The 72,089-nt window shown below is 41.3% G+C and overlaps 4 protein-coding genes across 5 annotated transcripts in view; 1 reads left to right on the forward strand and 3 right to left on the reverse strand.

The window, feature by feature from the left end:
• Positions 1–115, reverse strand: part of LOC120788865 (beta/gamma crystallin domain-containing protein 1-like) — a 24,776-nt gene extending 24,661 nt beyond the window's left edge. For both annotated transcript variants that reach the window (XM_040125058.1, XM_040125057.1), the window contains exon 1: positions 69–115. In XM_040125058.1, coding sequence (XP_039980992.1) covers positions 69–71 — 3 coding nt within the window. In that variant the 5' untranslated portion in view covers positions 72–115. The remainder of the gene's footprint in view (positions 1–68) is intronic.
• Positions 116–7,326: 7,211 nt separating this feature from the next.
• Positions 7,327–9,306, reverse strand: LOC120789273 (melanocortin-2 receptor accessory protein 2A-like). The gene is made up of 3 exons (XM_040125889.1): positions 9,183–9,306; positions 8,490–8,589; positions 7,327–7,816 (listed from the first exon to the last, which is right to left on the reverse strand). Exons 1-3 carry the CDS (start codon positions 9,298–9,300, stop codon positions 7,327–7,329), a joined length of 708 nt encoding a protein of 235 aa, XP_039981823.1. The 5' UTR covers positions 9,301–9,306.
• Positions 9,307–19,140: 9,834 nt separating this feature from the next.
• Positions 19,141–19,814, forward strand: ripply2 (ripply transcriptional repressor 2). Its single transcript, XM_040125857.1, has 3 exons — positions 19,141–19,275; positions 19,375–19,445; positions 19,540–19,814. Exons 1-3 carry the CDS (start codon positions 19,156–19,158, stop codon positions 19,700–19,702), a joined length of 354 nt encoding a protein of 117 aa, XP_039981791.1. The 5' UTR covers positions 19,141–19,155; the 3' UTR covers positions 19,703–19,814.
• A 24,293-nt stretch (positions 19,815–44,107) lies between these two features.
• LOC120789153 (single-minded homolog 1-like) lies at positions 44,108–53,471 on the reverse strand. Its single transcript, XM_040125698.1, has 11 exons — positions 53,297–53,471; positions 51,227–51,309; positions 51,022–51,111; positions 50,711–50,819; positions 50,106–50,191; positions 49,580–49,779; positions 49,174–49,280; positions 48,839–48,986; positions 45,830–45,986; positions 45,323–45,707; positions 44,108–44,850 (listed from the first exon to the last, which is right to left on the reverse strand). The coding sequence occupies exons 1-11, from the start codon at positions 53,469–53,471 to the stop codon at positions 44,108–44,110; spliced, it is 2,283 nt and encodes a 760-aa protein (XP_039981632.1).
• Between the last annotated feature and the right edge of the window lie 18,618 nt (positions 53,472–72,089).

Raw genomic sequence — 72,089 nt, forward strand, 5'->3', positions numbered from 1 at the left:
CCCCCCCACCTACCCCCGAGTTCATTTCGTTACAGGCACGTCAACAGAGGCGGAGAGCGAGACCTTACCATGATCGCAGCGTTTCTCCGGTCTCCTCCGCGGAATAAACCGGTCAAATGCAGCTGCAAAAGCGCTCATAAGAGCGAAGGCTTTTCAGGGCGCCGCCGTCTCTCTGGGGGGGCCCGTCCCTCCTCGGACGCACAACAGGGGGGTGGGGGGGGGTCCGCAGCGCACGGCCTAAGAAATATTTAGCGCGGTCCAAAACTAGGAAATATATCACAGCTAACTGTTGTAGTGCGCCAGGCAGATTTCAACGTGCGTGTTGCTTTGAAGGTGTTTTTTTTTTTTTCTTTCCCATGGAAATGAGGGCTGAGGTGCAGGTGGAATCTGCCCGGCCCAGGTAGGTAACATACCCGGAGGCTTTGAACACCGTGACACAGCAGCCAGTTATGGCGGTTTATTGTGCAACAGCGTGTCAGGGCTGCAACCAACGACAGAACAGGTACAGACTGACTTTTGGCTGGATATGGCTGGATAGACAAACAATAGTCCATAGACTCCGCTCTGAAAACAGACCACCTAGGCGTTATCTGTTTCTGATGGATTGATCTAACTGTGGATGAAATCATGGGAGTTAAATTGTCAGGGAAATGATCAAATGCGTTCACTAACTGGTATTGTATTACAGTGGACCCCACACACACACACACACACACACACACACACACACACCCTTGCAGGCCCTTTATCTGACCTCAGACCCCACCTTTAAAACCATTGGTAAGGGCTATTGTCGCACCTCAAACCCTTTTATTCACACAGACGTACAGTGTGCACACTGAATGCACCACTCACATGCATCACATTCACAAATATATGCAAATAAATTCCCCCTCTCTTCCTGCCTCTTTCCCATGACTTATTAATATGCTACAGAAACTGAAACCTGTCTCACTCTACACCCTATGAAAAATTTACACATTGCCTGTCACAGTCTTTTCTCTTACTAATAGCCAAATGCATGTGGATCCTAACGTAATGCTAACCATTTGGCAGGGTTTTATCCCCAGTCGTATCTGTTCAGAAGTATCACTTTTACTTTAGGAGAAAGAAAAATTGCTCTGGGCTGTTGAGATTTCATGCATTTCAAAGATAAAAGGCAGCTAGCCCCATGTTGGTGTTTGCTCAACTGAAAAGCATGCCACTTATCACTGTTATCACTCAGAAGTTTAGAAGTCTAGTTTTACTGGTTTGGAACTAATTAAACAAGCAGTAGGGGAATAAGATGCAGAAAAAATAAATAAATAAAATAACACCCTGAGAAAAAACATGCACAGTTTAATGTCTCTTCACCTCTGCTGGGTCCACTAATTGAGCTGGATTGTAAGGATTGGCTCAAGAGCTTGTTATACACTGGCAATGCAAAAGAGCTGGGGATGAGTCACACCTTTTGTACTGAGCAACGTCTATTTGGCCAGTTTGGCCAATTATGATATTCGGTGTAATAAGATGTGGCGAGGCGTTTGTTCATCCAGGGAAGAGTTTTACGATACGTACCAAGAATCATTTTCGGCACTGCTTTGTGTGACACTCGTACAGTTACCGACATGCCTACCTGGCAGCCGCTCAAATACAAGCAGTCTCTCTTTTCGTCGCAGTGAGCAGCTCCACTGGAGGCATGTGCAAGCAGCTGCTGTTGAGGGAAAGAGAAAGAGTTACTCGTTCCATGCATCCACCCAGATTTTGTTTTCTTGGCACGATATTTGAATTGGCAGGGTCCTGAGACCACACTAACAATCTTTTAAATTTAGAATTAGAATAAATTTTAGGTTTTATTGTACCACAGGAAGGCTCTTGAATGCAGTTCAAGTGCAACTTTTAAGATTAGTCCCATGTCTCTGAAAGATCTGGTGATTTGTCTTTTGTCAACTTTCCAAATAAGATTGTTACTGTGATGTATGGCTTTGACAGCGTAGCTGCCCAATTTAAAAAAAAACTGTTTAAGGGGGCTACACTTTACTATAATGACCACGGGGGAAAGCTCTGACTGTGAAGTGTGACCATTGGTAGCTCCTTCTTTGGAAGAGGACATAGATACATCATAGATACTTCACCAAAGAAAAATACATATAGTGAGTTCCCAATCGTAACAGATGCAGAACAGGCTTTTCAGTGCAACAATTTAAAGACACAAAGATGGATATCTTAAAGTAGAAACATTAAGAAATGTGTGAGCTGCTTTTACAGTTCCTGTTAGAACAAAAAAAGAAATCTAAAAAAAAAAAAAGTGTGATGAGCTTAAGACCACTAATCTTTTTGAAATAAATGGTCCAGATCCCTCTCCTATATGCTACTATGCACTCGGATGCAGTGCAGAGAGATGAAGGGACTTTGTGCCTTGTACAGTTGGTTTGGTGCAGTGAGTCGTCTGCAGTGCCTACCAGAGCATATTTATGCTGTACGTCTGCTAATTCAGACCTTTCACCAACACTGATGAAGTACTGGAGAAGATGTTTGCTCCTTTTTTCAGACAACACATAACCAGCAGTCACCGTGGTTCTTGAGGTGACCTTTAGCCAAGATAGTTGGCTGTTAAACTGGTAACCCTATAATAATTTCCTGACTTTGAATGAGAATTGTTGAATTTGCCTGAGTCGTATATATGATATTTGAGGAGATAATGAACAGCTAATGCAGGATCCGAATTCAATGATACTTCAATGATCATCTTCAGTGCATTTCATCCTCAGTGCTTATTCTTGAAACTGGGAATAATGTTGTCTTGTAGTTATTGTATAACATTGCCCTTGCTGATATCATGGCAGCCTGCACACGAATGAAATAAAATATCTTGTGTGTCTTGTTTTCTTGCAACCAAATATGTAATTACATATTTGACTGACATTTCTTTTTAGCACCCACCAAATCCCTTAGAACTTTTCTTCCTCAACAAAATGCCAATGTTTTCCTTTCTCCCCCGCTTGCTTATCTCTTTCAGTCACTCCCCCATTGTTGCTCATTTGTTGAAGCGTAATTACAACTCACCAACTGTCAACCACAATGCCCAGAGAGGCCACTTTGGGGCATCCACCAAAGCACAAGAGCAAATGGCAGCTTCACTGTGTGACATTGATGTAACTCAATTGCCCTACCCACTGGTTGTTGATGCTCACTACACCCTTGGAGGCCAGGGTCCACAGAAAAAAAGTTGAATTGGTAAAGATTGTTCAGAACTGTCCTGCTGAGGCATGTGGAGTCTGGAGTCGACAGCAAGTCTTTCCTGCATGTTTTATGTTTAAGGCGCATCAGGAGTTGGATAGACTCCTCAACTATATGAGGCCACATCAGACAACAGAGAGCCAGGTTACTGACATGTTTTCACACACATAGAGTTTGTGAAATGAGTTAGACGGATAGAGATGTGCATTTAGTTTTCTCTATGATTTGTTTTCCAGGCCATTCCAATGGCCTTGTCAGCTTTTCTTGTCTTTGGGATTGCACAGTGAACACATTCTGACTAATCATTCACTGCTGCTCTCTCCCTCACCACCAAGCCATTTAGTCCCAGATCACAACAAAAGGGAATGACAGATCTCATGTATCCTTTCTGTAGTGCTATTCACAGGTTTTCTCTCAGTCCACGTGTCTTTGAGCTTGTGACCTTAGTGTGTGACTCACCCACCAGAAGAGGAAATACTGCCTCCTCTGGTGGGTTTGGTCTCTGGCTATGTTTTAGTCAGAAATTCTACTTGTTGATTAACCTTAGCATTTCTTGATAATTACATTACTTCAGACATTGACCTGCTGCGTACACAACTCTTGACTGTCTGAACTCTGATGCCCCTAATTCAAAGCTAACTGCACCTGACTGAGTTCTAAACTCGCAGAAGCAGTTTTTTGGCTGGACCGCAACAGCGGGGCCAGCCCTATAAACGCAAATGTCTGGACCGCAACAGCGGGGCCAGCCCTATAAACGCAAATGTCTGTGACTGGCTCACTGAGTTCTGAAGATACACCACTGGTCAGTCGAATGCCGCGTGCATGACTGATGAAGTTATACCATTGGTCGGCCGGCTGAATGTTGGAATTTCCCCATTGGCCATTGCTCTTCCAATGGCCTTTGTCACTAGATTTACCGACTTTTCACACCTGTAGCTACTTTACTTCACAAAAGCACCTAGCGACCAATCTAGGACAAATCTAGGATCTTTGGACAAAACCTTAGCTACTTGCCATAGAGGAGAATTAACAGTGGACGGACCTTCCCTCCGCTGGCACACCTCTCTATGCGTCCCATTCAGTTGACCTCGTGGCAGTAGACACAGACGTAAATGAGCTTCTGATGTTCTCTCTGAGTGATCATTTTACAAGTAAATCTAACTGAAATCACAGGACAGCTGTTGTGATTAATTTATGTGTATGGGGATTTTGTCAGACGACATTGCGATTATATAATCAGGATTTTATCAGTGCAGAACAGCAGCTCGGAAAAGGCTTGGAAGTTACTGCTGGTTAACATGTGTTCTGAATCGGCCACGTTTCAGTCACTATTTCATACTTGTTCCGATGTCTGACAACAGAAACAGAAGATCATGTAAATGAGAACAGCTTTATTGGGAATACGGCTGTATTAAAATACTGTATATGTGAGCACACACAATAGGAGAGAAGCAAAACAGATAAAGGACTGAAACAGGCAGACACTAGGCAGAATGCAAATATGTAAGGCAAATACATAATATTTCTGTATTATGTCATCTAGCGACTTTTCGAACAGGCTTTAGCTTTTTTCCATTGAAAGTAGATGTTAACAGTGGTTCCACAACAGTTTTTAACCACATCCGCAATTTCGCACATTGACCATAAGGGGTCCAGTTTTATAGTAGGTTTTGACCTAGCCTGGTTTCATCCTTCACTGGTCTCACACGAAATTCTAATTGAAACTTCTGAGCATTATCTACTCGACTGTGCTGGTAAAGTGACAGTTTAATGATTAATGGTAATAGAAACAAGTATCCACTTTTCTCAGCCCAGTGACAAAGCCATTAATGCAGGGAATTTGTGCTGTATATGGTTTTCTTTCCACCTAATAAGTGTAAAGAAAGAAAAAGAGCAGAAAAGAAAGAAAATTTGGCATGGCTTATTTAATAATGTGAGTTTTATAATTGATTTCTAACACTGTTCCCCATGACAGCTGCCATGAGATTTCATTGTCCAGAAAATAATTAATTGCTTTTTATGTAAGCACATGATAAGGCGCTAAAATAATTAAAGACTAACCTTTCCCTGCTGGTGAACTTGGAACAGAAAAAAAACACAATGACCATGTTGCAAAAGCCTTTCCTGCAAATGGCTCTGGGCAGTGAATTAATCCCATTTGTTCAGCCTGGTCTCAACCGCCTGGCTTTCAACAAACATGATATATGTAAGCAGAGGACAGAGGACTGAGTGCCTGGGCATTTATTTTCCCTGGAACATCAGGAAAAGAATTAATGGACTGTTTGTCAAAATCTTAAAGATTGGTTTGGTAGAGTCAGCGTTGTGTTAATGTTGACAGACTCTGGCATTCCCAGCACATCCCTCCGTCAGCCAAATACACTGTACATAGCTTGTGCATTTGCTGTTATGTGACAATGATAGCTAGCAATGTTCTTTTGCATAATCATTACATGATATAACTCAAATTAATTTTAATTTGTTTTGACTGGAAAAGAGAGTTCTACACAAATAAAGAGACAGTAGGAATGCAGTAGTCCTGAACAAGTGTTTTTATGTATTATGAGTGAGCTCTTCCGTCACATCCTACCAAACAAAGAAGATATTACAGATGCATTTTAAGTACAATTACAATAATAATTGTAATGCAATCTTTTCACTGTTTACTACTGTACTATCACCATAGTGAGAGAAAATATGAGTAGAAAACAAAGATATTATTTAAATTAAACCAGCATTCATTGACTTTTTTGGCTACTTGTTAACAGCGCAAGAAGTTGTGAAACAGCAATGACATATTATCACTTTATAGAGTTGATATAACATCAGCATAACATTATAACACTAACATTCATTTGGAGTAGTTTGTAAATCCAATATCCATTCTCCTTTTAGCTGTGTTTTGGTCTCCACCAAAAAGTGAGGGAAGTATTTGGCTGTTTAGATGTTAAATGTTCCACTGTGTTTATCAGATAGTCGTAAACTTTGTTTGTCTGCTGTTTGGAACTAGGCAGGTAGAATCCAGTGGGTGTTAGAGTTGGTTGATGAGAGTGGTCTGACTGAACATAACTGTTAAGTTGTGGGCCATAGAATCAAAACAATGAGCTAAAAGACTCTAAAATGCTCCATGCAGATGAGGGGAGCTGCAGAGTCGGCAGAGAATTCTCTGTTGGTTTGTCGCTAAAAGTGACAGCTTTCACATCACACGTAATCATTTCATCCCTTGTAATTTAAAAAATAATAACCATTGCAGCTTTAATTTTTTGTTTGTTGTTGTTACTTCTGACGCAGCTTGATGAATTTGTAAATCTGAATTTGAACTTGTTTGATAACCATTGTGTAATGTTAACTCTGATAACATTACACACCAATGTTGAGTTGATTTTCTAAACTATATAGGTTTTATTTGGGCCATGAACATTCAGCCTTTCTAAGTTTAACAGAATTCTTAATAAAAAAGTATAATATGACATTATCATCCAAAGTCTCAGTTACCTGCCCTCTAAATGTTTAATTTGTGATACTAATTACAAAGTTAAAGTACACTTCACCTTTTCTAATAGAGGGCATTTCATTTTAGAGGAAAAATAATTTACTTATATGCTTTTAATCTTCCTAATAGACCAACTGGCATTTGTGTCTTGTCGGAGAGATAATGTTCACTGTCCAGAATTGCACAAGAAAAGAAGACAGTAAAAAAAGCTGAGTGAATTCTACAAAGCGTTGCTCCCTGATGACTTTTAGTCTGTTCCTGTGTGGAAAGTCACCTTGTCCAGATACAGTACAGCCATATTCCAGCTGAGCACTCAATGTGAAAGGTACCACTTGCGAGGCAATTTTATCTAGAGGATGAAATGTGATTTTATAACTGTGAAATGCACTTAATATGGAATTGTTGACCATCCTTTGCGCCCTCATGCTTACTGATCCGTATGCTTGTTGAAAAGCCTAAAAACACTCCAAGCAGAATGGCTTTACAGGGAAACGGGTAGATGTGTGGCAGGTGAGTATGCTTCCCCCTGTCAGGTCACAAATGGCCCTGTGAAAGGAAAGCAAATCATATAACAATACCACTATGTCCATGCCTGTCATCTCTTTGTAGAAACAGCATTAGTGGATGTCACAGTGAGCATCCTGAGAGTGAGACTGGCGCTCCAGTATGACGGACGGTTCATAAAGCGGATCATCCTCTCCCAGTGTTGAACTGTGCTCCAAGTTCACGAAGTTAGGGATGTTGAAGTGGGACAGGAAGGCACACTCTCGGTCTGTCTTACCCTCCTCTATTAGTCCCTTGAGAGATTGTTGCCCCTCAGCTTCCTCAATGTCCTCCTCCATATCATCCATCCCTGAGGAGATGATGCCTCTGGGCCGGTTGCGGGTCCCCTGCTGCTCTCCGGCCCCAGTGTGCTTTCCAACTCTCTTGTCCTCATGTTTTTGCTTCCCCGGACCCTGATCCTCCTTGTTGATATAGAAATGAAAATATGAGCGGGACTCTGCTAGCAGTGGACGAGAAAAGGCTTTGTCATTTTCATCCTGGGGACCAACATTGTCTACCAGACAGCTCCCTGGTCGATGACGCTTTTCGGCAGAGTCTGGGTTTCTGTGAAGAAAGGAAGATCCAGAGTATGATTACAGCAGGAGAAGTTTATGAGGAGCTTTAATTGTTAATTTTTGTCCTGAATGTAGCTGTAGGCAGATGCTTAAAATAACTCAAGGTTTCTTGTCTTGTTTTTCTTCTTTTTCAATATTTTCGTGTCTATGTCTGGAAATTAATTCTAAAAATCATGCCAGCACCTTTTCCTGAAAAAAGAACGGGGTGAACTGACACACTGCTAGCCAGTAAGTTCCCTATTTCATCTTGGCTTAACTTCAGTGCTGTTCTGAGTCTGACCTTATATACACGACTTTGCTCCGATATCCACTGCTTATCTTTGCTTGATTTGCAGCCGTAAGAAGGTCACCTCCAAGTCAAATATCAGCTTTGTCATGCGTACGACGACAACCGCTGGGCACCCAGGTAAAACGCCTTGCAATGTAATCTACTGTCAGAATAGCAAAAGCACCTTTGCAACTCATTACATCCCTGTCTCTCTATGCTTTTGCACACATAATGAGGTCACCCCTGAGACATGAAAGCTGCCCCAGCTCTAAGATGAAGCGTGCAAGAGCTGAATTGATTGTGTTTTTTTGTTGGTTTTTTTTTGGTGCTGAAACGGTCCCGTGCAGCGCCAGACCTGAAAGGGAAGGGGGCTATAGCCTATAAATATACTCACTCTTGATGGGGTGCTCCTGTCTTAGTGAGCAGCGTGAGAACAAAGAACATGAATATGACAAACACGGCGAGTCCTACCCAGAAGCCGATGACGATGGAATCTGAAATGTCAGAGGAGAAAGAATCTTATTACAGTACATTATTTTAATGATTGAACTCATCTCTCTGCCCTCCCCCTCCGTGCTTGTGATTCTAACTGATCTCAGGGGCCCTCTCTCCAAGAGCAAAATCCCCACTTAGTCAGATAAAGTGAGCATTCTTAATTTGTAAAAAAAAAATTTGTTTAGAAGAAGACTGTAGCTGTCTACTTGTCTATCGCGTTTGCTGATGAGAATTTTCTGGCCTCATTAAGTGGGTAGTCCATAAAACCGCCAGTACAGGTGCTGCATGATGTGCTGCTCCCCGATGATTTGTTTGCTGAGAGGCAGGTAGTTACTGCCGAGGCAATAAAAACAATGCAAGGAATGAAATGCGCCGGGGGCCAATCTATTATCATTAATTAACAGTCGTAAAGATGAGTCGTAAACCTTGTTTTCTGACAGACAGATACGTCATGCATAAATACACTCGCATGCACTGAAAGGCAGGCACACACACACACACACACACACACACACACACGCTGCACAAAGTGAAAGGCAGTAAGCGCACTGGAAGATTGTCGCAGTAATGTTTGCAGTTTCAATCAGCTTACATCTGTGCGCTTTGAGTCCCTCAAAAGACACGGGCTCCTCGTCGTCGTAATATTCATACTGCCACACGTAGTCACTGCGACGTGCGCTGGTTTGGCTCCGGTTGTATGAGTCGGACATTTCAAACCGGTTTTACCTGCCTTGACAACAGAAAATAAATGAAATCGATCCAGCGAGGGAAGCTATTTAAATGTTTAGGATTACCACACGCATGAAGTTTACAAACCACAATCTCCAGGGACGGGAAGCGTCTCTGTTGTTGGACACAAGTCCAAAGCCTGTGAATTTGGGGAAATCCGCAGACAGCTCCTGAGATGTTAGGTCCGTGTTCGGGAATTTAAAAACGTGCCAAATAGGTGACAGAGAGCAGGGACATCCATCGCCTCACCGTTACGCAAAAACTCCATCCATCCTCATGTAGGTCCTGTAGGCGAAGCGGCAGCCTTTTGGCGAGCTGCTCAGTGCGCATCACTGCGTTATCCAACGTCCTCGACCAGTGACGGCTCATTCACTCCCCGGGATGCTGAAATTACACTGCAAAAAAAAAAAAAAAAAGCCCTTTTTAGGCAGTAACCAGTGAGTCTGGTGTTGGGATATAAGATACTGTTTTCTTCGAATGCATGACGAGGTATTGCCAGTGCAGCTGAATATTCCTGAGGACGGTCTGTTTGTTTGAGACCATGCACTTAATTCATCACCTGAGAGGAAATTAAGACCCGTGACTAAATTTGTAGGAGGGTGGCTTTTATGGGAGATGTAAATAATAATATATTGGATGTGCGTGCAAATATTTTTACATATTCACATAAAACACAATCAAACAGTCATGAAAATGTCAGAGAAATGCGCATTTTGAAAAGCCATTCAGTCTAATCTTTGAATATAAAATGATGTATTTGGACAAATAAGGTTAAATAGTCCTCGCTTTTCCCACCGCAGATTAATTTATTTCAAGAGAACATCTTGAAAGGTGACAGACTAAGGAGATTCGTGTATCATTATTACTTTTTCATTCAAAACAATGAAATCATTTTGAAAAGCAGGGAGTAAGAGATAAGTGAACATGAAATGGAAACTACAAAGAGCCAATCACAGCTCATCTGAAGGATCCCCTGCTTCTATACACCCTCCTTCCATCCACTCTCAAAACCATGCAGAATAATAATGCTATAAGTTATGCATGATAACACTTTACAATAGTTGACACACCAATTCATTTGAAGAGACAAGGGATACTAATATGACAAAGAGTAAATCTGGCATGATTCATTAGTGGTCAAGTCAGACTCACAGACTTCTAGGAACTAATTTCACATTAAGATAATAATGAAGAGCATGATCAAAGTGTCATGTTGGATGGTACTGCCAGTTTCAAAAATCTTAAACAAAGGCATGTAGGATACATAATCGTTTTTAAAAAATGTATTCCCCAAAAATGTGCCAGTGCTATCACATCCATTGACATCATGCTCAAAAATCCAGTGACTTTATTGTAACTTTATCCCAAGCTTATTTGAGTTTTAAACACGTTAACTGTGATGCAGGAGAACTGTTTCAAATCAGCTGTATCCTTCAAAACATCAAGCTATTGACCTGCTGGTGAGGGACAACCCAAATCTATTTTAAGCATTCAGTGGCAACATCTAAGTTAAGCCATGATCATTTTTTTGAAACCCCCCAAGTACCATATATCTAATTTGACACCCACCAAGCGCACATCTGAATGGACCGAGCATCTGCCATTTTAATGAAGCGAGAGCTTGTTGAAAGGGTATAAACAAAGCAGTCGTGACTAATGATTTTAAAATTACTTGTGCCAAGGAGAATTCGAAAATGTGAGCATGTGTTAGCTTGTCTGCTTAAAACTTTAAAACACGGCGTCACAACATTCCCTCTTTTCATCCTTTAATTAATATTCCCTCAAGCAACAGGCTTTGTTAGTAGTCCTGAGTTACTTTAATTGTTTAATTGCTTCTTGGGGCATTCATTAATTCACTGATTATCCACCAAAATGAATTACATCCACCAGAGTGATCACAAGTGTATAGAATACATTAAAATCTTGGTGCTATTAGTGCCCTTTGTATACTTGATCTCAGTCTAGATTTGCGGTAAGGACTTGCCTTTTAACGTTCCATGCCAACAGTTTCACAATGATTTCTAAAATACCTGCATACGGCAACTAGAGTATAGTTAAGGTTAGGGAATGGCTGCAATGGTTAATGAACCATGCTTAAGTAATGGTGATGTTTAGTTAACTCAGTTAACACTGGGTTAGGATTAGGGAAATATTATGTTCTGGTTAAAAGATGAACATAAATTACTCCATTGTGACAGAACACAAAGTACACCTGAAAGCTGCATTCACTGCTGCGTCTGCAGATCAAGATTGCACATTTAATTGAAAACAGCCAGAAGCTCAGAGCTGTGCCTCTGGGTTTGCTCTGGTCTGTTATTCTTTGGGCTGTTGCTTTGCTCTTCTTTAGCCACAGTGGTCATGGTGAGATGACATGCTGTGCTGTTTTCATAGAGAATGTTGCAAGGGGTTTGATCAAAAGAAATGTGTCCAGGGGTAGCTGGCAGCTGAACGGCCAAAGTACTCATCTGAGAGGAATGAAAACACTTTGTATCACTACCACAACTGATATGTGCCAAATGCAGTTAGAATACCAAATGTAACTTTTTTCCTGTGCACATAGCCATCTGTATTTAATAAATATGAAGTTTATAAGGACTGAAATGAAGACTATTCCTTAATAGCTGTATGCCAGCTGCTCATCTACAGTGGGTCTCCAGTCTTTAAGACGGATAGATATGGAAGTAGGGATCTAGATCGCTCATTAGGCTAAATCATGACCAGTTGAAAGACCGCTTTTGTGGTATCTAGAATACCATCACAGTAGTAGATAATAATAGTTCAAAGGCAACAGTAAAACAGTCATATCAGTACAAAACCTATATAAACCATTAGCTCAGCTTATCATTAACATATTACATTAGCAGGTTAGTATTAGTGTATTAGTATTAGGCTATCAACACTAGTGTGAAAACATTTATGCTCGAACTTGCAATACCTGTTTTTTTGGCAACTTGAGGCCAGCGAAAACGTTGTTAACATCTTTTGAGTTTAAACAGCAAATTTGATGCTTACACATCCAGCAGTTGCGGAGCAACAATATCATTAATTCCAAGACGTGTTTCTTCAAATCTAAGTCCAATATTTACTTTCTTTTAGCTCTGTTTTTGGTCTCTACCAACTCTTGAAGGACATAATTGGCTCTTCGCCTGCTAAATGCTCCAATATGGTCACCAGCTAGTTGCTGAGTCTGCCTGCTGTTTGGTACTGAGAAGACAGTGGGATTTTAGAGATTTGTAAATAAGAAAAGTAATGTTGTGGACCAGACAGCCAAACAATGAGCTGACACTCCGTAAAACCTGGGGAGCTGCAGATTCATGTGATAAGTCTCCATAGGTTCATCACTACGAGCGACTCCCATTCACATTGTCACATTGTTTTCAAATGGTCATTGGATACATTGTTGTAAGAATATTGATTAGAGCTTCAAATTATGCTCAATACATTTTTTTTAAAGGATTACCTTTGTCTTTTATCGTTATGTTGCTTTGCCCCACGTGTTCTGTTTTTAATTTGTGTTGTGTTTGGTGAAGCTGAAAAACATTTTCTACATTATGAAGACTAAAGTTTCTGCAAACAATGAACCTTTAACTAATAGTTAATCTCTCATTAAAAATGCCTTTCACATTCAAATGTCATGCTTGTTCTCCTGGGTGACTGGCTGCATATTATGCTCCAAAAGACAACTTAGAATCTATTAAATCTTAGTGAGCTCTAGCTGTCTTTATTTTTTACCTTTTTTTTTTTTACAGGTAATGTCACTGTACCTGCACTGTGCTTCTGCTAATTTACCTTAACAAAATAGGCTAATAGGCTTTAAGTTACATTCTTAATAACAGTTTACAACATACATTTCTGACACAGTGCCAGTAAACACTGATGATTTGATTAAGCTTGTGTTTTACAACCTATTGTAATGGTCCTCCTCTATATTCAATAGATGATATTCAGCGTAAACTATCACCGACCTTTCTTGAAACAGGGAGTCCGAACTGATGTAAGGGGAGACTCCAACCCCCTCCGAAGAGCCTGCAGACCTCTGATGCATGTAAATAACCCTGAACACTGCTGCACTCTCTGACTCACCACTGCAGGGTCCGTAGGTAGGAGACTTGTCCTGATTGAGATTAAGCACTATTGTACATTACATCTTCTTGTTAACAGAAAATTCTTCACCACTAGTAAAAACACAAGAAATGCTAGAAACAGAGAGTGAAAGGTGCATCACTCAACTTGAATGAGCAAGAGTACGTGTAGTCTCTACGTTTTATCCACACTCTGCTTCACACTCATTTATCAATATACTGTGTGTGTCAAGTATTTTTATGGGCCAGGGCATTTTTCCACTGTTGCTTCTAATTTACTTTCAATTCCTTCATTTGCCCATTTTGTCCTAAAACATGCTGGTCACAAATCTGCTCTAGCTTTAAAAGTACTAACACCCACAGCTCTTACTGCTCTGAATCTGTCCATCTGTGAATTTGAGATAGAAACACTGAAGATTCCAAAGCAGATATAATGAAATATTCATAGGTTCTGCATCAGCATCGTTGCTACGTGCAAGGCATAATTCTTACGTTAATTAGGTAAATTTATAATTTTCTCACCAGCAGGGATGTCTTATCCTTGAATGCTCAGGATCAGGCCGTCTTAATTTGTCTCTTGTCCCATCCTGCGTTTTACTGTTTCTCTGTCCCAAGAAAAAAAAAAAAACTTACACTCACTCATTTATTGCATTATAATTGCCTTTGCCTAGTGTTCAATTTTAGTGTCAACCTCTGCAGAACAACCTTTTCAATCTCCACAAGCTTGAATTCACTAAACCTGGGATAATGAAGCTTCCCTGTTGCACACACACTCTCACACACTGCAGCACTCACTTTTCATTCAGCAGACACTGTTTCCCTCCTTTCACTCTGCAATATCAACCTCAAAGATCCGCTCTTTCACCTTTGTCATCTAAATTTACTCCCATAAGCGGTATTTTTCAGTGCATCAGCTCTGACGGATGAGCCCACCAAATCTGTTTTTGTCATAAACCCAAAACCATGCTGCATATTGAGCAGTCACAGAAGTTAATCCAACTGCCGAGTGGAAGGAAAAGACAGGGCACTGTCATCTTCACCCTTTGCTTTGGGATTTAAGTCTTAAGGCTCCCTGTGGTAGCGGGTCAGTGCCTGAAATAAAGATGAGGAAGAAAGACAGGGACAAAAAGGCAGAGAGTACAACAGAGGCAGTGTAAATCAATGAATTACGAATGAATTAATGAAAGAGGGAGGATACCCTAAGAAATAGTTATTAAGTTGATTCTAAATTCAATTATAAATTCATAAATGAAACTTTAACTACCGTAAATATATTGTAAGTGCTGTAATACTGTAGGTCCATGTTTCTCCAACCAAAAGCCGCATAAGCATATCTATACAAGATACTTGTACGTTACAATGGTATAACCTCTTAGTTTCAGATTAATTAATTCATTGCTTCATGCTTTACGGTTTGCAGTTGAATTTAAAGTATATATATATATATATATATATATATATATATTTTTTTTTTTTTTTTTGGTCATATTTTTCTCTGAATCTTCTCTGCTTCTGTTTACAGTGCATTTTTACCACGACAGATGGTTTCCAAGGGAAAACTCGAGACTTCAATCAAACCAGGATCTGGATCAGTCTGACCTTCTGCATAGCCATTCTCAGAACATAACTCAAAAGCCATAGAAAACCACATAAACAGGCAATGTCATCAGTTCATCAGGATATCACATTACAACAAGACGTTGTCTCTGAGGCTAATCTTAAATTTTTATTCAACTACATCTCCTGGAGGTTGAGGATTTGAACACTAAATAGGACTGATTAAAGTGCCACAGCACATCTGGATGGATGAACGATGCACTATTGTTTCTACAACTTGTTATTAACTAACTCTAAGCCCGGTACCTTGGTGATCATTGATCACTGGGTATTCCGTAAGGATTATTCAAACAAGAAATGCTCTCTTCAGAATGCAGATACTAAACGGAGCCTACGCAGTATCTCACAATCAGTATTGTGAAAGCGGGTGTAAGTTTAAGTTACACATTGTGTATCTGCAAAGAAGGTATACGGTACACTTCAATCGAAGCTGAGATGTGCATAAAATTAATCTACATATGATTACCTCTGGTGAGTCTGCGTGAGAGGACATCCTGGTGTTTGGCAAATTTACTTCACAGTATGAATCGCATGAAATGGATTTATAGATGAGAAGCAAGTAGGCCTTAATTTTAATACCGGCAGCTCTTCATTGATTGGATGGTGATGCCCTTCTGCAAAAGCTCCGTTTGCACCTTCAAAGTTCTTTTTCCCCTTAAAAAATAGATAGATTAATGAATAAATAAGTGAATAAATAAAGTTAAGCTCTACATGCAAGCGGGAGGCGGGGGGGGGGTATTAGATTGCCCTGAAGCTGTGGCATCTTGACTTTCATGAAGAAATTTTATGTTTATTTGTATAGGGAAGTGTGTCGCATGACTCAACGCCACTTACCACACCATTATAGCCAAAGCTAATTTGGAATGCCCATCTGTGCATAGGCCTTTAAAATACATAAAAGTCTACAACAATATACATTCAGAATTAATGTGTGGCCTTCATATCCTGTGGTTGGGGACTAATAGGTAGACCTTGACAATGAGACTGCCAGATTCAAGGTGCTGTGGAATTGTGTGGCTATGCAGAGGAAAAAAATCATAGTGCACCGGATTAACTTAACTTTTTAAGTGTTATTGCAGGCTGGCAAAGCAATACTGAATAAAAATTGGGCCGACAACATCGGTCCCCTAGACTCCTTCGATTTGTATTTTTCTGTGCTACAGTGTAATGTGACGTAATATCAATAACCCTCAAACGGAGCCGAAGAATCAAAGCATCCCCGAGCCTGCACAGTCCCAAAGGGTTTCAGTTTGGAGAACAGTAAATTGAGAACGGATTCAAAAGTCTGCAAGGAAATGAAAATCCGTGCTTGTTTTCAGATTTGTATGATTGTTGCGACTGCTTCCCCATTCTAAATCCTCCAAGTTCCGTCAAAGACAAAATAGGTCCTCATAATAACGGAGGGGTTCTCCATTTGGAACCGGTGGGGGGGGGGGGGGGGGGCTGCGGGACTTACCTGCTGCTATGTGTTTGGAGGAAGCTGGTGGAGTGTGAATGCAGGGAGGAGAGAAGAAGAGCATAAACATCTCAAGCTGTCTTAGTTACTGCATATCTACATTAGCCTATGAATAACATTCCCTGGAATACTAGCAATATACAGTAGGTTTAAAAACAAAGAATGAATTAAAGGAAGGTTTTTTTTTTTTTTAGATTTATCTTGTAGAAAGAAAGATCTTCTCGTATCTTTAGGATCTCCGAGTATTTTTTAATCAGTGACCCAACGTGCCCCAGCGAGCTGCCCCAATGAATTCCAAGGAAATTGTCAACATAAGCATCCCCCTAAAAATACTGCTACCGTTGGACCATGGCTTAAGAGCATGTTTTCCACTCACTGTCACAGGGTACGACATTAATCTGACTGCTTCAAATAATACCAAAGCTTCTCAACGAAACCTGATTCAAAAAAAGGAGCCCACACTCACACATGTGGGAAGCAGGACCATGGGGACCATGAAGACAGAACATGATTGAATGCTTTATGACTAAACCTGACTTCAGCTGATGGCTAAACACATTTAAAGACATCATTTACAGTTTTGGACTGATGAGCAAAAATAAAAAGATGAGGCTTTACTGAATGGAATAGCAGAAAATGACGTTATTTGTGGTCGACTGTTGCCATAGAGAGGGTTTTTTTTTTTTCTGGAAGAAGTATTGAGAGTCTTTATAAGAGAGAAGTGTAAATGACTTGGGCAAAAAAAGAGGAAATATGACCTACGAATAATGAGCCAGAGAAAAACAAAAAAGTGGAGCAATAGAGAAGAAAGGGGTTATATCAGGAAAAACTATAAATTAGGTGTCTTGGTGAAAAGAAATAGGTGAACTTCTCAGTCACGCAAGCTGAGTAGTTTGTTTAATTACAGCAGGAAAAAAAAGGTCTGAATGCTTTTCTGGATTACCACCACAATGAGCGACCTAAATATTTTGTCCCTTCTTACAAGTGTGCGCGGCTGTGGGTTGTGTTTTTCTTTGGTCTTGGCAGGGATTTTCAGTTTTGACTTCATTCAGAGGTGACAGAAGCATCACATTTACAATTCCTGCTTCTTTTGTATTTGTCTTTTATTCACTCTTTTGACAAACTTTGCACTGCTATCACTGGAATATCCAGAACATTAAAGGGGGATCTTTTTGATGACAGGTATTGAAGAAAAAAACAAACACTTTCAATATACTGACCTAATTTACTATATTGTGTGGCAAAAATTCATTTTGTAAGTATTGAATTAAGCTGCCGAGTTTGTGAACATAATGCCAAAGGCCATGTTTGCGCGTCTGTTTAAGAAGCAAAAGCATGTTATATATTTATATACTTTTTCCATTACAGTTCTAAGTAAAAGCAAAAGCATGACTGACACAAAAATAGAAAATAAGCAGAGCATGGTGAGTCCAATTAGCTACAGAGCAGAAAAAGAGGCCGAGAGAGACGGACAGAGTGAAAGGAAGAGACAGAGAGAGAGAAACAGAGAGAGAGAGAGGTCTTAGGGGCCTCATTAGCACCAAGCCCTGACTTGTTTCCTGGAGAGGACTGTTGTGATGTGGATGGAATTAGTGGGCAAAGAAATTCACTTCTGGCCATGTGTGGTTCGCCTTCAGAACACAGGCCCCCTCCCCGCGGGGCCAAGTGATACTTGCGAATGTGGCACCCCTTTTAAAAGAAGTGTCTCTGTGGGGCCCACTGTGCTCTCAGACAGCTACCTGCATTTCATTTCTGGGCAGAAAGGTATCGAACTGACGTGTCAAACCTCACATCGTTTCATCCCAGCCGGTAGCCCCACACTGCCCCCTGCTGGGTGCACTGGGAGGAAGCGCCGCTCAGTTTAAACGAATGGAGGCAGTAGCTTGCAGAAGGTGTTTAAACACGTGGAGCTCCCATGAACGTTGCGTAACACCGTATTATTAGGTCCCCCGTTATGGCAGTGCGATACATTCAGGCTTTGCATCTGCTGAGGTGCAGCTATTAGCCCCCCCCCCTGTCGTTGTATGCATAAAGGGCTGACGCGTGTCACCCCCCCCCCCCACACACACACACACACACACCCACGCTGAGCACGAGCCTTCTTCCATCAGCCACTCAGCAGGCAATGACAATAGGGCACGTGTTTCTTCACACCTCACACCCAAATGGCTGCACGAACAGAGATACTGGAAGGTGAAGGGGTTGCAGAGTTCAACGAGCTTTTCAGTGGAACCGACCAAACTGGACCATTAGTCGATCCATTACTTTTAAACATATTTGAAATCATGTTACCCGGCAGGCCCTTCAGACCAAAAATGATTCCTGTACGTACGCTCACACCTTTAACCAGAGTTACAGTGGATGCGGAACATTAATCAAACATACAGTAGTACAATAATCTTGGAAAAGTGTGTAAAACAGGACAAATTCTCAGTTTAAATGGGGTTTTTTTGTTTTTCGTCTATTCTACATTTAAAATGAAGAAAGAAAGTGAGCAAATGTTCGGAGTTTGTTGAAGTGCGACTTCACACCTCGCCATCGTGGCGCATGGAAACACTTGGGGACGCGTGAAAGCGCAATTTGGCACCGGCTGCCAGGGGCCCTGATAAATAGGAGGTTCCTGCTTTCAGTCGCACATCCTCTGAGGGGACTTTACGCAGGACCGACAACTACAGGCAACCATGGAGACTCTCACCACCAACAGTGGATTAACTTCTGTTTTTACTGGAGACAACGTAACCCAGCAGTCCAATTTGTGGAGACCGTGGACTGGAAAAGAGAAGAAAACTGACGCACACGAGGTGAGTTGAGAGAACTTTAAGTCTTCAAGGCTTTAAATTCAAATATGCCAGGTTTAATGGGTAAGAGGTCTAACAAGGTCGCTTTGTTTTAACTTCCAGACTCATTCCATGCATGGGGGCCTTTCTGACGCAACGTACCCCAAAACTCCTCGGATCGTTCACCCAGTGAAGTAAGTAGTTTCGTCCACTGCTCTACCGTCATCTTCTACCCCAGGACATTCCTTTTGGCAGGCACATCTTACTCATTCACTTTCCTCTCTGAAGGTTGTACTGGCCGAAATCGAGGTGCTTCGATTATCTGTACCAGGAGGCAGAAATGCTCCTGCGCAACTATCCGGTCCAAGCGACGATCTGCCCCTATGAGGACTCCGGCAGCGACGAGGAGAGCGATGAGGAGGAGGAGGAGGTGGAAAAGGAGCAGAACTGAATGTCACCCTTTGAGGCCTTTGATGACAAATTGTTACCTAATGTGATAATATATATTTCTCTTAATTTATTCCTGTAAATACATGTAAATAGATCTTTTTCATTCTTATCCCAAACAAGAATGTAAACGCTTAAGTTATTCCTTTAACATTTCTACCTCTTTTATATATATTTTTTTGAGCATCGCAATAAAATGCATTCAATGGATGTCGTCGTCTGGGGCTTGTTTTTCGAATTAGGATTCGTGTCCGTTGTTTATCTCGTGGTCTCCTTGCGAAACCCGAGCCGCAATTTGAAGAAATATGTGGAAGGAAGTCCCAAACTGCTGGCAGGGTTCACTGACCCAGAGGAAATGGAAGCTCTGGAGGCAAGAGGGAAACTTCTCTCCAGTTAATGATTGCTGTTTTGAAGTCTGTGCGCAGAGAAGTCGGACTTGGAGGTTCAGTCTGAGTCGGCCCGTAACGTGTCTCGGGGGCTGCTTTTCTACATTCTCTGCTGCAGAAACACTGATGCAGTTTTCCTAACCGTTACTACTTGGCGCCAACAGACACGTTATGAGAGCACTGAATGGTGTTTTTTCTGGGCTTAGTTTACTTTTTTAGAAGTTCCCTAAACGTCGCGCAGCCGACGCATCCGCCCGTGCGCGGCTCAACGGCCCTTTTCCCACGGATAAGTGCCAGGTGGTGAACACACCATTCCCCCGCGCAGCGCCGCCTCCAGCGCGGAAACCGCGTGACTTGTGGAGGGTGCCAACCGCGTCGGTGGAGCACATTAAGATCTGGACCCAGATAGTCAAAGGGAAAAACCTTTAATGAGGTGACGGGCCCCTATTGACCCCTTTCTTCCCCCTGCTCGCTGTGCATTATGCACTCTGCGCCATCATCTCCAAACACACATTAAGTGTGCTCTACAGACTACGAATGACAACATTATATTTCATCTAGAAAGTCACTAAATCGACCCTGCTACCTGTATGTCCAATAGGTTTAAATAGAAGGAAGAAAAACGTTTTGTCATCTAAAACATTAAAGATCTTTAATCTGTTTTGGGACATCGCTACAAGGCAGAGCTACAAATGGGGAAAAGAGAGAAATAAAGGAAGAAGGTAAAAATGCGTTTCAGTTGATGTTGTGCTACAGTGGCGTAGATTCCGAAACGGCAGAGGACATTTGTTATTTAAATGACAACAAACCAAATGACACACTATGAGCCTGGGGCCAGAGCCCCTGTGCCTCCAGGGGCCCTCGGTCAGTTGCCCACTTTGACCGATTACCAATGCAGCCTTGGTACTAACGATCCTTCAGTGTAATGCTGCACTATGAATGGAGTTTATATTAAGTTATTGGCACACAGAAGTCAAGCAGTATTATTTATTATTTCACAGTTATAAAGTGGGTGCAGATTTAAAGGGATTTTTCTTGGTAGATGTCCTGACATATTTGGATTTTAAACCACAAACAATTGTCTATGATCTGTGTAAAATAGGCGTCTTGACTACAGATTGGCTTTTTGCATATTTCCGGTGAGCAGAATGCCTGCAAGGGAAACGCTGAATCAATATAAGCAAAGAACAGTATGATGCTATATATAATTTACCTCACAGCACAACTGTAAAACCATAACAGACAAAGTGCTGCGCAGGCTTGTCTCTGCAGAGAAAAATATTGTTTGTTTCAATATCGGTGTATTTAGCATTTCTGACTTAATGACTTGAACTATTCACCCTGCTCCTGGTCCCAGCCTTTCCGTCTCTTCTGCGGGAACCCTCGGTATCATCTCTAGGTGTTTTGCAGGGTGCAAGGTTTACACACCTTCCTGATGGGAGACACCTTGGCCCCTGGCTGCGGCGGGGGCAGCGCACTGCCACTGAACTAGTGACCTCCGCTGGGAAGATTGCTGATGAAGATTGTTTTAAAAAATCGACAAACTGACTTTCACTCACATTTTACCTCTCATACTCACACCAGTAAAAAAGGCCTCAGAGGAGCAAAGCTGATAACTTCAGCCAGGATCAAGACTGCAGAGGTGTAAAGCAACAAAAACAAGGTCGTAATGGAGCAAGGGATTAAAGGGTCGGCTTAAGATAACCCTTAAATGTCATTTCGCGCATCAAAATAACATTTGATGCCTATATGGGGACCTGATATCGGGAGTTGTGTTGAAGTGGTGAAGCTCTGATAACCTCTTTAACCCTGGCCTGGACTTTCCCAGGGTTGGGTGTCAGAAATGGTGGAGTGTCACTTACTTCGGTGTGAAATTCGCTCACCTCCAGAGTTAAATATAAAACCAGGGACTTGTGCCCAGCCTGATGAACCTATAACCTTTACTGCGCAAAGTATAGGTCAAGTGAAGCATAAACCCTGGACTCTTTACTGGGTTCATTTATATCGGCATAGAATGTCCGCAGGTTTCAAATTCGATGGTGTTGGTAGAAGTTACATGTGCAGGTGTGTGTGAGCGAAAGGTTGTTGGTTAAAATCCCGGGCTGAAGAGGAGAATATTGTTGGGAAAAAAATGATGTCGTGCCCCAAAACTAGCTTTATTGGGCAGTTTCGTTCCGTAAATGTCTGTGTGAATGCAAGTGAGAAAAAGCGTTGTCAGGAAAATACATACAGTACATATGATAAATTAACATTTTTTAAAAGGCGTTTTGTGATTTTGGTCAGTACATACTGTCCTGTCCCTGCATGACATTGTGAACTTTGGTGAACTTTGCGCAGTCTTCCACTTTTCAGACACATGCTGCCCTTTTCCCGGGAGCTAGTGTGAATTTGGGTGTGAGGACTACACACCTAAAGGGGTGGACAGCATTCAGTCCCAAGTTTGACCTCTGTGGTGACCCCGTGTCGCAACTGCCATGCACCCTCTCCCCTCTCTTTGCCTCCAAACAGTCTTAAAACGACCTCTAATGATGAGTTGTAGCCAGTTTTTTAAATGTAAATATAAAGAGATGGATTTCAGCTCTCCCCCCTGGTTCAGTCTCAAAGTTGAGGTCTACCTTTTATAGATCTTTGTACATCCTCTACAAAGTTATTACTTTCTATGCAGTTGTCTTACATGAACACAATTTGGTGAAATTTTGTATTCATTAATATGCAGGAACTTGGTCACTGAGGATGTTACTTTCCGTGGTTTGGATTTTATATGGAAAGTTCATCTGGGGAGCGTGACCGCTGCACTGCCACGGCGACCTTTGACAGAGCTCAGGGTGTGACCACAGACACCCCAGGAGGTGTGACACAGCCGAGCTGCGACCGAACCCGATGGGGCCAACTTCCCACAGCCACACCTCTGCTTCTCGCTGGCACAGGGAGCTCATTGGCTTGCCGGGACAGCTTCGATTTGGGAATAGTTTATTTACGACGGGCTACGCAACGTTACTGTGTTTTAGGAGGCAGTTCGACTGCGAGCCGACGGGGGGCGCCGTGCTTCTGCTTATGTTCAAGTTTGTGTTCAAAAAGTGCATGCAGACAGGAAGTGCCCCTTTTTTTGTGGAGAATGACAATGTGGGGAGACTATGACACCTGCACCTGCCCCCTCTGCCTTTGGTGCTGGTACTATGTCATGTCAGTATGTAGGGTTTGTTACTGCTCTGCAAGTGATTTCCATCTACCGACTGAAGATGCCCGTAACAGTGAGTCCTGCTTTTCTCCTTGTTTAACTTTAATGATGTTCACTGTGGACGTTGTGGAAGGTCTGTTTGTGTGTTATTTCAAGAGACTAACGTATCAGACGTATCATAGTAGCAGTGACACAAGGTATTACATCTTAACGTGCCTGGGGTGGGTTGCTGTCTAAAACACACAACCTGTCTGGCGGGTGTCAGTAGCGTGCACACTGGTGTCACCTAACTGCCCCTTCCTCTCCGTTCAGCTGAGCACGTGCGAGTGCCAGTTGGCGCTTGATCATGGCTGAGCCAGCACAACTCCAGCTTGCTTCTTCTTTACGTTGGGAAAAACTGGGGAATCCTGACAGGGCCCACGTCCACTTCTAGTGTTACCCTTTGATTTTTTTTGCCTACTAACTGTCGCAGTACAGTGAGTGCATTTGACCAGCAGATGGGGCGAGATAGCCAAAAGTGGAGGTTCAACCGGCTGTGGGGCCTGTGGTGCAACTTTGCTAAACCTCCACCTGGGGGCTGTGTTGCACTTGTAACAGGATGTAGAAATTAAGACTCCACATATATATATATATATATATAGATATAAAAAAAACAGAGGTTTTCAGAACATTCTCCATGTTACTTTTTAAAAATATGTTGCAAAATGCATAATAAGAGACTCTAACCCCACTAATCATGGTCATACTGCTGGGTTAGAAAATAGTTTAAATAACAAAGACTGTGACTTTTACAGTATTTTCCATGAGACTATAGTAATAAGACAATGCCATTTAGATTTTTATAGATCTCAAATAAATCAAATTATTTACAAAAATAATTAGATTCTTCATCTGGGCTTAATTCCGTCAGTGTAAAGTACTGGACCAAAATTAGACATTTTATGCTGCTTAGATCAAATATTTGGTTGTATCTACAGATTTCAACATTAATTTCCTTTTAACATTGTCTTAATTTTGACTTTTTAGCTAACAAAAGATAACAGGTTGTAACTGAATCACAATGGACTTTAATTATAAATTAAATATATAAATTATAAATATTAATATAGAAATGATATTTTTTTAAATAAAAAACAGAATAAAAACATATGGATTTATTTTATTTTCTCTTTAAAACACAAAACCTAAATTCAGTTTTTATTTATTTATCTCATAACTTATAAAACCTAACATTTTCTATTTATTTTATTATTTTCTATTTATATAGACATTATATTATTTTATAATTTGTTATATTTCTTATTTATTTTTTAAATTTTTGATTTTTATATTTATTTATATGGCATATTTTTTTTCATATGTCAGTGTAACTTAATTTTTTTAAATGTAGCTCCTAGATCCGCAAGACACACTTTTTTTTTTTTTTTTATACTTGAGGCGTACAAATCTTTTCCCAGGACTGTACATATTCAGCAACCGTCATTCTCCCAAGAATGTGATGCACAAAACACCAAACGGGTGTGATTAAGTCGGTAATGGGACGAAAGACAAAGAGCACTAATCTGTGAATGGAGTGATCCCCTTCATACGTATTTCTCCGGCGAGCGAGAGAAACCACAGAGTTGCTCTGGCTTCTCTCAACACATAAACATTCTGCTTCACGCCGCTGTCTAAGAGCTATAGCTGTTGTGCTTTTCTACTTCTTGTTATCTCACCCTCCACTTAAATAGTTAGTTTGGTCTCCTCTCTCTGAGATGTGTGCAGTGGAGATAATTACAATTTCAGCAACGTTTGCCAGGTGATTACCTCATAATCCCCTATTTCATTTGATAAGTCACGCATTGATTTAACTCAGAGTTGGACCTAATGGAGTATCTTTTCCACCGCCACAGTGATTTGTATGCTGGGGCGAAAGGACAACGGTGGATTGGAGGCAGAAAAACAGTCGCTCGCCATTCTTGTTCACTCAGTCGCTGGTGAAAGATGAGCAACGAGAAGGCAGGTTTAATCACAGCAACCTGAATGCAAACAGTAAATCATTGCAGTGGCTGATACAGTAACGTGTGGCGGTGGCCAGAATAGTCCCGCTCACATAAAAGCTCCCTTTCTCTTTTTCTGTTCTTTCAGGCAGGAAGGCGGGGTGGAGTGAAGAAAACGGTGGATGAGAGATAAGAAGAGTGAAGGGAAGAGAGACCTGCTTGGTATTCACCTGTCTCTCTGGATCAATGAAGGTAATTTGGGCTGATTCCTCCCCGTAGGCCTTTTTAGCAGACGGAAGGGGAGAGGGGTCAGCCTGACTGCTGAGCTTCGGGGAGCCGGAATAACTTAGAAACACACTCTGCAAATTACTGCCCATGTTTGAGAATCTATCATTCAGCTATTCCTCTGCCTTGACAAGAGCTTCAGTGTGATGCAGAGTCCTCACACAAAGGTGACTGGAGGTAAGGTATACAGGTATACAACCCTGTGGTTCTGTATAGTAGAGTCCCGTGTCTCGTTGGTGTTACGATGGTGGCTTCCTTATAACTTTATGGCCAAAATGAGACTTTCCCAGAAAAAGCTGAAAAGTAGCCCATCTTTTACCTTTATCCTTACCTTAACCCTAACCAGTAAAAGGAGAGGGAGACCAGAAATGTTTTCGTCATGACTATCGGTTTTCACATTTGTGACTTTGTGAAAGCTGCGATGGCTACCGAGCAGTTCAAAGAGGGGTTATGATACCCATGAAGAAGATGGTTCTGGAAGGTGGGAGCTGGGTGTTCAGATTCACAGGTCAGGCCCCATAAATTACCATGGAAACAGGGGTGACGGGTTGAATGAGAAATAACTCTTGCAACACACACACATACACATTCAACCCGGGTGGAACATTGAGACACAAAATGAGGGATGTGGTTTTGCTCTTTTGATTCCATCTCATCTGTTCTCGTTCCGTTGCTGTTATAATCAACTGTAAACTTTTACAGATTCACTTTCTTGCAATTTTTCCCCAATTTTCTTTTTTTTTCTTTTCTTTTTTTTTTTTTTACTCACATTCCTGATCACAACCTCGGCCTTTCAGTCTCTTGGGGCTGCAGCGGCTCCTCACCGGTTGGTTATAGGCATGGAGGATGCCGTCCGTCATGTGGGGTCACCAGTCTGGGAGGAATGCTCCATGTCAGGGATGTCAGCAGTGGAAGGGGTGTCCCAAGGGAGACAAAACCCACAAAGACTGAACCTCACCTATGGCCAGTCACTGTTCCTTCTCCTGCTTATGCTGTATATTTCATCAGAGTACACAGTTGTGCCCCACACCTGCATGTTCATGTGCACACAGTCGTAATTTCTGTCTCCATATGTCTCTTATCTTCACGTTTGTGCACCTCGTGTTTAAGTGCTCACATGTTAAGAAGCACACTTCCAGTATATGCACATACATACGCGCTCTCGTTTTTTCACGCAGCCTGTTAGAAAAAGGTTTTATGTTGACTGCAGACAGCGCAAAAAGGTTTTATTGCAGCCGACTGCAGACAAACTGCGGTGAAACAGGTTGTCGGTGCAGGCTACGGCAGAGCAGGTCCCTTTGGGTGTTTGCAGTTAATTGAAAAGAAGGATGGGGGTCCACATTTCATCCCACCGTTTTGTTCCCAAAAACGTAAAACTAAATGTGGTCCTGCAGCCTGGAAAACTCTGCAGGGAGGCAATATGATCCCAATTTGGCCTTTAATGCAAGGCATCAGACATGCAAGTAAAAGGGAGGGTCAAGCAGGAAAATTATGTAAACAAAAAAAGCTAATGAATCTGTTGACATTCAGAAAAACTTTTCTGATGTTACATTATAAAAACAGCTCATCAAGTCTAAAGTCTGTGACTGTGCATTAAACAGTGCCAAAGGAATTCACAAGATAAAAATGAGTTCTGGAGAGTTTTGTTTGCTGCCAACATTGAGACTGGCCATAATCTGAGAAACATGCTGTGTCTTTAGGTGACGTGAGCTAGTTGGGCTAAATGTTTCGGTTTTCATTTCTCCATCTTTGAATCACGCGTCGTGTGGGGAGGGGGGGGGGGTCACAATTCCAGTGTCTTCGTGAGTATCTCTTATGAGGCTTGGAGTACAGTAGCTACGCACAACTTTACTTTCTTTATTTGAATTATTTATTTATCATTTAGTATAACACACATTAATTGACGATGTCAACGTGATAATATTATTGTCAGAATTAGAGTAATTGCCATCTGCAGTCTCTGGGCAGGTTGATGTTATACATTAAAAGAAACAAAACCCACAAAAAAAGCAGACAAAACAACATCAAAACACATAAAGAGGATACATAACATATTTTAGCATTCGTCTTGAGAAAAATTCACAGTCAACATAATAGATATGAAGGATGAAAATCATGAGTTTTACATGGATGTCTTTGACTGAAGCGGACTTCTATAATTAAAAACCCTGCTAAAACATCGGGTGTCTTGCATAAATTTTATTAATAGTCCACATTTGCGTTCCACATCCTACTGCCTACGAACTTCCATTATCTTTCAACATCATTAATTGTTACTCGAGGAAGCACATATTCATAGTCCAACATGCGCAGAACTGTTTGAGGCTGACTTAGTTGACAAGTCATTTCCATTCTAGTACCCTGACCTAATCACCATATCTTATTATCATTCACATGAAAACACTAATTACAAAGGCAGGGTGAACCTGATTTATGCTAATGGAAACGTGAATATGTGACGGATGCATTAATCTAGAGTATAGGACCCTGCGCTGGTGTTAACTGTGATTAGCATGTGATTACCATAGCATGGGTTATATCTACTGGAAGCCCTGCTTCTGGTGGGCTCGTGAAAATCTCTCTACTCACTGGCAGGGAATGAGAATGTGACTCTTCACGGCGCGAGGAAATAACATTAATGATACAAAATGAACAATTTCGATTGTTTTCCTCTAACAGAAAGATGTAATTAGCAGGCCGTTGATTTTAATACTTTCTGTTTAAGAAAGAGTGTGTCAGCTAAAACATTGAAGCATCGGAGCTTTTTGTCATAGGTGATTGAGAGGATTAGGAGAGAAAGTGGATTTAGAGTGCCACAGAGATATGTTAAGGGGTCAGCTCTCCCAAATTAAAAAAGGAGAAAAACTTGGGTTTTATTTGGCCAGATGTTGAGTTTTTTCGCCTCCACCGAAATACAATCGAGGTGAATGGAGTCTTTCTAGAGTTTTTGCAGCATTGAGAAGTAACTTCGCTCCACCACCTCTTTTCAGATACAGTGTCCCAATTTCGGTGCAAGAACAGTGCAGTAGGCTCCCTCAATTCTTTCTGATTTCCCAACTCAGTCTGTGGCACTCAGCCCGGAGCCCATTCCTTCCTGCTGAATATGAAAATCTTTTAAAATGGGTTACAAATATGCAATTTCAATTTTTTTAAAAAAAAGCTAAGTAAATTCCTAAAACAGTTGGACGCTGTAGATTTTAGCCAACAGGGTTCAGACAGGAGGAAATAGTGCCTTGACTGTGGACTGTTTTCAGCAGTGGATTAATACACATGTGGTGTTCATGGTAAGGAAGGAAGAAGACAGTCACTGCCACAGTGTGTCTCACTGGTTGGGTTTTTAATAGTTTTTGAGCAACAATGGAGGTCTATGGCAGATCAACAAGTATTGTTCCACAGGCACTCCTCGTTGGTTTTGGTCTTTTAATGGATTAGTGGACAATAAGAAAAACATAGAACATCATCGGATTTATCCTTTAAATGCATACAAGTGATTTTATTTCGACGTGCGATCGAGATGAAAGGTTGTACTCAAAACCAGATATAAAGCCACAAGCTAAAACACTTTCAGCACATCACTCCACAGTATATGACGGTATAATACTGTATCATTATGTGTGGCGTTACAAATTAAGCCCAAACGCTTGTCATCCAAAACCCTGACGCGTGGATGTGTCGAACACGACACTTCCCTTTTGCAGAGTGCAGGTGTCTCCCAGTGGCAGACCTCTGCACCATCTGTTCCCGTGGCCGGACCTCCTCCATGCGACTTCCAGCGGGCAGGAGGATACGTTTGTTTTGGGAGACACGAGAGCACAAAGAGAGGGGGCCCATCCTTCTACTGTGGCTTTGATCCCTCCATTGAGCGGACCCAGGCGTGTCCCCCCCCCCCGGCTTGTGCCTGCCTGGATGGTTGGTCTGACGGCTCAGGCTGGGGGCTAGCAGAGCCCGGCATCCTACACATGGCACTCCAGCAGAATGAGCCTATTGACGAGGCAACAGATTGGCTTTGAGGGTACCTGATGGTTATCCCCCCCACTTCTCCCTGCTGGTCCCCCTTCTCTTGCTCTCTTTCAACCAACCAAAGACAATCCCTGTGTCTCCATCTTTTTAATACAAATTGCCAGTGTGTTGTGGATTTAAGAGAGTGGCAGAAGCCATTGTTGGATAATCTGTATCAAAAAGAAGAGGTGTTGTTGAGTGTGGTCCTTTTCTTAGTCAGGATTAGGCTGGGGTTTTCTCTGTTAGCCCTCTTCGGGTGATGCGTTCGGCCTTAGAGGCAGCTTGGCAGAGATGGAACAACTCTGTGACGGCTACTAAACCAGCCAGCAGGTTGAAGACAAATGTGTGAGAGTGTGCACGCTTGTGTGTGTGTGTGAAGGGGAGGGGGGGGGGTTGTATGAGTGTGGATTCGTCATTAGCCGAGCAGAGGGTCATCTGGCTTTAATAGTTGTTCTCAGGTGTTGGTTCTGATGTGTGCAGCAATGGTGTTGTTTGCTGTTGGGAATCAAATCCTGGCTCTCCCCTTCCCCCTCCGCCATCCCTCTGCCCAGCTCCGGTCCCTGTGCACCCCAGCTAATACCAGGCTCATTACACTGCTATCGATCGGCCCTCGCTGCGCACCAAAGGGCAAAGAAGTCTGCTCTCTCTCTCCTCCATTTCTCTCTCTTGTCATCCTTTTCTCCTCTTATACCCTTTTATAATCTGCTCTCTTTTCTCCGTGCCCTTTCTCCTCAACCGACATCTTACGTACGGCAATTCCCTTTCCGGTAATTATCTTTCTGTCCACAGAGATGAACATTTCAAGAAACTAAGAGTGCATGGGTGAAAGCCACAACATAGTAGTAAGCGCCGGCTGAATGAGGAGATATCTGCATTGAGGAAAAAAAAGGGAAACAGACACTTTCTGCTTTGTTAAAGTGTTGTTTACTGCATATGTCATGTTCTTGTGCCAGGAGCTAGTGTGCAGCAATGTAGAGAAGATGAATTTAGACAGATACTGAGAGGAATAACAAAGACTATTGCTCACCCCCTCCCTTGCTCTCCAAACCCTTCTATCTCCATGCCTATTGCTTCTTTCTCTCCTTTTTTTTCTTTATCTTACGAGAGATTTGGTGTCCAGTAAAATAACACCCAATTTATTATCCAAATCTCTGTAAAAGTATGCAGCCTCGTGTGGGCTGAAGTGTAAACACTGTGAGGCGGCTTTGAAGGAAAGGAAAGGAAAGGAAGGGACTGGAATTACAACACTTTCTAGTGAAATGTGGTGGTGCACTGAATCGCATCGGACAACAGATTTGCTTTCGTGCACACAGATGTGTACGCGTTACATTTGCACGTGCTAAGAGTAAAAGGCAGAAGTTAATAGGGGAAATTAGGTGTTTGGGATTTAGGAAACCCAAATCTGGGATTTGTTGTTCGTGGGGCTCGTAGATCCACCTAGATATTAGGTAGAAGACCACCACCTAAATGAATTGTTTGTCACATTTTCTTGAAACTATGTCCTTAATATGCTGGATTTTAATTTGTAAAGAGATGAGTTGGCTCCTGCACAATTTGAAAAACACTATTGATGCATTAACTAATTCTTAATTCTGATCATTTTTAATGCAGTTTTGGGCTGATTATTGACAAAATCAAACATTTTTTTTGATTGAATATCTTCAAATTGATAATGTACTGTACTGTAATGTTATTTCGTTAGTTTCACAGATTTAAGATAAAAGTCCATCTTAAAAATGTATATGTTGAAATTAAAAAAACAAAAACATGAATTATAAAGAAATTACTCTTTCTAAACAAAATCAATTTTACCCCGGAACTGCAAATAAAATGACCCTGTCAGATTTTTTTTTATATCATTGAAGAAAAACAATATTTCCATGCTAAATTCTACATAAAATATCTACTTGAAATGATCATTTTTTGCAATTGACTAGTATCTTCTGTGTCGTTTGGAGCAAGAGCGCCCATTGAAGTTTTTCAATGCATACCGAAGCGTTTCTACAAAACACATCTTGCAACCCAGACCTTCCCTTTCTGATGACAGAATTTATTTGCATTTCTGCGGCTACAGTAACTCAGCAAGGGGTTGTATGTCGTCTGACCTCACAGCTCACAAGCTGCATTGCCTGTTAAACCATAATTGCTTGCATACCATATTACAGCATTCTTGACTTTGCATTTGTATCCTCTGGCACCCTGGCTGCATATATCCTCCAGTGACTTCACCCAGTCTTACAGTACAATTTTATAATGGACGACTGTTCAGTTCAGCATAACCGAGGTGGTGCGGGGTCTCCCGTTGTTAGCCAGGTTGGCTACCTCTGACCCCCCACCAGCTCTACGTCTTTGTTTCACGGCTGACAGAAGGAGTGCCAGAACTCCTCCAGCTCGGGTGATTTATGACCGGCAGCTGCTTTTGCAGCCCACGACCCACACAGCTGGGTGTCAGATGTGGTCTCCTTGTAAGCAGAAACTTATCTGGCAACCCAACATCAGTTCAGGGCTGGACAGAGAGGGAGCAGGGGTAAAGAGGAGAGAAGACCAAGTGGGAGAAAGATGGAGTAGCAAGACAGATCCTAGGGGGAAAAAAAGAGGGAATAATAGGAGGAAGCAGATGAGAGTGCAAGTGGGCAAGACAAATAAAGAGTGCCAAAGAAAAAAGATTAAACTCCACAGAATTGAGTGATAACGCTCACAGGATGAAGGAGAATTCAAGTCCTGACACAGAAAAAAGTGAGACATGTGGTTCAAGACAATTGATTTGAATGCACCAGCTAAGCTCTGCATTGATTTCTGCTGGTGTAGAGAAAGCAAAATGTTTGTATTATTTCATAAGCCAATTAGCTGCAAGGAGACTTCTCTCCCTGTGTGCATATTGACCCACAGTCTGTGGCTACAGCTTTATTGTCTGGGGGGTGCTCTATAAAAGATCAATAACAGGCGAGTGATTGGATTATGGGGTAATCAATGCATTGTACTAATATATCACCAGAGTGATTACAGAGCACTGGCTAATAGGAGGCCTTAGAGGTCTGTAATGACATCACACTCCTGCTGGCATTGAGGAGAAAAGTGAAGTAGTGTGTGGATGAAATTATGCACGTGTATGTACTAAGCAGGTGCGTGTCACATGTGTACATATGACTGTGTGTCTGTGTGCCTGAGTGCAGGGGGGGGTTGCGGGGGTAGATGATTCTCGATTCTTCGGGCAGGTAGGTGAAGTACTACCAGATGGTGCTCAGAAGAGGCCATCATCAGATTCCTGCTGCAACATAGTGACAGTGCTCCATTCTGAAGCCGCCGCTCAGCACGGCAACATGTGTAAACAGTGAGAATGGTGATGGCTGAGGAAAAAAACACGCTACATACACAAGCTCTGCAATCGTCAATTTCTTAACTGTGGTTTTTTTTTTTTTTTTTGTCACATTGTCGAGTCAAATTACCTGTGCATAATAAATGCCTCTCTTAGGGGCATTGTTTTGTGTAAGATCAGCATAGAAATTTTCTTTCTGCTCAGTGTTTGTGAGAGAAAATTGGCACCAGATGTTTCACAACAACAACAATTCAGATGACAGTGCTCGTGTTGTTCGTGATCATCTAGTTTTCCAAGTAAAAGACTCGAGAGAGCTAACAACATCAACACTAAACAGCGATTTTTTTTTTTTTCTCGAATGCCATTACACAACTTAGTCATACTTTCAAATATTTCAAACTTTGGATTTCTCAATTTAAAATACAATTTTGTCGCTTTCACGTGAAAACCATGTATTTCCAAAACATAAACTTGTCATGAGCTCAAAAAAAAAAAGCCATGTTTTCGGCTTTGTGACCCTGCGTTTTTCAGCCAATCCTGTGGGTTGTTACACTGATTTGCACTGGAAGTACACTAAGTTGCTGTATAGTGTATTGCATTACACAGAGAGGTTCTTCTGTTATTTAGCCTACCCTCACTGATATAAATATGGTGGACAAAATAATAGAAAAACCTGTCAGTATAATGCGACAAACTTCAACAGCACCAAAAACAAAAAATAGTTTCAACAAAAACTGAACATTTTAACCTTCATGAAGGTTGGATTTATTGCAGGAGTGTTGATTTAGACTGCTGTAGTTTTAGCAAAGTGTAACTAATGAACCGGTGTAACTAACAGGCTGTTTCTTTATGTGTTTCTCAATGCACAAAGCAACACTCAATCCTTCAGTTTTTCTGAAAGGTTCAAAATTCACAAATTTTGGAGACACATGGTTTTCGTTGGACAGTGTCAATTTCATTTTTTTTTTTTTTTTCTCCTATCCCCAAATACGTGGCCAAAATTTGAGAGTTTATACAGAAACGACAGCGAAAAAACAGCCAGCTGGTAAAGTTGTCCATTGTCAGCTCGGCTAAGAGGGGAAACGTGACTGGCAGGCTAATCTTGTTAGATACTTAGCACCAGAAAGCCAGAAACTAATGATGTAATGATAATGATGAACCGTTTCACAAGTAATCATCGGTGTTTATCAACACGAGTCAGGCCATCTACTATAATTGAGTGAATGATAGCCACCAATCTCCTTACAGCCATTCGTAATTTCTTTGATTTGCAGAGTGTTTAAAATCTCAACTCGAAACGTTACCAATAGTGTGACATACATGAACTCGGCTGCCGCGCACTGAAACCGTGGAAGCAGTGCCGCTTTTGTCCTGGTTCTTTATCCACCATTTTATCCGGAGGAGAGCGGAGAAAGTGGCAGAATGAATAAGATGTGGTTAAACACCTTAAATCCTTTTTAAGGTGTCTTTGTTTGGTTTCTTCTTAGCTGCTTTGTCCCGTGCCTCCTGCTCAAATACAGGGCAGAGACATCATCTGGTCCTGCAGACTTGCACGGGAGAGCTTTGGTAAAGTTCCTGTTTGCTCAAGAGTTTAGGGGGCTTTTATGTGAGAAGTTGTAAAAGAGTTTTTTAGAGGACACGATGAAAAGCAAAATCTTTTAAACAGGGAAGGGAAAATAGTGGATGTAAGCTGTGAATGTGCGTAGACCGAAGTAGAACTTAGCAGAAGTTAAGAATGGCTCACGTTACAAAATTGTTTTAGTTGGCTATGTCGTGACATAACGGATGGTTTATGTGCTGTTTTTTCCCCAAAAAATGTTTGCAGGGAAATATAATTCATTTCTTTCTACTTTATTTCAGCAGTTTACAGTTTTCAGTGTGATTCTCAAATTGCTTACATTTTGATGTATTTTGAAATATAATATCAAATATCATGAAATGAATGCCATTGATATTTTAATATCAGAACATATTTTGATTAAAAAAAAAAATTTTTTAACCACCATATGGAGGCCAATTTTTTCAAGCACTGTAACATTGACAGTGGAAATTACATGCTCTGTGTGAAACCAGACACGCACTGTAAGTTATCTGTATCTATGCTAAACCCTTGTCGTCTTTCACATGACATGCACGCCACAGGTTTTCCTATCAGCCAGGAGCTTTGATGCCTGTTTCTCTCCGCTGTCAGTTTCCTGGCTGTTTAAGTGTCCGTTTAAAAGCTGCTCTGTCCCCGAGGGCTTGTCTTTTACCCGTCAGCCCTGTGGAAAACACTAATCACTGCACAAAGCTGAGGGAGCGCGCCATGCGCTTGTTAGCCCTCGTCCCAATCTTCTGCCACGTCCCCCTTTGACATCCACATGGGCACTTAATTCCCCCCTATTATGTTCTTATGTTTCTATAGCCTCTTAATGAGACAAGAAAGGGGAGTATCAGGTTGTGTCCATTGATGCGACGTGCCCGGCGTGTGTTGAATGCGTGTGAATGCATGTGCCGATGCTCTGAGCCATCTGCCCATCACAGGAACATGGCGTGTAATAACAGAATCATGACCGTGGAGATCAGGGCCCCGGCAGGGAGTCCCGTATTCATGGAGCTTTAAAGGCAGCCATCCAACGCTGATCAGACACACCCGGCTTGTACCCCCCTCACTGCTTCTTTATGTGCATCCCGGACCCTCACGTATCCCCCAATTCCATCCTCCCCGTGGCATGGGCCTCAGACTCCATGTTGCCAGGGGTGATGTGGCCGCCAGGGTCAGAGGTGCTTGTTGGAGGTGAGGTTCAGACAGTGGGCCCATCTGATACCGCCATCTGGACGAGTGACCTGACATAATTAGTTATTAATTCTTCTCAAGGGGGAGAAGAGAGGAGGTGGTTACACACAGCTAATGCTCTTACTCACACTGCTGCTGTTGGCACCAGGATTATGGATGTAACTGGTGTTGTACGATTAGAGAAAATGATTAAAAGTGAAAAACGGGGTGAAAAAACCCACACGACTACTCCTAAATTTGCTTTAAGCATAAAATGTGCTATCAGTCGACTTGCCTGCCGAGGGATCTCGCATTTCTACGTCAGCGCGTTTGCTGTATCGCTCTCATTCTTGCAGATAAATGGCGGAACTTAAACAATGTGACTTCAGAGCGAGATACTTCCAATCCAGAATTGAGTTTAAAGGATAGGCTCAATTATTCCCACATGAACATTAAAAGAGGTCTTGCTTGCACTAATCATTCCTCGCATTCATTTTTTGTAAGTGATGGGAGACGAAATCCTCAGTCCTCCTTGAGTGCCAAAACGTATTAAAAACTTCACATGGAGACTGTGGATTTTGTTACCATCATTTTCATTGAAAATGCATAAGGAAGGCATCTTTTAATGGTTGTTATGAGAAAGGGGGAATGATTACAGTGATCAAATTCTCCCCTGGCGCTCATATTGGCACCTGACTATTGCTTTATGGAAAACTTGAAAAAGTGTGAACCTATCCCTCAATGCGGAAAATGGCTCAGTCACCAGTAAGCAGCAGGTTTTGGTGTCAGTTGCTCGTAGTTAAGGGGAGAGACAGGGCGTCTTTCCAGTCAACAGTCACACTGACAAGACCATCCTAGAGGAGGCAAGGATAACCAACTACTTCTCCAGAAGAATCAGATAAAGGAGATCAGAGTGCAATGTAGCCATAAAGTTTTCTACATTTTTATTAAGGACAGTTCACTCTGGCTTCTTCTTACTTAAAAAAAAATATATATATATATATCTGGTTGTACAAACTCTTTTTGTACTTGCTCACCTGCCATCATTGTTGCCAACTCCTTTGGAAACCAAAAGCTGGAGTTATAGGTCCTTTTTCTAGGATTACGTTGTTGTCAAGAGGCACCTTGGAAATAAGGAAACTGCTACATCAAGTATCCGGAAGGAAAGGGGATACGAAGCACATCACAACAGGACACAACATGCCGCATGAAATGCGCTGAGCATTGATTGATTATATATAATAGCAAAAGAGTGTTATGGGTTTGCCCTTTGATGAGAGGGAAAAATTCATACTGAAATAATTGGATAACTTGGATTAATGTCGATACACGAAGATAATTAACACCAGCTTGTTTACAGTTACTTGGATTTGGTATTTAATCATTTGTCAGTGTTTTGCTCTAAAAATCCATCTGGTGTTGAGCTCTTTTGTGACGAGTGTGTAATGTGACTATCAAGGACTATAGCAGTACAGTGTCAGCACCGGCCCCTCCTGCTGCTCTGCTCCACTACGGCGGCTGCTGCTGCTGCTGCTGCTACTGCTGCTGCTGCTGCTGCCGCTGCTGCTGCTGCCTGGGAATCTCCTCATTGGCATGCAGGCGGTGACTTGGAGCCGTGGAGCACCGGCACCTTCTCTCTAGGGACTCTCTCCTCGCTCTTTCCTCTCTCCTTCTTTCTCCTTGTCTGTCTGCTGCGCTCTCCCTCTTGCCCCCCTCACACAGCTGTCACAATATCTGCTCTGTACAAGTGCTAGAGGGATCGTAGAGGGCCTGGCTGATGTGCTGCTTTTAGAGAGATTTCAAAACAGAATGGCTGAAAGGCCTCTCATGAGAGGCGCTGAATCAATCTTGAGATTTTATGAACGATTTGTAGCAAGCCATGTAGTTTGGTTGTCAATGCACCAGGGGATTATCCTTGTAACTCACTAGGAAATCATTTAATAAAGATACATGTCCTGTGGACTTATTGTGCTTACATATTACCTTAATGAAATTCTTTTATACAGCAGTGTAAACCATGTGAAATTCAAAATGACAGTATCAGAATTCACCCTGATCTGATCTTGGCAGATTGATGAGGTGTTTACAGTAAGAGGGAGTGAGATGCAAACAAACAAACACAATTCCCTGGCATGTGTTATAGGGCGTTCTGCAGCGATGCTAGAGCGAACAATGGCAGAGGAGAGCGGAGAGAGAGGAGAGACATGGATCCTGTGCGGCTCTGTGGATTTGGCAGGAGTGAAAGCAGTGAGAAGAGTGCGGATACCGGCCAGACTCAAGCTGTGGGCAAATCAAGTGTGAAATCAGGAACAAAGGGATTCACAGGATTGGAGGGCATTAGATTCACACTGCCTGAGCCTTGGTGTTTTGTGTGTGTGTGTGTGCGTGTGTGTGTGTGTGTGTGTGTGTGTGTGTGTGTATGTGTGAGACAGGGGCTCAGGATATTGTACTTGTAGTCTTTTTAATAGCCTTATTGCTGAGAGATTAGTGAGTTTTAAAAGGGGGGGGGTTTTATAAAAGAGATCATGATTTTGGTACAATTTTGATTTAGAACACAAAGTCCCATCAAAATAACATACAAAAAACTTAATTCTTAAATTTGTGAGATTTATTCTTTGTGGCCTGAGTGTTTAAGTGCTTTTGTGGCTTTAAAACAGTTTAGGCACATTCACGCATAGGAGTCGAGGACATTCAAATGAGAGGAACCCTGAATGCTGCAGATTCATTTGGTCCAATCCGTTTACATAATTTACTAACATTTAAAGTCAGTCATCCTCCTAGAGAGAGCTAAGTGTTTATGTTTTGTTTAGATATCCACTGTAGTAGAGATGGAGATTCATCAGTCACCACTTGTTTGCTGTTTGGCTGTATTTTTTTTCCAAAGAATGGGCAAATTTACAGTAAATTACAGTAATCAACTTATTAAACCTGTTAACTTTATGTTATACTAATGAATAAATGAGTGATTATAAAATGGAAACAAATGATAAAGTCTGACATCATTATATACCACTTTAGAGTTGTGTTTGTAATTGTATTTAAGGGGTAAGTCTGATTTATATTCTGTATTTTTCTTATTGTCAACAAATCCCAAGACACAAGAAAACAAATGGACCCAACTAACTAGTATTGTCTGTTTATTCCTATTTGCTGTAGACCTCCGCGGTTGTCTAACTATGAAAAACGCATCGGTGAGCCACACTCTGTTGCACTGGCTGCTTCGAGCTTACGGGCAATGATGGGCCAGGGAAGTCGGAAAGTCTTGAGTAGCAGGCGGAAGTAGCACATTATTGGTTTTTGGTCTTCTCATGGGATTTGTTAGCAAAAATTAAATGAACATACAGTGTTCATCTATCCTTTAATTTTAAACTTTTAAATGAATTTTTAATCCTAACAGGTGAAATTGAAAGAGAAAGTCATGAGATACCAAGACGACCGAAATGGCACAATGCAGTAATGTTTTAAAGTAGATTCACATTTTTACACAGCCTGTAATTAACAGCATATTTTATAAGCAGCGTTCCCATCTCAAGTGTTGTGACACAAGGAAAAAGCTTATTTCCTCCCTGCTTTGCTAAATGACCTCAGTCTCCCGGCTCAGCCAATCAGATCGACCAGATGACCTCAATATCCTGGTCCACCCGATCAGAACATCTAAATGTATGCTGGTGCACTGAAGTCTGCTGCAGAGGTGTCACTAAGCGCCCTGCCTGAATGATTTTCCCAGGTCTTGAGCTATTTTGCCCTTGGTTGACTGGCTGTTTATTGCCTAATGGGAAATGTTTTGATGCACATCACAATATTTGCCTGATTTCACACTTTGCAGTTGTGTTTTTTGGGGGGAAATATCCAGAAGCCACATCTCCCTAGCAGAATATTTTGAAGGGGGGAAAAAAAAAAAAGACATGAGAGATGGGGAGGAATTAAACAATTATAAGATGTCAGTTCACACTCAAAGAGGTCATAAAGTACACACGAGCAGAAAACATGTTGAAACATTTTCCTCTGCGCTGGTCTGAAGCTGCTTCATAAGGATGACTCTTCACTAAGTGCCAGGTTGAATTATGGAGGCACTAGCGGAGGAACACTTTAACCGATGTATGAATATGCAATGGCGCCTCAATCCTGGGCCTGAAATCAATCAAACAGACATTCAGGGGCTATTCTGAGCCTTGCCACCTGCACCCTTGCGTTCTGTGGTCGTTTGGGAGGCTAGGATCCATTTCTCCTTCACTGCAGTTGTGGAACCCGGGGAACTCGCCCCTTGTGGTGCTGTAGTCTACCTCCACATAGGGTCAACTGCATGACACCGCCAGCATCTGCGTCTCCTCTAACTGATTCACTCATGCTTTTTATTTGCAGTAGCGTAGTTAAATTAAGTGCAAATGCTTTAATTTCGCAGTACTGTGGTTCATTAGGAGGGGTTCCTGAGAGTAAAGAAATGATTAACATAACACATCTGCTCATGCAGTTACATCATACGGTCCTTTGTTTTATTCCTGATTGAAATGATTCTGTTCCCAATATCTGCTATCCTCCATTAACTTCTTGAATCACTCTTAAAAAAAAAAAAAAAAAAAATCAAACATACCTCAGCTGTAGTTTAAGAAAGGTCTCCCCAACTTCCCGAAATTTTTTTTTACTATTCGGCAGCGGCGAAAACTTAAATAAATGAAATACTTTTACTCAAGCAGTATACTTACAATGTTGAGGCTTTGCTGGAATGTTTCCATTTTATGATCCTTTATACTTCTACTCCACCACATTTCAGAGGGGAGTGTTGTACTTTTTATTCCACCGTGTCTAACAGCTATTGCTACCAGTTACTTTGCAGATTTAGATTTTTGCTAGGCACAACGTAGGAACCCAAAAGTCGTTCATAATTCATAGACTAATCTACAAGCTTTAGTGAACGATTTATTAATCATTAATAGAACCACTATTTATAACTTATAGAGGGTGCCTTATTAGGTCAGAAAGTGGTACCGATTTGGCGTCCAAAATGTATTACCAGTTTATAAAATATGATGATATTTACAGATTGAACACACCAACGGTGTATATAAAGTAGTTTCAATTAGCTCCGCCTTGACCAGATACAGCATTAAAATTATGCTTACACATTGTTTTATCAATAATAACGCTATAACATCATGCCCTATAATAATACAACCCTCTGAAACTAGCCATTCTGCTTAAGTACTTTTAGTTTTGACACTTAAAGTATATTTTTCCGATAATACTTGAATGCTTTTACTCAAGTAAAGTTTTGAATGCAGGCCTTTTGCTTGTAAAAGAGTATTTTTACATTGTGGTATTACTACTTTTACTTAAGTAAAGGATCCGATCGCTTCTTCCACCTCTGCTGTTCTAGATGATATGTTTTTGTTTTTGTTTTTTCTCAAAATCTGTGAGAAAATGTTTGTTTTCCTCTCTATTGGCTCATAACTCTGCAGCTTTCCTCTGACCCTGAGGCTCTATAATAGCCTGTTTCTTTCTAGGACTGAGGTGGGACAGAGAGGATCTTGGGTGGAAGGGTGAGGAGGGGAGAGGTGGTTGGGGAGGCGTATTCAAGTGTGCAAAGTCTGGGCAAAAGGCCCAGTGTTTGGCCACATTTGTAGCCAACTCTACATGTGAAAGCCTTCAGGGCACATCAGGCAAAAGCCCCAGTGTTTAGAAGGAAAAAAAAAAAATTGCCTCTTATTATTGAAGTATCTCAGCAATAAACACACACTCGACCACATTCACAAACACACACACACCCATCCTAAACCTCGTTGATGTCAAAAGCAGAGTGGTGCAGTAGTTCTACCTCCTGGAATGACAGCAGTAGTGACATCTGGCAGGCCATCAGATGGTCATGTCAGTGGTGACTGATGGGAGCTCTGCATCCAGGACCAGACTGTTTCCAGGTCCCTCTCAGCTCGGCTCGGCTCAGACAGGCAGGCAGGCCAGTACTCCAGCTACATGTAAATAACTTGCATACATTAAAAAACATGGTGGGGAAATTGCCTCCGAACAGAGGTCAGAGCAGCTAAATGTGCAAGTTCAAGTGCTCCAACAGAGGGAACGTGTTGCTGCAAGTGTATTTAAAATGTGACAGCTCAGTAGTCATAGCAGTTGGCTGTTGTAATTATTTGTACTAGTCCCTTGTACTAGAGGTTTTTTAGTAATGCCCCCTTTAAATTCACTTGTCAGATATATCCAAAAAATTAAGGATAAGGCTTTTGTTATTTTATATTTCTCTTATTACCAACAAGCCACATGAAATGACCAAACCAACAATGAATTGTTCCTACTTACAAATATTGATTGTGTATCTAAAGCCGGATATAACGTATTCCTCTGTGCCGCAGAGCTCCATTGTTGTCCAAAAAAACTATTTAAAAAACCACAGTGGGTGACGTATTCCTTCATTAAGATGACCAGGGGTACTGTAGTTTGAGCCAGTCCCGAAACACACCATCCCGCTGCCATAAATACTCCCAGCGCACCAAATGTGTATTCATCCGTGGCTGAAAATAGTCCCAAACAAATGCACTGTTACTCATGTTTGCTAAAAACTACAGTGCCCAGTAGAAATGAGTGAGCCCTTTTCAAAACTGAAACTATGTAGTTGTGGCTCATTTTGCATTATCGGTTTTTGTCTTTTATGAGATTTGCTAACAATGAGAAAAAATATATTACGACACCAGACCTATCCTTTAAGGTTCCAGATTTATGTTTTCTTTTACTAGTGTTTTTTTTTTTTCCCAAGATAATTTAAGATGAAACTCACAAAAAATACATGGCCATTAACTTTAAAGATCGTCTGTACATTTATATTTTTTTTTAACCCACATCTATATGCCATGTTAGATTTATTTGTTTTTTGATAAATTGCTAAGTGTCTTGTAGCCCTGTGTGGGATGGGCCAGATGTTTGCATTACATAGAAATAAAGCCTAACTAACTAACTAACTTAGTATCTATATGTATATGAATATCTATATTCATAACTATACATCTCAACTATACATGACTATACATGTCCTGATTTTCATCATGGGTGAACAACATACACGCTCCAAAATATCTTTAGTATGTCTAAAAGAACAGTTATTGTTATTGTTTTTTATGAGGCAGCAGCATTATGTGTGTGTTGTCATTCAAAACAGCAGTGACGGCAGCAGCGGTAGGACAAAAATCAACACGGACAAAAGTTATTTGTTTCCAACTGTATTCAGATTTAAGAGACCTTTTAACCAATTAATAAATAATCTTGTCACTTCTTGTCCAAAAGTTAATTGTGTGATGATATTTACATCATAAATTAAATAAGAAACTAAAGACATTCAACATATTTTAGATAAGTTGGTATCTGTCATTTTAACCCTTTAGGCTGTCATGACAAAACAAAACAAAAACAAATGTTTTCTTCTTTTTTTTTTGAGAACAATTGCATGTGGAGCAGGATTTAAGGATTTTAAAGCATACTCTACATATGCTAACATGTTGGGTAAAAGTTAATTGAGGTAAAAACAGGAAAAATTATACTCTGATATGTAAACAATATCATTTTAGCCACAACTGTAAGTCGATACATACAATGCCTATATCCAGAGGCCGTGGGGAGATTACAAATGACTTGGTTTTGTAATCTCTCTTTGCACTCTAAGTGAGGGCATATCACATACACATTAAAACAGTTTAAAGTTGACCTGCATATTTTACACTTTTACATATCAGAGGCATTTCTTTTTTTCTGTTTTTCCACTTGATTTTTAATTTTTTTTTTTTTTACTTAAAACTAATGTTGGTGTATTCCAAACACCAAAACTAATTTAATGCCACCAGTAAAGTTTCTACTTGGACAGAAAGAAATGACACATACAGAAAATAGCCCACTGACAAATAAATACCAGGAAATATTGACATCTTACAAGAGTGAAATGCTCGCCTTTCCCATGTTGCACTTCATGTGTCAAACATTATGCTCTGTGCAATGGAGTTTTCAGGTGAAGGGGCAATGGAACAACACATTTTTCTTACTGCCTGTGGAAATCGTGTCCGGGGTCAGATTAACTCACATGGCCAATGATGCGTAAGACGTTTGGAACAGAGACACTGGCTTCATGTTTAACTAGACTCAAAACTTGGGTTGCCTTTGCAGGGAGGGGATTTCAGTTCACTGCCATTAAAATAACACTGTATTTCCATGTAATGGAGCAAACCTCCGCCCTGTGCCAGGTGGCGTACCAAATGTTAGTTCTTGAACACTAGTCCTTTTTAAGAGTTTTCGAAAATCGTCCGGTGATGTTAAAGAGAGTGTTATGATACACAGGCCTGATGAACAGAAATTGTGCTGAAGTAGCCAGAGAGAGCACATCTACCCAGTGCAGGTATCTTTCGTTCTTTTTTTCATTGTCTCGCCTTTTCCGTCAAGCACCTGGTCAGTGTTGCGTGTGCATACAGCAACACCTTACAGTAACATCCTCATTTAGAGAACAGGATCTGTCTGCACCAGATATCGTCAGCTCCCGTTGGTTATGATAACTGAGGTGGCCTTGTGTCCCTGCATCTGCTCAGCCTGCATCCTCACATGAGATGCCACTTCATACTGGACTCCTCCACAGGCCAGTCCCGAGTAACTCCGCAGGTTCTCTGGGTCATACAGGTGCTCCAGGGAGTACCCAGTCAAAGAGTAGGCTGCTTGCCTGTCCAGTGGCTGCCTCTCCTGGGTTGGATAGAGCAGCGGGCTCCCCTGTGGCTGTGAAGGGTGGGGGGACAGATCCGCCTGCATGTAGTCTTTGGTGAGGGAGAGGCCTGACCTGGGGATCCCGTCAGAGCTGGGGCTGCTGAGACGAGACAGAGAAGCAGGGCTGGTCGTGTTTTCGTCATTGTCATGGGGGCCCAGCACTTTAATGCCGTCCCGGTGATGGAGGCGCTCAGAGGGGAGGTCGATGCTGGGGGCTCCCGGGCCTCGACACACCACACTGGGCATGGTGAGCTGGGAGTGGTGGGGCAGTGAGGAGTTGAAGCACGGGCTGTGAGCCTTGGTAAGCCCTGAGACATCCAGTGGTGCCTTGTGTTGCTGCAGACGGCTCTCTTCCTCTTTAATCATCTGCTGCGTGGCACGAATCAGGGTCTCCATCTTGCTTGGCTCTCGAGGGCTTGCCCGGAAGTGGTCACCATGGTAACGCTCACCAGAATCACTAGTGGACCCACCTCCGTCGGGTGAACTCACTACACTGTCTTCATCCCAGTGGCCCCGTCCTGTGAGTTCAACAGCCACATTTCAAAACAGTGAAATAAATAAATTACATGGTGTTAATAAGTAATGGAATCCCTTCTGCCTACATTTACAATGTGTGTGAAAATTTTCTAAACAAGATTTGTATCTTATTTGTCTTCTCATATATTTTAAGTTGCTAAAACCACGAGTCTGTATTTGTAATGTGTACAATTCTGCTTTAAATAGATACAGAATTATGGTCTGTTAGACTGAATGTTTTTGCAGAAGCACAGTGGGGGTTGCTTCTTCGTTTAAGGATGTGAAATGTGAAATAACCCGGCTTTCAATTGCAGGCAATTTTTGAACAGATGGTAGCAATTGGCACATTGGCAAGAGATGGCGTAAACAACTTAGCATGTCCCATAATAACATTTGGAAAACAGCTACCAGGAGAAGCTAGGCCAGAGCTGTTTTCAGAGACAGATGGCTCTGGTCTCAACCCTAACACCTCACCGTGAACGGCTCCATGGTAGGATGTGATTTCGTAGCCTTCGCTGTTCTCCACCGAGGTTTTCGGCAGCGAGAGCACAGAACGTGTGGCATCCCACCACACCTCTCTTCCCGACTGGGGGGTTCCTAAGAAGTAGCGGCCGCTCTGGCATCGGACGCGGTCACAGGTGGTGGTATGGGGATGTGCTTGGGCATGGGCGAGATCTTCCTCGGATAGACCAAGGCTATAGCACAGGGAGCCTGAGTCCGGATACAGTCGGTAGGCACAAGATGCCTCTGCAGCCTCACCAGCATCCAACAGCTGAGGAGATGCAGAATCTGTCAGAGGGCTTCCTCCCCATTGGCTGTCTTGGTCTGACTCTGAACGCTCTGGATTGAAAACGGAAAACTGCTGGACGGAAACAAGAAAATCACAGTTCCGGGGGTTTGTGATTTGAATCTCTTTCTAACAATTAAGCGTGCACCGAGTCTCTTTCTTGATTTAGCTCTGCAAAACAGGCTGTTTATTACCTGGGGGTAGGGTGACACTCTGGCTTTGGCCTTCGTCTGGGTCAGACGTGACTTGCTGCTCTTCCTGTCCTCAGTGTGACTGTCGGCGTAGGGGAAGGCTGGCTTGCTGGGGCTCATTTGGTCCAAGGACAGCTGCATTCCCTTATACTCAGTTTCCCTTTTGATACAAACAAAATATATGTTATAGAGATAACGATAAACATTTTAACCTATATTTATCCAGGTTGTGACTTTTTTTTGCCCTGCCAGTGGCTAAATAAACCTTCTATCTGGGAATGGCAACGTTGGTTGGTCCACCACGATGGTCCAGACTAAAATATCTCAACAATTATTGGATGAATTGCTATGAAATTTTCTGTCTTTCATGGTTCCCAAAGGATGAAGCATACTGACTTCGATGATCCCCTGACATTTCCTCTAGCAGTACCATGAGGCTGACATTTGTGGTTTTGCGTGAAACGTCTCAACAACTAGCTGATGGATTACCGTGAAAATACGCACAAACATTCACATTCCCATCAGGATAAAGTCTAGTAACTTTGGCAATACCATGACTTTGCATTTAGCTCTGCCAGCAGATCAAAATTACCTGCAAAACTAATGACATTCCCATAAGCCAGCTGTACTTTGTGGTCAGCGCTAATTAGCAAATGTTAGCATTGGTAACTTGCTAAACTAAGATGGTGGTACGCATTATACCTGCTCAAAACTGGCATGATAGCATTGTCGTTGTGAGTATGTTTGCATTCCGTACAACCTCACAGGGCTGCTAGCGTTGCTGTAGACCTTAGTTTTGTCATACCAAAGTTAATCTCAGCCGCGCTTTGGTTCACATTCTTTTATGCGCTGTCTGCCGCAGGCCCCTGAGCAACTTCATTTAAGTATTGATGGTCATGCCTTGCTCGAGGACACTTTGAACGTTGTTGAGCGAGGGCATAGTGTTACTTGTTTACCCAGTTAATTCAGAACTTCTCGAACCTTTAGGCTAGCATTTTTTTTGTCCCAATAATGTGAGCACCTTCTTTCTTTCTTAAACAGTCCTGGTGGTAGCAGTGCACCAAGTGTGTAATCAGTAATTAGTCTGCAGCAGACGTCTTGGCCAATATTGAATATAGATAGCTGGACAGACATATTTTAGAAACACACTTTTTATAATGTGAGGACTATGAGAAGTGAAAACAACATTGAAGATAAATTCAAGAGATTAAGTCCTCCCACCTCTGAGAAAAATATGAGACAACTTGAATAAGTTAATCATTCTTTTTTCGTTATACAACCATTGCCAGAAAGCAACATGAGTAAATGAGCACACAGACATGCATTTGCCCTGACGCCATCTCTGCACTGAATCTCCTCTGCAAACATCTTTAAAAAAAAATCATAAAAAAAAAAAAAAATGCAAGACAGTCTTTTTACTTGTGTATGTGCATGCGGCATGTGCACCATCTTTGACATTTTAACCCACTGTCCTGTGGCTGAACTCAATCCAAGTGACACTGTCGAGGGAGTGAAAAGGCTCCTGTGTCAAGTGTTCAGCAAACATGAGCCTATTCTTAACTTATCACATCAACAGTATGTAATAGCAGCTGCCTGGCATTTTAAACCCTGTGGCCCATCCCTGACCCTGCACAGCCAGCCTCCTTAATATGACTCTAAATATGACCCTTTCTTTATGTACAACACCTTAGGGGAAAGGCTATGTTTGTACAGCCAGTACACAGTTTGAGTGTTATTTGCTCTTGCAGGTATAGTTGCGGTAGCTGGTTCTGCATCCTATCTATGCCCTGTCTGACTTATGTCTGAGCCAATAATGTTGGGCCTTTGTGCAAACTCAGCTGTGTTAGCTGAATTCCACCTCAGGGTCAATGTCAGAGCACCTCATGTCTGAAACACGCCACCAGCCAACCTCCAAACATGATTTATTAATAGATTCTTGTTGGGTTAAAATGCTGTCAAGGCAAGGTGATTGAATTGCTGTTTGTTTTTTTAATGTAGTTTTTTTTTGTGTTTGTGTGTGTGCGTGTGTGTGTGTGTGTGTGTGTGTGCGCGCGCGCGCGCTCTTGCTGCGTGTGAGCTTTTTTGGATACTTCTGCGTTAGACCTAATTATGCGTTTGGAAATTCACTGTCATTTTAATGTAGTTACTTTGTTTTCTCCTTACTGCATTGAAGAAATCAATACTTGGAGTGCTGCCATATGCATGCATGCACGCACGGAGACTCACACAAACACAACATCACACACACAGAAGGGGAAACACACACACACACACACACACACACACACACAGAGGCGGCATTTGGATCAGCCAAACCTAACAAGAAAAATCCAACATGTGCTACAGCTATGAGATAGCTATTGATTCTTAGTTCACCGTTTGATCGATTTAGCTTTCCTTACACTGCAGATCGATGGTGACAGTAGAGGTTTTTTGATGGGGTTGAACCTTGATGTTTGTCTTGCTGTCTCAAAGGGCCTTAGTGTGCTTTGTGCTCTCATAACACACAACTGCCTGAGCCCTGCAGCCGCAGTATTTGATGGATTTGTACAGGGAAGCTACAGAGGGATAAAGGGGAGGATTTCTCCAAGAGACAAAGACCCATCATATCATAGAGTGAGCTTCGAGCATGGATCATAAGAGTGTATGATATGATTTTACGTAATCTAGTTAAATGTTGAATGCTGTTCCCTCAGCAAACACCATTAAAAATGCAACAGCATTTACACTAGTATAACCCCATAAACCTTCTGTTATGATTATGTGGCTTGTAATTTCAGGGATTTCAGTCCAAAATGCAATAAATGTAATAACTTAATATCTGAAAAGTATGATTCAAATAAAAAAAATACCACCAGTTCATATGCATGAATGATACCTTTTCCATGAACAAATGTCTCAAGAAAGTATTTATAACGTAAGTATTATTCTCAAATGAATGAGTTTTTTCAGAGTAGCCCTCTTTAGAAAAGTTCCTCTGATTTCAGGGTGGAAATCTGTGGTGGGACTCACGTTAGGACGTAGTTAACACTGACAATACAGTGAGGTCTTGAGGATCGGCTGTTGTGGACAATTGTGGCGTAACTCTGGACCCAGACCCAGCCACCGTGCTTGGCCAGGAAACGATAATACTTAGTGGTGACTTGGCCCTTTACCAGCACTGACGGAGATAAAAGAAAGAAGGAGGAAACAGAGATTAACGTATTTAACGACATGCATGATTGTCTGCGATTATCCGCGCATGGTGGCTGCAGCAGGTTGCCTGGGCAGTTACTGTCTGACCAAAAAAAAAAAAAAAAAAACAACGGTCTGTTGTAAAAGCCTTATAGAGAAGGTTTGTAACTCACAGAGGTGATGAGCACAGCGGAGGTGGAAGATGTCACAGCTGTGGACGTGATGGTACAGAGTTTTCTCTATCAGGTCCTGGGGCTCGTAACCCGTCAGCTCTGCTACCCTGGAGATGAGTTTAGGAGCGACGTTAAAAACACGTTTTGTGATTCAGGGATACTTCAAATTCGCCTGCATTCCTGGGGGAAAATCTGATTGTAATTTGCAGGCAACAACCTTTTCCCCGGAGTAGTTTTTCAGAGCAATTTTTTTTTTTTTTTTTTTGGAAGCACCCTTTGGTTTTACAGCTTTACCATTAAGAATACAGAAATTAATGGACATTACGTTGCAAACAAATGATTTTATCAACTTGGAAATGCTGTAAGAAGAGAGAGGAAAGAGAAAGACGTGTACAGCACTGTGTACCTGGAGTCCAGGAAGATGAGCTTCATGTCCAGACTGGCCCTGAACATAAACATGTTACTGTGCAGTTTGATCTCAGTCACGGCGCTGGGTGGCAGAGAGTGTCCCACGGCCACCAAACCCACGTTCTGGTAGCAGCCCTCAAAAGGGGACATGTCCAAACTGTACTGACGGATCTTCAGGTAGCCACTGCAGTGGATCACCTGTGGGAAAAGCAGGGAGACATGCGGATTAGAAAAATGCCCCTTTTATAAAAGGGGTAGTAAATTATGTAGGAAAATTAACACTGCATCACAACAGGAATATAGAATTATTATTGTAATACAATATTATATAAATAGTAAAAAAACATTCAAATTATTACTCTACTGAACATATTTTATTTTTTCTTAGACAGAAATAAAGCAGAAGAAGATATTGATTTTTTTAAAATGCAATTATCAATTAATTAATTTCACTTTATTATTTTGTTAATTGATACAAAGTTAATCAAAGACTAGTTTGTAAGTGACAAAACCCGATTGTCTACCTTGTATCCACCACTGGTGAGGCCTGCGTTTCTCTTTGCCAGCACACATTTCATCCGCAAGAAGAAAGAGCGCTCCACTTCATATTCTGCGGAGGAAAAACATTTTGGAACCGGGCGATTTTAAATAAGAGTCCGACCAGAGACTCGCATATGAGGAGGGGGGGGGGCAGACTTAGAGGTTTTCTCTCCATTGAAACACACAGGTCTCACAGACCCCTATGACGCCCTTGCTTATTTCCAGCATGAAAAACATTTCATAACAATATGCAATGATTGCAAAATAAATGCATCATTTATGTTACATAAAAAAAATAGATGGATGCGTTGGGGAAATATCGAGCCGCTTAATTGTTTGGAAATGCATCTGTTAGGAAACTTGTTACTGCATTTTTAAGACGCACACCTCGGCGCAGTTTGTAGACACAGGCCTTAACATTTCATTTGTAACATCGTAAATTTTAATCACGCATGCTGCATTTATTTTAGCCGCACCGCCGGTGCTATGCACAACGGGTCGGAGTTAAATTGCAAACAGACGACATACATCTTTGTATAGAAAGGTTAAGAGAGGAAATGTTTTTTTTTGTTTTGTTTTTTTTTTTTACCTTGGACGAAATGAGAGTGATATGGCTGATGTGGCGTTAGGACAGCTGTCATCTCGTCGTGGTCGGCAGGATGGACGTATTCGTAAATACTGTTCCCAGTCAACTCTACCTGTTGAGATTAACTCAGGTAATTACCGGGCAAGGGCTGCTCTGATGGACGGGGTATTTTTATTTGCCGAGGAACCGCCAACGAGACTGTCCTCGTTTGTAATAAATTAGCTTTCAAGTGTAGGCTATCAGACTAACAGACATGCAGGGGGGGCAAAAAAAAAAAACACATGAATTGAATAAATGTGATTACACCAACGGACCTGAGACAGTCCTAAATGGACCGACGCTGTCTCTGAAATGTACATTATCTTCCCATCTGGAGCCACAACGAAGATGAATCCGTCCAACGTCTGCAAGTAAACGACACGGCTACAGTTACACTGGGAAATAACTGGCCACGACGCCCATATTTCCCTGTAGATGATCAATACCGGGGTTTTCGAATGCTGTCCATACGAATCATACCTGCAGCAAATGAGATCCCAGCTCCCGTCCGATATTGTCCAAAGATCTTGTTCGACTTGCGTGACCCCAGGCCTCCCCCAGACCTGGAGGGAGTCAAATGATACTGTTTGGCTGCTCTTTGACATTGTAATGACACCTTATGTATATTAACAATGCCAAAATATAATACAGTATTTCGTTAATGGTTATATGGTTATATGAGTCTACATGACTATAATAATAATAATAATAATAAATAATAATAATTATTATTATTATTACTGAAAAAGGTAGGACTTTCTCTCTCCCTGTCACACACATAAACACACACACACACACACACACACACAACCTCGAGCCAGAGGCGTGCCTGATTTATAAAAAAAAAAAAAAAAAAATTTAAACATTTAAAATATATATATATGTATATACATATATATATATTCAGTGTTAAAGCATTGACAGTGTCCCCTCCTGTCTCTCACATGTTGGACAAGCTGGAGACATGAGTTTACAAGCTGCACAGGCGTGTAACTAGTAACTAGTGTAATACAGGCTCAGCTGGAGAGATGACATAACTTTAACAGCCGGATAATATTTAAATTCATCATAATACCCATATTATAATTATTAATATTATTCTTAGCCTACCGAAAGTGTTTTTTTTTTTTTTTTTTTCTAACAAAAAAATTTGCATTCATAAATTTTACCAAAACAATGTCCTCCTTTTGGATTTTTTTTTTTTTTTTGGTCCACTACATCCCCCAGAGCAGGCCACTATTTTCAGTGTAAGTGGAACAAAGCAAGTAGCCTGGATTTCTCATTGAAATTCATTCAGTTTCATCAGAGATCTCATGGAGCCTGGGCATGGTCAATAAATTAGGTTTTCGTCTCCCCTGCTGTAAAAAAAAAAAAAAAATAGATAAATAAAATAAAAAAATAAAAAAAATAGGTCTCCGCCGACATGTAGACTAATATCATGCCGCCAGATGAGAGGTTGTAGAGAATGAGTGGCCTACAGCAAAGACGGATGTTTATCAGCTGAAGGATACAAAATAAAACATAAAAAAAAAATACTATTGATAAAATAAAATCTCAATTTTCTTTCCATGTTCTGTCTAATAGTGTTTTATCTTAGCTCCATGTCATGACCTGTCTGTTATATTAAGCATGCATGGCAGCGAAAACGTGGGCTTCTGATCTGATTTCATGGGAGATCATTTATAGCGTTATTCCTTACACGAGACAGGCTGTGTAAGATTGCGAATGTGTGTGTGTGTGTGTGTGTGTGTGTGTGTGTGTGTGTGTGTGTGTCTCTCCTGCTTACATGGCTTTAGGTGATTAGAAGCCTTGCAGGGCCTTTTTTTTTTAATAATTGGTACATCTTGTTCTCAGTCACGCAGTCAGAGACGCCTGCGGAGACCTGTATAAAAGATGGTGGCAGATCGTCTCCTTTTGGACACGCTGAATTAAAAACGACCATAATCCATTTGTAAAGACTCCCTGTAGATCAATGAGGAATCGTTATGATATTCCTATACAATTTTCTGTGTGGTTTAAAGTGAGCCTGTGAGTCCTCAGCGTGGGTATAGTAACACTACATACATTTCATTTCATTTATTTTTTTTAGTCTTCCATAACTACAAAGTTGTTAAGAGCTAGAGGGATTTCGGACATTATTAATAACCATAGTATTTGTTTTTTTATTTGCACTAATCAACAGATTAGTAAGGCCTCAACTAAAATATATTTTTATCGTGGTTATAAGGGATGTTGTAAGGGAATAATTCCGAGTCGTGGAGTCTGGATTTTATGTTACTTTTCATGTACTGTGATTTTTCTTTTAATTATCAATGCGTACTATGGTTTAAAAATATAACTTTCGCCAGACTCTGTGATCCTAACCTCTGCAAATACGCTGGTCCTAATTGTTTTGTAAGTTAATTATATATATAAATATATAATATGTATATAATATGAATAAAGTCAGTGTGTTCTTTCTAAACTGAGCTCCACAGCTGACAGGAAACATGTCCCAAAATAAATAAATAAGGGTTGAAAGTGGTGCGTTTAAGTGGGCTAATCGCTCACCCTGAGGGAAAACAATTCTCATCTTCAGGTAACTCGTTGTCAGCCTTATGATGGAAGCTTTGTCCAGCTGAGAGGTGATGGCCGACGGCAGAGGCAACATTTTGGCCAGTTCGTAAAATTCACTGTTCTCCTTTTCCCGTCTAGTCCTTGCGGCCGTTTTGGATTTCTCCTTCATCTCGGAGCCTTTTCACTGTATCCCTCCTTGTCTGAGAAGGCGGTGGTCATTCAAATCAGCAGTTGGACTGATTCCTCTCCGCCTTGTCTCCCCTTCATTGTGCGTGTGGTTTTTTTTTTTTTTTTTATCAACTAAAACAAAAACAAACAAACAACCAAAAAAAAGGTCCCTTTTTTAATATAAACAGTTGAATCCGAAACGTGTGAACATCCCCGGTAGCTACTCCTGAGGGTCAGTGAAACTTCATCTGGCCGAAGTCGAACCTCCCCGCTGCAGCCGCTGGCCTCCATCCATGACCTGCAAGACACAGAGAGAAAGGAGCTCGTCAGCGCTGTGTCCAGGAGGAGAAGCGCCGCTGCATTGTTTTTGATCCGCACAGGCCCACGTTTGCACCGCGACCGGACATGATGCAAGTGTCGCCTGGGCTTATTCTGATGTCTGCCAGAAGCAGGCCGGCGTGTCAGACGGAGCCGACTCCGGGGGAAGGGGGGGAAAAAAGAAAAAAAAAAAAGCGCTATAGTCTCTGATTTTTTTTTTTTTTTCCCATCACTCGTCAACCGAAACAAACGTCCAACTTAATGAGGAAGACATGCGGCCAGACAGGATGCCCGCGGCTTTCAACAGCTACATCGAGACGACAGGCAGCGGCAGCGGCCGCAATGTGAAAACGACAGATTAGCAGCGAAACCAAGACAGCAACAGTTACAGCAGCCAAATATATATATATATATATATATATATATATATATATATATATATATGTATGAATGCAACAGGAAACAATACGACTGACGATTCCAACACAACAAAGCAGGTGTCATTTAATGCCATGAAGACGCATTTAAACGACGTCCTAACTGTAGATACATGCATGGTCTTAGATGGATACATGTTGATTTTTCTGTTCACTTTTTTCAGAAGACAAGCTCACCCCACTGGTCAATTTTCTTTTCTCTCTCTCAATTGTTTTGGTGGAGGGCACGCTGCAAACATGTCCATCTAGCCTCTTTAATGTTTCTCCTAAGATCGATTAAAAAAAAACAAAAAAAACCCAAACAAACAAAAACAAAAAACAACTCTGCCGGAGAGATGGAGTGAAACTGCTGCTTCGGGAATCAGGTGAATACAGGGGTGTTTTGAGGCATTATATTTCTGGTCACTCCGGCAGTATCAAGGAAATGACATTTGATCCAACACAATTCCTGAAACGTGTGCGAGTGCCTGTGGGGGGGGAGAAAAACCAAAAAAAAAAAACGGCTGTGACATAATATCACCTCGCACCTTTTTTTTTTTTTTTTTTTTTTTTTTTAAGAAAATCAAAAATCTGGAGACCCAGCACTAGCTGACAGGCTCGCCGAGACAGATACATTTGCAGTATTCCTACCCGCGCTGAGATACACTGTATTTTCCTACATCTGGATCGATCCCGTGGCCTCACAAGGCAGCCTGCTGGGAATTTCACCTGTCATGAACCGGGTTCGCCAGTCGTCCCGGTTAAGTTTGGTCTCGGCTCCTCCTGGATTTCCACCTGGAAAGGCGCGCGGGCCGTGCGCTGCATACACCTCTCCAAATTATACGAACGCGCAACGAGTGGCATTCGTGCCCAACAAGCCTCCTCTCCTCAACTATCTCAATGTCCCTCTCTGGAGCAGCTCGGGGACCCGCCCACCTGCTGCCCGCCTCGCTCCGATTGGGTGGAACCGTTGAAAGTCATCCGACGATTGGATGCTTACCGTGGGCGTCCATTTGATACGGCAAGGTATGCCCGGGCACTTGGCCGTGCCCGGAGCGAGCTTGGATGTGATCTTGTTGTGTTTTTGTCATTAGCCTGGAGATCACGGATCAAGCTGGAGAAGAAAAAGAAAAAAAAAAAAAAAAAAAGAAAAAAAAATCCCTATAAAATAGAATAGCAAGGAAATGTTCTGCAGGTGAGAGGCCAAATCAAAGCTCTGAAGATCTCCAGTGGGTGATTATTTAAGGAAACTATCCAGAACAAAACAAAAATCAGTTGTTATTCCGGGGGGGGAAAAAAAGGAAACATTCCTTCATTTTCGTAATTAAGTTGGGCAATCGTCGAGCAGTTTTCAGCAGTTTAGGCTAATTTAACATCTAGAATCAGAGATTCCTCGATATCAACATCGACCTAAACGGAAACGGGTCCTTTTATTCCATCGGAAGATATTAAATAAATCCAGAGAGTTGTCACCATGGCAGAAGTATTTTTTCATTATTCACTGGGCAAAACGCACCTCCCCAAAGATCCGATAGATCATTTGGTGAAATATGGACGAGAGATGCAAGTTAACTAACGGTTTTGGTAAAAGCAACACCAACGCAACCGAGGAGTAAATAAATAAGTGTGTCAGTGTTTTTGTTTTTTTTTGTTAAATCAGTTAATGCTCTCCTCGTGCTGCTGCTGTTAGTTACCTGGGCCTCAAATCCTCCCCTTCGCCTTTTCAGCATCACAGCACACAACACACGGGGTGGTTTCGGCCATACTGTGCGCGCGGCGGGGCCAAAACATTGACCCGTTCACACGTTTTCACTGGTTACACTACATTTCCCCCTTTGTTTTTTCCTGGATTGCACCCAGAACCCTTTTTGGTTCAGAATTTCTCTGCATTTAATTGTTGATTGTACCTAAAAACGGATAAGCTGTTCAAAGAGAAATTAGGTCCCGCACGCTCTGAAGTGCAGAGGCTTTGTATTTAGTCTTAAACTTTGCATTTGAAATTGAGATCTTGAGCTTGAATTTGCATGATTTTCCTCCGCATGGAAACCACTGGACTCGATAGTCCTAATTTACCCAAATTTACTCTCTAATCAAGTTAACCCGTTTTGTCTCGAGCTATTTCGGAAGTGGAAATTTTTTTTTTTTTTTTTTTTTTTTGTTTCTTAAAAGCGAAAACCCGGCTGAGAGAGCGCTGCTCCGCGTCCAGTCCTCGTGCAATAGTTTGGTGTCCGTCAAAAACACGTTTATCGGAGGATTAATTTCCGTGGTGTGAATCAAATGAGAGCGCCGCGGCGCATGTAGTTTTTTAATTAGATACCAGGCGCTCAGATGGAGGAGGGGGGCCTGGAGGGATGGAGGAGAGCGTGTGTGAAGGGAAGGGGGGGCTAGAGCAGCGGGCGCGATGACGGGGGCGCGGACGCATGACGGTGAGCTCATTACGCACATAATTAGCCCTTAAATTGATGCTGCATCCTGCCATAATTGGAGATTCTCCTGCTGCCTGGGAACAGATTTCTCTCTGCCTTCTTCCTTTTGTGTGTGTGTGTGTGTGTGTGTGTGTGTGTGTGTGTGTGTGTGTGTGTGTGTGTGTGTGTGTGTGTGAGGCAGGGAGGGAGAGGGAGAGGGAGAGTCTGACTAAATGGATTCTACTGGACTATAAAATTAGTGCTACGAGGCCATACCTTTCTATTATTTTCTCCTTTCTGACAGATAACAACAACAAATTGGCAATTAGAGGACAGCCCGAGATGCTGACTGATCCCAGGTTCTCCCTTTTCTGAAGCAAAAAACATGCCACGGCACCCCTGGCAGCTGATGCGTCTAGAGGAGGTATTTTCTGTGAAGTCTTTGAAGTTGAACACAAGCTCTCAGATCTCTCCGACATCACTTTCTGTGACGAATCCCTCATCACTGGCTCTCATTTCCTTCCTATTCTGTACATGGCCCACCCACAGGTCGGAGGTCACCATGGTTTGTTAACTTCATAGATCCTTCTCTATGCAAATGATCTGAATTCCATACCTGTTGATTTGTCTTCTTCTTCTCCAAAAAAATCTGCTCTATCTTGTCGCACGTGGTTCTCTAAACGTGTGTCGGCAAACAAAACATTCTCACAAGTAAAACAAAAAAACCCTCCTCTTTAATGGAGATTCAGCGCCCACAGTTCAGGCTTAAAGCAGCTTCCTGTCAGCCGTGCCCCCTCTGCAGTGACTGACAGCCTGTCAGGGATTGGGAAATTCTCTGAGGGTATGAGTTCTGAGAGGCTGGTAGAAGATTTACCCTGCCGGACCTCCTGTTAATGCCCCACCACAGGCTGTCACAACAGGGGAGCTCGCTCCGGTGTCCTTCCAAACCTTCCCTCCCCGCCAACCCCGCGCCTCGCCCGTCTTTCCATTTTTATGGTGTTTTTACAAATCACGCTTCGCCGTGGGAAGCCAGGCCTGAAATTCTCCCCGGCGTGAAAAATAAAAAAGGAATGGGAGGGGGCAGGTTAGTGAAGGTTATTTAGGGGAAGGATTTGAGGAAAAGGTGGGAAGGAGGTGAAAGGATGAAGGTAGACACTGTCAGCAGTTAGGAACTCGGTGCATCATTTCTTCTTACGAGACCTGGTAATGACACTGGATAGGTTTTTTGTGTTTTATGATCAGGGTCAGCGATATGGTTATCACTCAAATAAGAAACTACCCCTGAGCAAGGCACTCAAATGCAGTGAAATAAACATTTGCTCACTTACCTCTAGTGGTTATCCTTGTCTGGATAAGTGATTTGACATTTAAAGACTCAGTACTTGATTCCTGTACTTTCAGTTATTGTCATTTCAGTGTAGTTGATATGGACTTGCTGTGGTGAACTCAAAAAAAAACCAAAACAAAACCAGAGACCTCACATTTGATAGTTTTTGTTTTGAAGTCTTAGGATATCCATCTCAGATTTTTGTTTTGCCTCTAAATACAATGCTAGTGAATGAAATTTTGTTTGTGCCGTTTACACACTGATTTAGCATTGGCTTTATAGCTATATGCAACTTACGCAGTAGTACTCCCCAACACCTTTAAACAGATTTGATGTATGATATGTGGATTATCCCTTTAAAGCCTACAAAAACTAAAGGCTAACATATTGTTAAAGAAAAACTTCACTAGTTATTCAGGATAATACACAGACCTTGCTGGGTACATTTTTAATTGGAAATGATTCCTGAGAACTGATGTGAGGTCTGCCAAAAAGTATTTTGTTGGGGAACTAGATGAAACCTGGAAGACAAACAATGAGCAAACATTGACGTCATGAACAGAGTAAGCTGAATTTGGTCATTTTTTCCCTTAAAAGGTTCCTGCTTGGCAGCTGACTGACAGGTTTCAAATGCCGGAGTTTTCTCACCAGTACCTAAATGTGTCAACTAGAACAGTCCCTGCTCCGCAACACACAACAATAACATATCCACTCAACGAAGTCTCAAGTCTCTGCAAATTGCTGCTAATTGTGTAGTTATACAGTGTGTTGAAATCATAATTTTCTGAAAGTTTGAAAACAAATAAAAGATTAGGTTTGCTTTGGAAAATGATCCGGATTAATGTGAAGTAAAAACAGGGGCTTAAACATGCAAAACCAGTACGATTTCGTAGGTTTTAAAATTTACAATGACCTGACCGTACCGCCCTATGTCGTCCATGTCCAGTAGTTTAATCCGTCTGTGGACCCATGCTGCTATGGAGATGCACCTCTGTATTTATAACCTCCACTTCCTCTTTCTCTGATATTTCCTCCTTTATAATCTAGCATATAACGTCATCACGGACTAATAAACTGCCAATACAGAGTCAAATAAACCTGATTAGATGTATCGTACAGTATGCATTGGGAGTGAGAATGGCGTAAGAGACATAGTGTCTTTACATATGTGGGAGAGACATATGTAAAGACACTACAAACTGTACGGAAAATTCAGGAAGAACTATGGGGTCTAACAGGAGTGAGTACATGTGGTAACAAGATGTTAAAGAGAAGATTGAAAAATAACCTGACAGTCAATTCTAAATGTGTTAGTAAAAGATTTCACAGAACGAGTGAAAAGCAATGGGACTGAGGCACCATGTTGTGTTACACTCTGTGCTCCGAGATTGAAACGGCTGGGCATATGTAAACAGGCTGCATGTTTGACCAAGATTTGCCAGTTGTGTTTTCTGTAAGCTATTACTGACTCTTTGTGTTCTGTTTTCCCTAAAAGACTGAGATATTTTTCAGTGCTCCCCGCCTTCTCTAGCTGTTGGTTTTCAACCAGCCATTTTATTTGGAAGGGATGGCTTGAATTTTTTTATTGTGTCCTATTTTAGAACCATTAACAGTGTCTCATTTTCCCATCAATTCCTGCTCTCTGTGTCTCTTTCTGCCAGGCCCTGCACTGAGCCCATCTGCTGTGTGCAAGCGTTAATTAACCACACTGCCATTTCCTCTGTGCGCGTTGCGTTCGAAGGTGCTTAGAGTGCACGAGTCAGCCCCACAAGTTCATCAAAATGCTAATTCAGCCCAAATTAAAGTTGTGATTAACATTACACAGTTTCCTGTGCAGACAAATTGATCCCTCCACGAGCTCCCTCACTCTTCCTTCCTTCCTCTCTCTCTCTCTGTCTCTCTCTTTCTCTCTCTCTCTCTTTCTTTCTTTCTCTCTGGGCGATGAGTGTCCGGGGAGAGAGAGACTTTCCTCTTGGGTCTCCTTGTGATCATTGCCAAAGTGGAAGAAAAACAGAAACAGTCCCACAGATGAAGCTAATGTAAAGTAAGATTTTCTGCCTAAATACTACCAGTCTTCTTCATAACGTAAATATAAGTCTTATAGCAGAGCGTTGCATTTTCTCCCATAAGATAATATGGGTTCCCATTATCTTCACCCTCTCCCTTTCAATACTTTACATGCATATCAAGCCCTATTTGTTGTGTGAGTGTCTTGTACCTGTGGGTATGCTTCTGCCTTGCCTCAGTGTGTACATATGTGAGAAACCAATAAGCTGTAGCACCGATGCTGTGACACATTTCTGACTGTATTTACCCTGCTCTCCAGCTGCCTCTGCACCTCCCAGCACTGACAGGACCGTGGAAACAAGGCCCTGAGAGGTTAAAGAAAGTCCCATCAAAATAACAGTATTTTTTTTTTTTTTTGCTCAAATCAAACTGTGTTTAATTTTGTAACTGCTTCTATTTGCTTTTCATGTTTGAACTTAACCACAGTGACTTTTACACATTCACACATCTCCCCCTGTCATTAAGCTGTAAAATGTTAAAAAACAAAATAAATTTGTGATGCTGAAAGAGGATTAGTGGCGTCTCTGGCAGGTTAGTTGTGCTAATTCATGAGAGCAAATCAGCCAGCCATATGCTCCTGGTGCAACAGAGGTGGTGCCATATGTATTTTTGTTAAAACAACAGCAGTTTGACATTCCTAATGGCTAAATAATAATGGGACGCTTCTTAGGGTGCATACTGTACCTACACACACTTACACACGCGCACACGCGCGCACACACACACACACACACACACACACACACACACACACAGACACACTCTTACATTCATGTTCAAATAAATGCAAATGCATATTTTCGCAAACATTTTGCCACAACAGGAACTCTGATGATGTTGATGCTTGTATAAAAGAAAAGTATACAGATTGCTGTATACTGTCAGCTCTATCAACTATGGAATTTCTCATCTTTTTTTTTCTTTCTTTTGATTTCTTCTCACAGCATGACAACAAATGCAAAACAGCACTGGTGCATACCTCAGCAGCCTCTACTGTCCTTGTTGCATGTTTGCATAGTATAAAATGTGGTGGTTGTGTTTTGTTTTGTTTTTTTAAACCCCGCTTGCAAGCCAAATTCTTTATATGGAACAATAAAGATATGAATTGCATTAAAATGAAGTGAACTGAATCTACGAGTCTATAAAAATTGAATCTATAACGGTAAACACTGACCTTAATTCTGAATCAAAATTTATGGGAAATCTGTGAGAAAAATGTGTGACCATGACTTTTGAAAGCAATCTTTTGTAATCTAATTTCCTAACTTGAAGTGAATGTAGTCCAGTAAAATTTTGCCAGCACTTTTATTTACTTTGCATTGTATAACTGAATTAGTTTTGTTCATCAGGACATACATGGGAGCGTTATTTTTCTATGCCACTGTGTTGAATGGTAGCCCTACAACAGTGTCAGGACAGACCAGTGTAACATGGCCCGGGCATAAGTAAAGGGCCTTTACATCTCAGTAGCCTCCTTTCTAATGGGTTTTTGGGGGTCAATGTGCCGAGGCCACACTCCCTTCTGAGGTCCCTTCTCCTGTGTCATAAAATAAACACGCTGGGTGTGACCCTGGTGAGGGTGAACATTAACACCCCAGCCGCTGTCCCAGGGGTCAGCCAAAGGTCAGCAGCCTGTGGTGGAGGGGAAGGACGGAGATTATTCTTCCCCACTGACAGCCGCACCAACATGGCATCAGATGCTTTACATCGGGTGTTTAAGACACTCTCACCCCTGGTGTCATGTAAATTCTGTAGGATTAATGGCAGGCTCTACATGGTCAAAATGGTGGCTTTGGCTTTTTGTTTACTTCCAGCAGACGGTAGGACTGTAAATTTACAAATGTTATTCATTTGATCAAATTATGGGTTTTTATAGAATTTGATTTGGTGATTTAAAAAGAAAAAATTATTTAAAACTTTAATTTTACTTTTACTAATTTGTAGAAGCCTATCACAGCTTCAGAATTCATGTTAAAAAAAATAAACCAAAATCCCTGAAACCTGCAGTAACTGATTTTTGGAAACGTTTTTGGAAATGGAAACAAGCTGCAAATACAACATTGACATATTACTACCTTTTAAGTTGATATGGTGAACTTGTTAGCAAACAGTTGCTTATTTACACATCCACCAGATTTGTAATATTCATTTGGAGATGTGTTTCCCGCCACCCGATGAACACAAGTCTAACATTCATTCTCCTTTTAGCTTGGTTTTGGTCCTGATAAAAACTGTAGTTTCTGGCCATAAAACCAAAACAAGGAGCTGAAAGACACTAAAACACTCAAGAACTAGTGTTAATATAAAAATACTGATGATATCGCTGCTTTCAGAAACTACAGCCCATAGTATGCATAATTCATCCTAGAGTACATTTTGAGGTCTTTTCGTGAATTGTTTGCAGCATGTCGCAGGTCGAGAAATCAGAAGAGGCAGAGCAGAGTGCCGCGTGCCTCCCCCAATAGTGCCACCCTGGTGTATTACTCAGCCTGGCATTCACCCTGGCTGTGGGGAGCCACAGATGTCAGACATGACTAACCAGCTATTGTAGAGAGCAGGCACGGACATCAGACCTGCCAAGACTGGTCAGACTTGATAGTGAACTACATACTCTGTACTGACAAAGAAGGAAAGAGAGAGCGGAAAGCTAAGAAATGATTGACAGCCATTCAGACAGAGGTCAAATAGAGCTTGTAAATAATTCCTAAAGTTCGTATTGTATTTTGCAAAATATGCTATTTGGTTGTCAAGCTATTTTCCTCCATACAATGTCAATCTAGGTTTTTCTTGGCTAACAAATCAACTGCTGAGAAATATTTTCAACGTGTATTCGTCCTCATGTTGCAGCCAGAAGGCACCACAATTACAAAACAGAAAGTGAGGATTTATAAGCAAACTACAAGCCGTAGGATTTATTTGCCCTTTTAGCCTATCCACAGTGTGCTTATAAAACCTCCCCCTGCAACAATTAGGGGGGCATAGATCACATTCTTGCTTTTGCAGAGGCCACATAACAACATGAGGCTTTGGGACATCTCATTCGCATTGGGAACGGTCTGGAAGATGCTTTACTAGATGGATTTATATGTGGCCTGCGCTGCTTTCTAGTGATTGAATGTCTGTGTGCATGTGTTGAGCTGACTCTGTGTGGATCTGTCAGGGGACTCATAAGGCAGGTTTGAATTAGGCATGAGATAGGAGGAGGATGTGTATGTGTTTGTCTGTGTGTGCGTGTGTGACTCGGAGTACTTTATGGTGAGAGAGCGTGTAAATAGTGACCGGAGACAGATGTGGTCTCATCCCTGAAAGGCTGAGGATAAAAAATTATTGGGACGAGACCTCGGGATCAAGGCAGAGCAGGACATTTCTCAAGATAACATACTTCCAGCATGTTACAAGGCTAAGAAGCAAAGTATGTAAAATGGACAAATACTCAAACACACACGTGCAGAGACACAAACACACAGAGTCTTCTTTCTCTGTTTGTTGGCAATACTGTCTGATAATATCCAGTTGCACAGGACGAAATCAAATCTGTGAGAAGTTCACAGCCTTTTTCATGTGTGCAGCTTACAGCTTTACCTAAGAGGTTAGCTTCAGCTCTAAACACCACAAAGCCCATAAAACATGAGCTGGAGAATTGTGAGAGGCATAAAAGCAAGTTCTTTTAATGTAATATTGATTTACAGACCGCATATTAAAACACCTCCTAGTCGTAGGTTATTTCTTTCAACCCCCTAACAAATTGCGTGGGATGCTAAACTGGAGCCAGTGCATTTGAGGCACTGGAAGTTTTTAGATCCACATGCACAGGTTTTGGGTGTCCTAGTGTCTAGACAGTAATACCCTGAGAGCATGGGCTTGGACTGAAGAAACACATTAGAAGGCAGCATAATAAAGACAATAATCTTAAGAATTTGTGAAGAACTACTATTACAGTGCCTCGAACCTGCTTAAATGTACAATTATAACCATGCAATCTTGTACTTAAAGTTATACTTCACTTTTGTTTTAACATCAGATTTTTTTTCTAAAACGTACAAAATACACGCACACACACACAAGCCTGTTTTGTATCAGATTTGTTTTTCGATGTGATGACAGGCTGTGGGAAGAGTGGATTACCTGTCAAGGTCTGGGTTTTCACTGATGCCATCCAAGCATTTTTACATGCCCATATTGATTAGTACAATTAGAACAATTAAGCAAAATTACTGTCCGTGTTTTGACCTCACAACACGGTGTTGTGACAGCAGGGACAACAACAGGGAGAAATTATACTAATTAATTTGTTTCACTCAGGTAATCTTATGGTGGTGGTAGTACCAGAAGAAAAAAGCACTGCTTTTTTTATTTTTTGGTTTAGATTGGATTAATGACAATAATGAAATATATTTATAAAAATCCAAATTATCAAACTCTGGCATGAATAAACTGATAAAGTCCCGGACTTATTAAGATAATTGTCCCAGGTATTTACCCAGTCGGCCGACTTTTATCAAGATGGAGACTGGCATTCAGTGTCTGACATTTTGAACTAAAAGACTAAATCACAGGAACAAACAACTGACGCAATCTAGGAAATAGACGGTAAAAAGGTAAAAAGCATCACACGCACCCATGAAAGAAATCTCTTCATAAAAGAAAACAGCTGTGAAATAAGTTTAAGATCACAAGATCAGTGGAGTGTAGATTATTAAAGTCTTCCTTTTTAGCATTTATAAGCAGTGTATTAACATCTATAAATGGTTCATAAGACCCTATATACTATATATTGTACTATATATTGTACACCGCTATAAATTTAAGTGTTTATTGATGAACAGTATTCGTCAATAATATTAACATCTATGAAGACATATTTTATATTATTGCAACTGTGTTTTACTATGTTGTTATTAATTATCTGTGTACACATTAGCCTCCACTTATGTGTGCCCACAGGAGGAGTTATAGTTGTGCTTCTGTACTTCTGCTTACAATTTGATTATAGTGTGTTATAAACCATTTATTAATGTGTATTTACTGCCTGTGAGTGCTAAATAGGGCGACTTAAAGCAACGTGTATTATCTATTAGCCCTTATATGATCTAGCAGCTCTTGTTTAGCCTTAGCCGTAAAGGTAGGATGGAAAGTAATGTAACTGGCAATGCCGGTACACTCTTTAAACTGCTGCATTTAAATTACAGTAAAAAAACAAGTTTAAGGTCTGATAATGGAAAATCAGCTTTCCTATATTTTTATGAATTTATAATCAAATATGCAGAAATTCATTTTAAAAGATTTCACATAAAGTGACTGTTTTCTAAAAGACTTAAAATCACTAGTTGTACTGTTGAGAACACTAAGGTCATACGTGGTATTTTTTTCTGAGACTTTGGGATTCCTAGCGTCCCGGGGGAGTCGACATTATACATCTAAAAACCACATGTGGTGTGTATTTAATTGGATGCTTCCAGTAGTTCTAAACTCAATACTATAAATTTGCCTACTTTTAAGCCAATTTCAGCATTTCTCCGCCAAAATTTTATTCTCGGCCAAATGTAGAAAGCTTTGAAACAGCATTTAGACATTCTTGTTGGGAAATAATTGAACATTGAAGGACATAGGCATTCCCAAAATCAGGGCTACAGCCTTGGAAGTAATTGTAGTAGTAGTAGTTACTTAGTTAATTACACTTTACTTGCCAAATACATGAGAGCATAATTCTTATACTGAACCATTTGAAAAACAAGTATCATGAAAAGCAACTTTTCACTGTGTTTTACACTTCTCGACAGACTTACTAAGCATGCAGTCTTTACTCGGCGATGCAAGATGCTACAGCAAATATGGCTCCCATTTACATTTTAATTCACCCACTGGTAAATGCTTCCATGTGAGACTTAAGTCTTGGCGGAGGCTTATGTTCTTCATCATCAACTGTTCTTATTTGTTTAGAGGCTTATAGAACATGTATACATATAAATATTGTTGTTTTTCAGAGTTTATTCATAGGCACTAGCCAACCAACAGCAGCAACAGCAACAGCAGCAAATCTTCAAGCATTTTCCATGTCTCATGCAAATCTTTGGAAAAACACCCCCCTTCACACTTTGCTTTTGTGTGGTAACACAGCATTTACATTTCATGAGCTCACTAACCTTTTTTTGCGTCCCTCTGCATTGACTTGTCACTGGGCTGATTTACTGGACCAGTCATTTCCATGCAGGCCAGAGGCTGAAATGCTCTCCCCGCTGCAGATGAATATTTACATGGCAGTTAACAGGTGGCGAGTGGTTCAATGGTGGTAATTGCTCCACGGCACGTGGAGCAGGAGAGGAGGTGTAAGACTTGTGTTGCTAGCGGCTGTCCCACCCCTGTGATGATGCATCCCAGGGGAAAAATAAGCATGTGGGAGCGTGTGTCAGTTTTTGCACCACATTTAATACATTCAAAGGTGATATATATATATACGCTGCTCAGCCTATATTCCAAATAAAAATAGCATTGTGCACTGTGATGTGGTGCAGTAATGTGTTTCTGTGTCAACACTTTACATTAACATCTATAGTAAATTTGTCTGAGTGTCTTTTTTTTTACCGATGATAACATTTCCACTGCTTTACACTTGTGTTGGATGGCAGTAAGTTTAGTTTTCAGTGTGATAAATGCTATTTTCATTTAGAGTGTTGATGTTAAAAAATAGAAAAAAAAAAACCCTGCAAATCAGTTGGTGCTTTTGAAGCAATGCTTACAAAGCAGTTTTATCTGCACATAAGACCCTTTTAAAAAATATTATTCATTTCTCATTCTAATAAAGAACTTAGTGTCTATTGGGGTTTATTGAAGTGTGCAAATTTGTGAAATAAACCAATTATAAGCGGGAGATCAAGACATGTACTCCATGTCGTCAGTTTAAGAAGATAAAGATATACTTTTTCTAAATTTGTTATTTCACACCAGCTTCGTTTTTTTTTTTTTTTTTTTTCTCTGTTCAGTGGAGAGAGATTAGGTTTTATTGTCCGTCTGACAGCCATGCAAATGTTAAAGCACTGGAATGTTCCACAAAAACCGGAGCAGACGGACACAACAAGCCCGTCCCTCTCACTCTCAAGGAAAATGACATCACCACATATGGTCGCAGTGACTGATCTGTCGTTAGAGTGATGGCTGGCTGAGTGGAGAGAATGGGGAAGGGATATGCACAGAGCGGAGAGCAAAGTGCCGGCGTTATGTTTTCCATGGCGAAACTCGTGCAGTCAAAGGGATGAACGTGTCAGTGGCCCAACTTTTTTTTAAATTGATTGCCTATGTGCGTTTGGTGTGTGTCTTGGCAAAAGAGAGACCTATATGGAGGCGTACTCCTTTGAGTTAGTTTTTTTTTTTCATATTTAAGTTTAGCCTAATCATGCTCTTTTATATTCTACTCCCATAAAGTGCTGTCAAGATTTTTTACATGCATGTTTGCATTTCCCCTTCGCATGTTGTGTTTTTCTATTCCAAATAATACTTTAGTCAGTGAAGATATTGTCCTTTACACCCTAGTGTCCTGCTGCATTACTTTATATTTGAGAGCAAAAGAAAGATATACTAAATACTCCGTAATCAAACAAGGTAAAAGTATTGATCAGTGAAATATGTTTGTGGAAACAACTCAAATCATTCCTATATTATATCATAAATTCATAAAGTGTCATAAAACAAACAATAGATTTCCCTCTAAATCTGGCCTGATAGTGCAGAATGTAAAATACAGAAAAGAAGCTGTCAATCATGCTGCGTGTTTAAATTGATCATACCTACGGATTACTGCCAATGATCTATAGTTAGCACCTTTAAGCTGCAGAAAAATGAATTAGTCATTATTTAGAAGTTGGCGAAAGGCCAGCATGTAACTCGGGTGATTTATCTCTGTTCAAAAAGTCAAACATTGCAACTCTGTGACCATAAGCTACAAGAAGATGCAAATGCCGAATCAGAGTAGGTGAGCGACTGACAGAGAGAGAGAGGTGATGTTGGAGAGAAAAGAAATAGGATGGATAGGCAGCTCCAGACACAGAACAGAAGCTGGGAGCTTGTCTTGTCCTGCTGTGCGTCTGGCAGATTGGTATGGAGCCTGTCATTGTGGCCAGCAGGGTGTCCAGCCACTACATGGCATTCAGCAGGGGAGCAGAATAAATCACTGGAACACACACAGTCCAGCTTACAATTTGCCTGACAAAGCCAAGAGTGCCCTCTAGTCACACCTACACTTTGTATGGCTGTGGTGTCAGCATTATTCTGACTTCTGATGTGGCACTGTTTTTTTTTTGTTTTTTTTCCAACTGATTTTAAGCAAAGGTGAGCAAATAAAATGTTTTGAGTAACAAGCAGAAACAAACACCATGTACATCGAAAAGTGTAAAAACCAGCTTATATTAAGGACATACAGTAGATTGTCACTGACAGTCTAATGAAAACCTAGAGACAACAGAATATTCGACACTCTAATGTCCTTTTATACGAAAATGGCTTTTGCGTGCACAGGTTTGCTGAGCCGTGATTCTCGGCAGCGGTAGTTGTTGTGATTTTGGGGCCAGTAGAAAAAGTCCAGTGTGGCACCTTTTAGTCCCAACTCTGATCATTTTCAACATTTTTTTTTTCTATGAGTAAACTTCAAGATACACTGAAGCAGAATTTGCAACGGCAATAACTGTAAATTTGAGTTCTGAGTAAAGTTTTCATTTTCAGTGAAAGTTTTTTGATTAAGCAATGAGCAAAACCCCTGGCACCCAAATGTAATCCAAATCTTAACCCTTGCTTTAATGAAAACTCTTTTACTTGCATAACAGGTAGCTGAACTTTAATTCTTCTGTTAAACAAGAGAAAAAAATACTTGTTTCATTTCCACATTTGTGACATATCCAGTTAACATTATGACATACAACAAAGACACAATTTTTAGTCAGATTAACTGTGTGATCTGTTTTCAGAGTTTGTTATCGTCTGTGGATGACCAACGACCACTGACTAACTGGTTTTAGTGCCACAACAAACTTGAATCTAACCATGTCAATTTCACGACACTTCAAATTGAGGAATAAAATTCCGATTTTGGAGATGATTAAAGATTCCATAGTAACAGCAGCAGCTCTCACAGCCTAAGTCACACTATGACCGCAGTATTGCAGAGGCAGATTAGCTATCAGCCGTCAGGATAAAATTCCTTGCAGTTTCCTCGGCATTTGGTGGTGTGTACTTTGTAAGAAATCACATCTTTGTGTGATAGTAAAAAATTGTTGCAAACATAACGTTTATGTCTTTATGAAAAGGCATGCAGAGCAATTTATGAGTGCACCCAAGGCATTACCTGTGAAACGGCTTTGTTCCAGCTCATAAAGAATAGACTGTCCTGCAGATCAAGTGTCACACGTGTCCTTCAAGGTTAATGCATACCTGACATCAACTCTACTAGGTTGGAACTACCACATTTTTATGAGAAAACTGGAGATGATAAATTTATAAAGGAACTCTTTTAAGGAGTTTTCTTCTTAACATGGGTTTTAAGCTAATACACTCATTACGATGCCACTGGCTCATCAAGGCAGCGAGCAGTAAACCCAAATCCAGGCTTCAAAGTATTGTCAAGGCATTTTCTATACACTATAGTTCTTCCTCCCCACTTGCCACTGTTATGCTAAAAAAAGGTAACAAGCCAATAAGTGTAGACACTAACAGCAATCTCGAAGGGGATTGTGTTGTTTAAAATGAAAAATTATGGGCATAGCCAGTGTACGTCTTTATAAAAGCTCGTGATAGAGAAGTAGCAGTCAAATCAAGGCTGTTTTCATCAAACAGTGTTTCTGCTTTCATCCAGTTAAACCTGTTTTAAGGAAAGCATTCACATCTTCAACAGAAGTAAAATTTCAGAAAAATTTATTTCACACTCTCACCATTCCTTTTAGCATTTAATTTTCATCACAAGACAAATTAAAGGTTCTGGATTTTTTCTTCAGCCTGTTTAAGAGTCTGTATTACAGTGTCACAGTGGGTTTTAAACTATCAAACTAGGTAACATGAACTCAAAACCACAACTGGAGTTGTGTGGTCCAAAGTTAAACATGCTGTACTTCACGGACAGACTTGGAGGGCACAGAAATGTCAGTGTCACATCGCTTTATCATGGAATGCAATAAGGAAAGGCATGAAAACCCTGCAATTAGGCCGGAAAATAATAGACTGTGCTCCTGGAAAGAGTGGCTCATCGGTTTGGATTGAGGAATGGTCGTGATGAGGAAGAATACAAGCATGTATTTACACGAGACACCCACACAGGCCTCAATAATCAATCTTCCAATCTCTCAGGGTGCAGACTCAGCCAAGAATCAGTGTGTGGGATGGAAGTCATGATAAACAGCATGAATCTTCGCCAGCAGCCTATTTAAAACCTTTATTTATCCACAGAACTGCAAATCTTTTCCTGCAATGTCATTCTAAACATAAAGCACATGCACATGCTGGCATCTTACCCACAGTCAGATAACAAGATTTCCATTTCATATCAGTGTCCACAGAGATAAAATACATAGGTTCTGGGCGTGTTTAGCTCTTAGATTGGAAGCAGACACTCAGACTCCGTCAGCAGTATAAAAAAAAAAAAAGTAACAACCCAAAAACCGTCTCATTAGAATGTTTGTCAGGGAAACTATGGCCATCAACACATCCTGGAGCTTTTTCTTCAGTGTTAAGTGTGCAAAACTGGCAACTTCACTGTGAGGGGGACTTCAGTGGTCACTGCTGTCAGAACAGCTGTTGTTGGTCAGGAAAACCAGTGTTAAAGTTTTTTGTTCCTAAAAAAAAACCCAATGATTTTCAAACCCAACCCAACCCAACCGACTCATTAATGTTGTCTTCTCAGAGGGACTCATAGTGTCGCACTCGCTTGTACACATGAAAAATCGGGGGGGGTTTTGGGAGGAATGAAGAAAAAGAGAGCTTGAAGCAGAGGTCCAAATCCTCCATAGTCACCTCACCGCAATCTGGCTGATCACTGTGTGAAAAGTGGGCATGAGTTGGATTTTTTTATTTTTAGAGAACTCAAAAAAAGTTGTAAGACACATTAACTGGTGATGACCCGAGTTTTCATCAGCTGTTTCATTTAGGTTGTATGACTCTGGTTTATGCAGCAGTGACAGCACTTGGTCAGTCATTGATTAATTGGAAAAGGTGCATCAATGGACACAGCCGTAGATGAAAAAGACTAAATTCATATACTTATGGCAATAAATAGATGTTCTTCTCCATCCCCCAGTTTTCTTCCTCTTTCAAACTTGTTGAATGAGAGTAATGACATGTTCTGTCATTTCATTAAACCCTTATTTTTTGCCTGCGTAAAAATACTAGCCCACTCGAGAGGACGTGCCCACTGATTCACTGACATCTTGAAATAATCCAAAGGCATATTCAGAGATATAACTGTCTCCATTTCTCTGAAAGGTTGATGTAAACATCTCTATAAATATCACCGCCAATGAAAAGTAACAGGGGTTCACATGCTGCTGTTGCGACACACTGTCAGGCACCAGCTAACTAGAATGCAGTTTTCACCATCCTCCAACACCATCATGCAGATTTCACTCCGAAAAACTAGTCATAGCTGTGAGATTAAGTTTAGAGTAAGGAATGGCAACAACACTATTTCGAACTGATCACCAAGCAAAGACCTCGGGGGGGTGACTCAGAGAGGCTAGTGGTCACTTAAAATGACCAGTCATGAACACTTAAGGGTGAATGAGTTCTCCGTTGCAATTACCGAGCAGATCTCAGTTTGACTCACCAGAGCTTAGCTTTGCTGGTGCAACAATGGACAACATGAGGGAAACATGAGTGATCGTGTGTAAAAACTGAGTGTTTTCCATTTGCATAAGGAAGATAGATGGGTAAGAAAGTGGAATAGGTCTATGGTGTCACTAATAATTATTATTACTTGGTTTACTCTTTCTGTCTTTCTTTCCCTTTCTCTCCCCATGCCTCTTTCCTCCTTTCCCTAACTTGCCAAGCTAGTGGCAGCTCAGTAGACCATAGTGAGTGCATGTTTTTACATAATCTCACAGCCTAAGCAACAG

Source organism: Xiphias gladius, chromosome 4, assembly GCF_016859285.1.
Source record: "Xiphias gladius isolate SHS-SW01 ecotype Sanya breed wild chromosome 4, ASM1685928v1, whole genome shotgun sequence".
Lineage (NCBI taxonomy): Eukaryota > Metazoa > Chordata > Actinopteri > Istiophoriformes > Xiphiidae > Xiphias > Xiphias gladius.

Bases quoted from the DNA above. Each gene is read 5' to 3' on its own strand.
- LOC120789273 (XM_040125889.1), bottom strand. From the start codon at position 9,300: ATGTCCGACTCATACAACCGGAGCCAAACCAGCGCACGTCGCAGTGAC. The intron at 8,590-9,182 runs GTAAGCTGATTG...CTGACATTTCAG, and splicing joins GGGACTCAAAGCGCACAGAT to ATTCCATCGTCATCGGCTTC. The intron at 7,817-8,489 runs GTGAGTATATTT...CTTTCTTCACAG, and splicing joins ACAGGAGCACCCCATCAAGA to AAACCCAGACTCTGCCGAAA.
- ripply2 (XM_040125857.1), top strand. From the start codon at position 19,156: ATGGAGACTCTCACCACCAACAGTGGATTAACTTCTGTTTTTACTGGA. The intron at 19,276-19,374 runs GTGAGTTGAGAG...TTTAACTTCCAG, and splicing joins AGAAAACTGACGCACACGAG to ACTCATTCCATGCATGGGGG. The intron at 19,446-19,539 runs GTAAGTAGTTTC...TCCTCTCTGAAG, and splicing joins CGGATCGTTCACCCAGTGAA to GTTGTACTGGCCGAAATCGA.
- LOC120789153 (XM_040125698.1), bottom strand. From the start codon at position 53,471: ATGAAGGAGAAATCCAAAACGGCCGCAAGGACTAGACGGGAAAAGGAG. The intron at 50,820-51,021 runs GTCCGTTGGTGT...TAATCTCAACAG, and splicing joins TCCATTTAGGACTGTCTCAG to GTAGAGTTGACTGGGAACAG. The intron at 49,281-49,579 runs GTACACAGTGCT...ACTCATCTCCAG, and splicing joins CTCATCTTCCTGGACTCCAG to GGTAGCAGAGCTGACGGGTT.